Source organism: Malaclemys terrapin, chromosome 1, assembly GCF_027887155.1.
Source record: "Malaclemys terrapin pileata isolate rMalTer1 chromosome 1, rMalTer1.hap1, whole genome shotgun sequence".
Taxonomy (NCBI): domain Eukaryota; kingdom Metazoa; phylum Chordata; order Testudines; family Emydidae; genus Malaclemys; species Malaclemys terrapin.
The window spans coordinates 135,638,360-135,700,180 of record NC_071505.1 but is presented as its reverse complement, the minus strand read 5'-3'; the positions used below and the strand labels follow the sequence as shown (position 1 = coordinate 135,700,180).

The window sequence follows — 61,821 nt, the reverse complement described above, 5'->3', positions numbered from 1 at the left end:
AATTGAGCACCCAAGGGGATGGTCAGCCATCTTGCTGGGAGGAAGTCTGATAAGAATCTAACCTTGTAGCAAGACTGTAATTTTGTTAAGTCTTAGTCACAATGCAATGGGGGCCACTCATCACTGGGGGCCACTCATCACTAGGGCATCTCCTCCTGGCTGTACAGGGGATTAGCTCCGCCCAGTTCTGACCCCACCCCTTCCATTGTTTGCTCTTCTGGGATTTAGGGTTGCCAACTGTCTAATCACACAAACCCAAACACCATTGCCCCATCCCCTTCACTGCCCCTTCCCCAAAGCCCCACCCTGTTCACTTCATCCCCCTCCCTCCATCGCTCGCTCTCCCCCACCCTCACTCACTTTCATTGGTCTGGGGTAGAGGATTGGGGTGTGAGAGGGGGTGCAGACTCTGGGCTGGGACCGAGGGATTCGGAAGGTGGGAGTGGGCTCTGGGCTAAGCCTGGGGCAGGGGGTAGGGTGCAGGAGCAGGTGCAAGCTCTGGGAAGGAGTTTGGGTGCTGGAGGGGGCTCAGGGCTGGGGCAGGGGTGACAGATGCAGGCTCCGGCCAGGCGGCACTTATATCGGGCAGCTCCCGGGCAGTGGTGCAGTGGAGCTAAGGCAGGCTCCCTGCCTGCCCTGGCCCCACGCCTCTCCTGGAAGCAGCTGGCATGTCCCTGTGGCCCCTGGGGAAGAGGTCCAGGGGTCTCTGCATGCTGCCCGCACCCCAAGTGCTGACTCTGCAGCTCCCATTGGCCGGGAACTGCAGCCAACAGGACCTGCAGGAAAGGTGCCAGCCTTCACCCTGCTGTGCTGCCGCCCGGGAACTGCCTGAGGTAAGCGATGCAAGGGGGCTCAGCACACTGCCCCCTCCACTCGCCACTCCTGGAAGCGGCCAGCAAGTCCCTGTGGCCTCTGAGGGGGCAGGGGGCTCCACGCGCTGAGCCTGCCTGCAGGCACTACCCCTGCAGCTCCCATTGACCACAGTTCCTGGCCAGTGGAAGCTGCGGAGTCGACACTTGGAGGGGAGGCAGCATGCGGAGACCTCCTAGCCCCTCCAGGGGCCAAAGGAACATGCTGGCCGCTTCCAGGAGTGTTGCGGAGCCAGAGCAGGCAGGGAGCCTGCCTTAGGCCCGCTGCGCCACCGGACTTTTAGCGCCTGAAATCTCCTGGGTTGGCTTCAGTAGCCTCCACGAGATAGAACTCGATTCCGGCAGACTCCTGGCGACCCTGCTGGGATGCCATGTGCTCCCTCTTCATGATTTGGCCTTTTGGTCAGGTCATTGTAGCAAGGTGGAGTGGCCTCCCTCTGATGCTGACAGGGAGAAACCACCCCCTGACCCCTGGTGGGCAGTGCCAGGCCAGGCCCACCCCTCACTCTGGAAGCAGAGGGTCAGAACAGGAAGTATAAGAGGCAGGGCCTCCAGCTCAGTTGAGAGGGAATCAGGGAAGGAGTTGGATGCTGCTGGCCCCTGACCCAGTGACCGACCTGCATCAACCCCTATCACTGGAGGAAGAACAGGAGTACTTGTGGCACCTTAGAAACTAACTGAGGTGCTGCTGGAACTGCTGGCAGCCGAGTACCCTGAGGAGCCTGAGGGCCTGTGAGTGACAAACCCCTACGAACAGGTAGGGGTAGGAAGTAGCCCAGGGAAACCAGACATTAGTCTGGTTGTGGTTGCTGAAGCTACGGTCAGCGTGTTTTGGCAGGATCGCTGGTGACCCCGTGGTGGGATTCCCTGCCACTGGGATCCAGTGAAGTAATGTGGGCCAGACCTCCCTACCCCCTGCTGCCAACCCCACCCCTGGGGTGGCAGCCTACCCACCTTAGGCTGGACAGCCTGCATTTTCCTGCTTCTGCTCTGCTCCACCCAGAGGGCTTCAACCTGTTTGTAGTCTGCCCTAGCCAGGGAGCTGGGCCATAGATTTGCTCTCTGCCTACCCGTGGACCTGGGCCTCAGACTGCTTTTGCTCTGCCCCACCCTGAGGGCTGAGCCTGACCATGCTAATTCCTTGTTGATCAGCTCTCAGCTGCTAGGTGGCATAGCGAGATGGAGTGGTTCCACTCCCACCCACTACAGTCACTATATGTGTTTCCCCTTCCAGGAGTATCCAAGTCTCTCTGGACTGACTGTCCAGTTGCCTTTCCAGGCCATTCTCTAATTCACGACTGTGCCACTTTCTTCAGTGGTGGCTAGGGGAACCCAGGCTGCCCACTACTCCAAGTTCCAGCACAGGGACCCTCTGTTCAGCAACCACAATCTCCTTATCCTAGACCCCATTGCTCTTTCCCTATGCTCCAGCCTATTTTTCTCCTCTGCCTCTGCCTCCCCCCAGTCAGGTGCTCTCTGCTCCCTGTGGCTATTTCACCCTTTTTTCAGGTTCTTGATATTGCAAACACACCTCCCGTCTCCCAGGCAGTGATTGCAGACTACTTCCTCTGCAGCCCTTTTCTGCGGCCAACTTCCTGGCTTTATACCAACCCTGCCTGTTCCTTCTCAGGTGAGCTCCATTTTCAATCAACCATTCAATCCCTAGCTCACCAGTAGGTGCAGCCTATCCAGTTAATTAACCTAATTTAACCTACTCTGCTTGTGTGGGGTGAACACCTCACCACACACTAGAAACGTTTTTCACTTTTATTTCCTTGTAACCATTTCTGTCTTTATCCCTTATACATGAACTCTCTTAAAACCTCCCTTTTTGATTAAATAAACTTGTTTTACTTTTATTTTAAATCAGCCTAGTGCTGTGTTTGACATGAAGTAATTATTAACGCCAGTTAAAGCAACAAACTGCTTTTGTCTCTTTATAGGAGCAACGGACCTTATTACTCCTCTGAATGTTCCAGACATTTCAGGGCAGATGGCATTGGGGAAATTTGGGACTGGGAGTGTGCTGGGGTCACTTGGCTAGTAGTAATGAAGGCTGGTGGATACCAGAGTGTGACTCTGGTGTAAAAAGCAGGCTGTGGGAGCCAGAGTTGCTGAATCAGGGCTGCTCAACACAGAGACACTCAGTGCACACTTGTCTGCTGGCTGGGAGTGTTCATACAAGGAGCTACAGCAGCAGAACATTTTAAAGCACTCAGGGTTACAGGACAAGCAGGGACACAACCTCTCACTGGTCTGAATTGCATCCCAGAATATGACAGTAAGTAATCATCTTTTCTTCTTCGAATGGTTACAAATCTGTTTTCCATTCAGATGACTCACAAACGGTATCAGAAGGAGGTGGGACTAAGAGTCTATTTAAAGAACAACTGCAAGACTGCCTTCCCAAAATCCACATCAGAGCTGGACACAGACGTAATAGCATAGTTTTGGGTAAAAGTATGTGGGGAAAACCAAGCAGCAGCCTTGCAAATGTCCACCGTCGTACTGTATTAAGAGCTTGATCCATGGGGGACTAAGAGCTGTGCTGCTGGGTGCAAAAGACTGGCAAAGTCACCACAGGCTATGGGCCTCTGACTCCAGGAAATAACATCTAGTCACAGGATCATCACTGAGCCCAGTTGGGCACTCTCATACTGCTATTTTATAGCTTCTCAATACCTGAGCTCTGATTGACTCGGTTCTCAAATTATGACTATTTATGACTCTACTTACCATGGAAACTTACCCTCCAGCTCATGGAAAAACACAGATCTGCCTAGTAACTACTAGCACTTGCTTCTGGATGGTTCTGGGCACTTCAGGTAAATGGCTTTGCCTTGTCTCCTTGCATGAGAGATACAAACAAACTGAAATCCAATAATTTCTCATGTCTCCCTCTCCCTCTAAAAAATCAAACACTGCAGTGCAAAAGCATGTGGGTTACATGAGCAGAAGTCTTGGATTGTTGTTAGTTCTTTTGTTTTTCTGGAGGTAGGCATGGGGTGGGGGGTTATGGAACGAGAGAGAAGGAGCAGAATGTGCAACCAGAAAGGAGTAACGCCGGTGTCAAAGCAGGCCACTGTGGGCAGAAGAGCCAACATCCTTCAAAGAGCAGCCACTAGTGTTGATTTTAACACCTGGGAACTGGAGGGAAAAAACTGCAATGGCTGCAGGTCATAAAAAAGAATCAATTCTGGAACATTTTCACGAAATACCTGTACCTCTGGGCAAACAAGGAACATGTGCCAAATGTAAACAATTTGACAAAGAGATGCAAGGCCTGGGTGTCAGCATGAAACATCATGAAAAACGCTCCTCAGAAGGCAATGACTTTGACGATGATGTTGTAGACATGTCTGAGCAATCTGGATCAGCTGATTAGTAAACTTGGTTTTGCACCATTCTTATGGATGGTCTGCAATGTCTTACTATGTTAGTAACTGATAGATTTGTGGTTTTGGTGGATTACTTATGAATTTTGAAATATTTGTGTTCAAAATATAATTGGCATGTGTAACATTACCCAGAGTCAAATCTGGACTGTTGGACAGTTGTGTTCCCTCAGTTCTCCATCCTGGAGTGCCTTTTACACTGGTTTGCTGTGAGAGCAACCACTCCTGGCCTGCTCACACACAGCTTCCAGCGTATAAATTACCCTCAGCCATACTGCAAGAGTGCTCCAGCCAGCCACCCTTGAATTACACTGTAGAGCAACACCAGCAAACTCCCAATCCCAGACTTTTCCTCAGAAATGTGTATCTTGTATGGTCCAGCCCCTCCTGGACAACACAAGCTCATATAAAGTCCATCATTTTATTAATAGAAAATGATATGCACAAATCCTGTTATCCCAAATGGAGTTTCCCAAACACTTCAATCCAACACACACTGGTTAAGATAAAAAAATAAATAAAACAAGTTTATTAACTACCTAAAGCTTGATTTTAAGTGATTATAAGTAATGAGGCACAAAAGTCAGAATTGGTTACAAAGAAATAGGTAAAATGAAATAGGTAAAATAGGGAAGAATAGCAGCCTTCCCTCTCCACTACATCCTGGCCAAAGGCCCAAGGGGGAAGGGGTGAAGAGAGTCTCAGTCCCCTCTAGCTGGTACAACAGACCAGCCTCCCCTGAGCCACTTTGTACCTCCCCTGTTCTCTTCTCAGTTTGGGGCATGGTCATGGCACTCTGCTTCCCTTCCCGTGGAGGGTTACTCAAGCAGTCCCAACTATGCAGATAATCAGTCAGGACTTCCCTGCTCCCTTCTCACTATCCAGTGATTTTCCCTTGTCAGGGAGAAGGGGAAAGAAAAAGGGGTCACTATCCGCATCCATGTCAGGTCGAATTGCCGCCGAAACGGTGGGACCGGTGGATCTCCCACAGGCATGCTGCCAAAGGCAGCCTGACTGTTGCCCTCACAGGGACCGGCAGGCCGCCCCCCGTGGCTTGCCACCCCAGGCACACGCTTGCTGAGCTGGTGCCTGGAGCCGCTGCTGGTGGGGGGGTCTTGGGAGGGGGTGGTCAGGGGACAAGGAGCGGGGGGGTTGATGGGTTGCGGGTTCTGAGGGGGGCAGTTGGGAACAGGACGTGGGTTGGGGTCGGGTGGGTGGGTGAGTCCCTGACTCCCCTACTCTAGTCAGACCCCTATTGATTTTAATTAAAATTGGGACATCAGAAAAGCCTGGTGTCCACTAAAATCAAGCTTTTCCAATGTCACCAAAATCAATAGAGCTTTGAGCAGAGTGCAGGGACCAGGGGCTTGGCTGGGGGAGTACCTGGATGGATTGTGGGCAAGAAACCTGGCTGGGGGTGTGACTGGAGTTAAGGGTAGAGGGGCCTGGCTGCGGGGAGGGGCCAGGTGTGGAGGCCTGGCCAGACTGGGAGTGAAGGGCCTACATGTGGGGGAGCTGGAGTGGATGGGTGATGGCTGAGGGGGTGGGCTGGCTGGAGCAGCTTCCAACTGCCTGATTTCCACTAAAATTAGGCCCTCAGAGTGCCCATTTGCTGCTGCAAGAAGAGGAAACTAACCTAACACCAAACTAACCCCCATCCTAACCCTGAGGTCACTGCTTCACTCCTGTATCTGCCGTGACCAAATGGTGAGATTAGTGGCAATTAGGCTTTCCTGGACTTCTGATCTTCACCCAAATCAACAGGGTTTTGCCCCTTGATACCTCGAACATTCCCTGAAATATTGGGATTGACGGATGCGGCCTTCAGAAGTTACTGTGTTACAAACAGAAGTGCTGTGGGTGCTGTACTTCGCAAGCCCAATAAGGGAAGCAGGCCTCTCTGAAGGTTAGAGCAGGGGCTGGGAATCAGGACCCCTGGGTTCTGTTGCAGTTTTGCTGAGTCTTGCAATTTTTTCATGACTGGCAGGATTTTGGCTGGGCTGGAGCCAGTCTGGCAATGATGCAGAAGGTTGAGCCCTCTGATTGGCTGCCTGCCTCATTTGCCCACCTCATGGAGCAGAACAACCAGTGAAAGCTGCTGCAGGTGGAGCTCCACTCCGCCCCCAATATAGCAAACAAAAGCCATTCTGGGTTTGTCTACACGGAGACTTATTGAGTGGCAAGCCAGGGTGTGAATCAACAGCACACTCGCCTGCTGCCTACTGTTGCCACGTAGACCCTGCTACCACACTCTAAAAGTTCCAGAGTGCGCTCTGATCTGCTGCTGTCTGAAACACAGCTTAGTGTGTGGCAGACTAGCACAATGTATCACTCTGGCTGGCCCAGGCATGTGGCCACGCCCTCTCACACGAGGGGAGGAGGGAACTAAAGAGCCTAGCAACTCAGGAAAGCCCCACTCCCCCCATCCCCTTCCTTCTCCCCCTCCCCCTCCCTCCTGTGATCAATGTGGACAAGATGGTGCATTTGCACCTCCCCTCTCTACAGGACCAGCCTAGAAAGGGGCAGAGGGAGGGTGAAGAGCCTCTGCAACCATTCACCCCCACAGCCTGGAAGCGGGAGACGGAATCCTGCTGCAGCCCACAGGCTAAGGACAGCAGGCTAAAGAACCCTAGGAGGAGCAGAGGTGGGGCTGGGGGTGCATTAATGTGTTGGGGGCTGGAGGAGTGAACTGAGGGGTAGGTGGGTAGGATAATTAATTGCTGGGCAGATGTGGGGGTGAGAGCACCTGCAGCAGGAACCAAAATCACCTTATCTGCTATGTTTGGTGTAGTGGGTAACACAAATGGTCACACACACACTGGGAATGGGCCGGGGGGAGTTCAGCAATCAAGAGAGAGATCAGAAAACACAGTACAGACTTTTTTAAAGATCTCATTCGTTTTTCAGCCAATCTCATGATTCTGGAGAGGATGTGTCTCATGATTTTTGATCCCTTGAGATTGGCGGTACTGGTGTTGCTCACTCTATTGCTGACTCGCTGTGCGGCTTTGGTTTTCCCCTCAGTGAAGCGGGTTTAGTAACACTGGCCCTGCCCCATTTGTAAAGTGCTTGGATCTCCCAGGTTGGACACGGAGCAAGAACATGTTAGACTGCTGCTCCTACAGCAATTAGACATCTGCCCTGGTACTTTGAGTTGAGAATATTGGGAAGAAAATGAGGTGGAGTAAGTGCTTGATCCATCTGCTTCTTTACTACCTGCAATTTAACTGTGTTGTTGGGTATTTCTTTCTTCCATGTCTCTTGAAATTCTTTCCAAATTTCAACAGCATCAATCTTTCCGCAGTTTGTCAAAGGTTGTGGAAATAGGTTTCAGTATATTCAGCATATCTTCTACATTTTGCTTTAGTCCGATGTTCGGCTATGATAGTTCTATCTTATTTTGTCACCATTTTCTTCATAAATTATCATCAGACTAGGACAGTTCTTAATAAATAGCTCCAAACAGCCAACTGCTGAATTCCATCATCATACATTTTGAGGGAGAATTTGTTTGGATCCTCCTGCTCTTTTTAGTGAAGCTGAAGCAAAGTGGTTGTTGTGGAAGTGGAAGTATTTTGCAACTTCAACAACATTTTCCTTTATTCCTCAAGTTGTACTTAAGAAGTCTTTGGCTAAAGATTTAGGAATCATTAAAAAGGGGATAGAGAATAAATTATTGCCCTTATATAAATCAATGGTACACCCACATCCTATCCCCTCCCTGCAAACTGGAAGGAACCTTGAAAGGTCATCAAGTCCAGCCCCCTGCATTCACTAGCAGGACCAAGTACTGATTTTGCCCCAGATCCCTAAGTGCCCCCCTCAAGGATTGAACTCACAGCCCTGGGTTTAGCAGGTCAATGCTCAAACCACTGAGCTATCCCTCCCCTAGTAGAGGGTGCCCTCCTCCTGACTCACTACCAACCTGGTGCCCCAGCATGATGCCAAGGGCTGCTGTGCTGGTGGAAGTGCTGTCTGTGAGATGAAATGAAACACTGACTGGCTGTGGTCAATAAAAGATCCCATGATACTATTTACAAGAACAGGCAACTTCTTTCATCTCCTAAACTGTTTTGCCATGTTACTAAACAGCTGCTACATTCCACCCCAGAAGTGGCTGCATTCAGCCCCTGAGTGTAAAGTGCTTTAAGACCCTTCAGAATGAAAGGCACTAGGGAAATGTGTATAAACTTACTTTCCCCCCCTCTTTTTCAGGGGACGAGACAGAGACACCTTGTCCCTGGTGTAACTCATGGGAATTCCTGGTTCTTCCATTGCACTTAACTTCTGAGCCCAGGGGGAACAGAGTCTCTATCTACACTGCTCACATGCCGCTCCAGAATGCATCAATTAAACCTCTCCTCTTCCTTCCCCACCCCTTACTGGATAGATGAGATTATAGGTTGAACAGAAGAAACCTACATTCCTCTCTGTATAAAAAGGAAAGGAGAAGGGCTGAGAGCTACACAGAAGGCAATCTCAAGGGAATACACAGGGGGCCTGGGCAGTTCAGAGCCAGGTGACCCCCTTTAACATTCTCCTAGAGAGAGGGGTGGGAGGCTACAAAGAGAGGAATCTGGGGGATGCCCCCAAAGGGAGAATGCAGGATAGTTAATGTTTGGGTACTGGGTTGATGGAGCTAGTGGGAGGGCTAGGAAATACCTACTGAGAATTACACTGTGATGGGTGCAGGGTTAGTTTGCTAGGAGGGGTCAATCTCACATCATGGGGCTATGTTCATATAATAAATTTTCATATTGAGTTAATAATAAATTGCAGTTTTGGGGTGTCTTTTGGCGTGTATGCCTGGTGCCTACCCTAATCCTGTTGTTCCTGTGAGGGCAGCCAGTGACGGGATATGTCTGTGCTCTTGTTTACCCCCTTGCCTGCAGTCTCCCCAGAATTGGCAACAACCTGGTTGCCTCCTTAAATCAAGGCACTGAGACTTAATGAAGTATATGGATGTGAGCATTGTGGATCATGTCTGCAGTGTGGGTATGCACTTCCCTCCGAGTAAAGCCTACAATGGCCTAGGGCAGTGCTTCTCAAACTATCTGATGTGGCGGACCGGCAAATCCCCCCCCCCCATGTACCAGGGACTGGTACCATATTTGTGCCATATTATTATCGTTTTCGCATAGGCACGTAGCACATCAGATCAGAAAAACTAACATTCTTCACTGTATTAATTGGAATGGGAGTGTGGCATACATGCAGAGATGTTCCCATTTAAATACATTGAAGACTGAAAGGCTGTGCGTCTGTGCGGATAGTATAAAATGACTATTATTCGTTTACGATCCAAGAAAATATTATTTGAACATTCGTAGGAATATTAATTTATATCAGAAACCATATAATGAATAAAATAAAAGTTTATTTTGTAAACAATACAAAATTACAATACAAATAAAAAATAAAAAAAAATAAAAATCAAACCAGCAAAGTCTCCTAACAAAGAATTTTTTTTATAATATAACACAATAATAGGCATGTTAAAACCTTAACCTTTACTAATGTGAAAGGTGAGCCTGCTTCTTCTTTGTCAGCTTATCCAGTCGTGGTTCAATTGAGGACAGTGCCACACACAATGGAGAATGACTATCCATACTATTCCTGTACTTTGTCTTAATGACACTCATGGTTGAGAAGCCAGTCTCGCAGAGGTATGTTGAAGGAAATGGTAGAAGAGTTTTCAGAGCAATTTCAGTAAGCTCAGGATATTCTGCTTTCACTTTATCCAAAAGGAAGCAAGTGATGTTGTAGTTTCGAAACTCATCTTCAGTCTTTCGTCAGCAGCCAGCTCCAACAACTTATCCTCCATAGTGACAGTTAAGTCATCTTTCAATGGAATAAATGGATTTCGGATCCATCCAATCCCTTTCCGTGGATCTTCTTCTGCTGGAAAGTAAAACTCAAAACGTTCTGCCAAATTCATCAAGTGTTCACTGATCATGTTTCGTAGAGATGTAACGTCAAGGTCTTCGCCTGCATCGGCGATGATTGTTGCTAAATTGTGAAACATGTCATAACAATCTCTTGACACTCAACACTTCCATGCTTTTACCTTTCGTTTCTGTCTGTCGATTTTGTCTGCCATTTTAAGAAATGAAGCCATCCTTCCCTGCATGAAGGTGTTGAGATCATTAAAGATGGCAAAGATATCAGCCAAATAAGCCAGCCTGGCTATCCAATCCACATCTCGGATCAATTGTGACCAATTTGTTTTTTTGTCCTGAAGAAACTTGGCAAGCTCGTTTCGGAGCTCAAATACTCTTGACAGGACTTTTCCCCTCGATAACCAATGTACATCGGCATGCAATAGGAGCTGTTTATGATCAGCTCCCATATCATCACATAATGCAGTGAATAGTCTCGAATTTAAAGCATTCGCCTTTACATAGTTCACAATTTTTACTACCTTGCTGCGCACACTGTTTAGTTCTGTTGACATTTTTTGTTTGTTTGTTTGTTTGCAAGACCTTCTCGGTGAAGGAAGCAGTCAGGCTGCCTTCGGTAGCATGCCTGTGGGAGGTCCACCGGTCCCACGGTTTCGGCGGCAATTCGGCGGCGGGGACGCCGAAGGCGCGGGACCGGCGGACCGCCCACAGGCATGCCACCAAATCCGTGTGACCAGCGGACCGTCTGCAGGCGCACCACCGAAAGCCACCTGCCTGCCGTGCTTGGGGCAGCAAAATACATAGAGCTGCCTCTGCCCCCCACCCTAACTGCCCCCCAGGATTCCACCCCCTACCCATCTCGCCCCACTCCCTGTCCCCTGACTGCCCCAACCCCATCCACCACCACCCCGACAGACCCCCGGGACTCCCACGCCTACCCAACTCCCCATTCCCCATCCGCTGACTGCCTCCCCATAACCTCCGCCCCCTCCAACCACTCCCTACCCCTTATCCAACCCCTCTTCCCAGCTTGCAGCCCCACCCCCTTACCCAGAGGTGAAAGTAAGCCGGTATGCCCCCGTATGGCGTACCGGCAAGAGCCGGTGCACCGTACCAGGGTGGCCCGCCTTCCCCAGGGGGCAATTTAAAGGGCCTGGGGCTCCCAGCAGGGGCTGGAGCCCAGAGCCCTTTAAATTGCCACCAGAGCCCCACTGCTGGAGTCCTGGGGTAGCGGCAGCGGGGCTCTGTGGGCTATTTTAAAAGTCCGGGGCTCCCGCTGCTTCTACCGTCCTGGCCCTTTAAATAGCAGCTGGAGCCCCGCCGCTTCCCCAGGGCTCCAGCGGCTCTGCGAGGGGGGGAAGCAGGGGAGGGGCTGGGGGAGCCTTGGCCTCCCCAGCTGGGAGCTCAGGCGGGCCAGACAGGACGGTCCTGCAGGCCGGATGTGACCCGTGGACTGGAGTTTGCCCACCCGCCCTCCCCTTTAGGAACCAGTTCTACACCGGCTTCTAAATTTAGCAACCGGTTCTTGCGAACCGGCTCCAGTTCACCACTGGCTGTTACCCATCAAGAAAGAGATCTGTGGAGTCATTTGCAGTACTCTGTGTGACGGTGCCCCCATACGACTTTATGGAAATATGCTTATGAATATATATGACATAACTGGAATATGTTCTATGCTACATATGCCATGTAACATATCTCTGTAAAGGTTATGATCTACTGAATCTATTAATCCTATTTGTATGCATGTATCATTTTTGTATTCGACGTCATGAATATTGGCCATGTACTGGCTTGATTTCTAAATAACCTTAATAGAGCATTTGGTCTTCAGCTGGCTAAAGAGAGAGCCTCTCCACCCCCAAGGATACCTGAAAGGAACTGGAACAAAGGTCAGTAAGTACAGGGGGTGTGAGTGATTGCTGGACCCAGACTAGTAGGGGACTAGTCTGTAAAAGGAAGCTTACTGGAACTGGTGAGGTTTTATTTGTATTCAGTTTCTTAGATATAGACTTGCGTGTTCTATTTTATTTTACTTGGTAATTCACTTTGTTCTGTTTGTCACTACTTGGAACCACTTAAATCCTACTTTCTGTATTTAATAAAATCACCTTTTACTTATTAATTAACTCAGAGTATGTATTAATACCCGGGGGCAAACAGCTGTGCATATCTCTCTATCAGTGTTATAGAGGGCGAACAATTTATGAGTTTACTCTGTATAAGCTTTATACAGGGTAAAATGGATTTATTTGGGGTTTGGACATCGGAGTGTTGAAGACAGGAACACGTCTGTAAGCTGCTTCCAATTAAGTCTGCAGCTGTCAGGGGACGTGGTTCAGACCTGGGTCTGGGTTTGCAGCAGGCTAGCGGGTCTGGCTCAAACCAGGCAGGACACTGAAGTCCTAAGCTGCCAGGGCAGGAAAGCAGGGGCAGAAGTAGCCTTGGCACATCAGTTGGCAGTTCCCAAAGGGGGTTTTTGTGATTCAACCCGTCACACTCTGGAAGCACTATGTTTTCAGCGTACTGCAAATTTATAAGAATCCTTCTCACTGTGCCTGTATCCTCCTGAACTGCGGAACACTCATACTCCAGCTCCAGAAGACTTAAAAATGATCTCCAGTCAGTAGTGGGACAGACACAATTGAATAATGTAGCTGTCTTTAATGTGCATCAAGACCCTACCAGGGAACTAGATATAAATAAGATTGCTGACAGTTTCATCCAGAAAGCTACAGTGAGATGTAATGTCTGTAAACTGGGATGTTCATGAAGACAGCTTGTAGGTGATTGCAATGATTTTACTGTACTGTAATTCATGATAATGCAATTATGTAGTTCATAACAATTTAATCATTATTAAAATGGTAAAGATACCACCATATTCAAGAATATGAAAGAAGTGTATAAATATGCTGATAATAGCCTCCCCCAAAACCGGCAGAGCCACCTCCCCCCAATACACACGTCTCTTCAAAAGCACCCACCGACAAAAACAAAAGTCAATGCCTATGATATGTAAAAAGCAACAGAGGGTCCTGTGGCACCTTTAAGACTAACAGATGTATTGGAGCATAAGCTTTCGTGGGTGAATGCCCACTTCATCAGACACATGTAAACATGATGCCTATGATATGGAGTGTGAGAGAAGGAAGGACAGATGGCAAACTCCCCCCCCCCCACACACTGAGCTCTCTCCTCTGTGCTCATGCAGCCTACGGGAGTTTTGGAAACCAGAATGATGCCTCTCTTATACTCACCTACCCCCTGAAATATTCCCCCTCACTCCAGTTGTCTGTTTTATGCTGGGATAAGAGCAGCTGGACCATAGAAGACACCACAGGACAGATTCAGCCTCGCACTGACGCAGGAGTGCAAAATCAACAGGGCACTGCCTCAGAAACAGGGGACTGGGCACCCAGAAGCTATCTACAGGAGAAGCTCAGAGTTACGGACACCTCGGGAATGGAGCTTGTCCGTAATTCCGAAATGTTCGTAACGCCAAACAAAGCACCGTTTGGGCTCCAGATCCAACAGCTGACACTCCAGGCCAGGTTTCAGCAGCAGCTGAGCTCCCTACTCAGCACCAGCATGCGTTTGCAACGCTTGTCTCCCTCCCAGCGGGTGTATGTGAAAACAAAGTGTCCCCCTCCTGTGGGAAGGGGAGTAAAAACAGCCCGTCCCCCTCCCAGCAGGGGGGAGGGGTGAAAGCAGCACAAACCCCAGCGCTGCTCCTGCTCTGCTGGCTCTGGCTGCCTTGGGCTGGCCGCGCCAGCGTCTTACTGTAAGTGGCTGCCCAGTGCGTAGGGGCTGCGGGGAGGGGGGTGGAGCAGGCAGCCCAGATGTGCCCATCTTTAAGATGCAATACAGGCACAGTACAGTGTTTGCTTCTTATTTTTTTATATTTTTTGGTCTCTGCTGCTGCCGGATTGGTTACTTCCTGTTTCACATGGTGTCCTGTTGACTGGTCAGTCCATAACTTTGGTGTTCGTATCTTTGAGGTTCTATTGTACTCCCAATTGCTGTCTACACTGAGCAGGATGCTGGGGGCATAGATACAAATGATCATGACTTGATCACACTTATGCTGTGCAAACAGAATAAAGTCCAGACCAGTAATATATATACTTGATGCTTTAATAGGGCCAATTTCATAAAGCTGAAAACAGTTATTAGGGAAATCATCTGGAAGGAAGAATTTAATTAGAAAAATGTGAATGATAATTTGGGAATCATTTAAGAACACTTTATTAGATGCCCAAAAAGCTGCAATCCCACAATTGAGGAAGAAGGACATGCTGGTTAAAAACCCACCTGGTTTAGAGAGGAAGTGAAGGCAAATATACAAAAAAAAAATTCAAGAATAATATTTAACAAATGAAAGAAAGGGAAGCTGATAATAATGAATATAAATCAGAAGTTAAGAATTGTAGAAAATTGATAAGTGAAGCAAAGGGACACAAGGAGAACTCTATCGGCAGTAGAGTTAATGACAATAAGAAGCTGTTTTTTAAATATATTAGGAACAAAAAGAATTCTGACAATGGTATTAGTCCATTACTAGATGGAAATGGTAGAATTATCCATAATAAAGCAGAAAAAGAAGAAGTATTCAGTAAATATTTCTATTCTGTATTTGGGGAAAAACAGATGATATAATCTCATCATAAAGTGATAACACTCTTTCCAGTCCACTAGTAGTTCTGAAAGATATTAAACAGAAGTTACTAAATTTAGACATTTTAAATCAGCAGGTCCAGATCACTTGTAGCCAAGAGTTTTAAAAGAACTGGATGAGGCGCTTCCTGGACAATTCATGTTCATTTTCAATAAGTCTTAGAGCACTGGGGAAGTTCCAGAGGACTGGAAAAAATCTAACGTTGTGCCAATTTTTAAAAAGGGTAAATGGGATGACCCGGGTAATTACAGGCCTGTCAGCCTGTCATCAATCCCAGGCAAGATAATGGAGCAACTTATACAGGACTCAATGAAGAAACAATTAAAGGAGGGTAATGTAATTAATACAAATCAACATGGGTTTATGGAAAATAAATTCTGTCCTACTAACTTGATATATTTTTTTGTTGAAGTTACAAGTTTGACAGAAACATGTAATAGTGTTGACATAATATATTTTGACTTCTATAAGGCATTTGACTTGGTACTGCATGATATTTTGATTAAAATACTAGAACAATATAAAATTAACATGGCAAACATTAAATGGATTAAAAACTGGCTAACTGATAGGTCTCAAAATGTGACTGTAAATGGGAAATAATCATCAAGCAGGTGTGTTTCTAGTGGGGTCTTGCATGGACTGGTTCTTGGCCCTATGCTATTTAACCTTTTTATCAATGATCTGGAAGAAAACATAAAATCATCACTGATAAAATTGGCAGATGACAAATAAATTGGGGGAGTGGTAAATAATGAACAGGAGAGGTCACTGACTCAGAGCCATCTGGATTGCTTGGTAAACTGGGTGTACATGTAGGAACAAAGAATTTAGGCCCTATTGACAGGATGGGGGACTCTGTCCTGGGAAACAGCGACTGAAAAAGATCTGGGGGTTGTGATGGATAATCAGCTGAACATGAACAAGTGTGCCCTTGTTGCCAAGAAGGCTAACGGCATTTTGGGCTGTATAAGTAGGGGCATTGCCAGCAGATCGAGGGACGTGATCATTCCCCTCTATTCGACATTGGTGAGGCCTCACCTGGAGTACTGTGTCCAGTTTGGGCCCCACACTACAAGAAGAATGTGGAAAAATTGGAAAGAGTCCAGCGGAGGGCAACAAAAATGATTAGGGGGCTGGAGCACACGACTTATGAGGAGAGGCTGAGGGAACTGGGATTGTTTAGTCTGCAGAAGAGAAGAATGAGAAGGGATTTGATAGCTGCTTTCAACTACCTGAAAGGGGGTTCCAAAGAGGATGGATCTAGACTGTTCTCAGTGGTACCTGATGACAGAACAAGGAGTAATGGTCTCAAGTTGCAGTGGGAGAGGGTTAGGTTGGATATTAGGAAAAACTTTTTCACTAGGAGGGTGGTGAAGCACTGGAATGGGTTACCTAGGGAGGTGGTGGAATCTCCTTCCTTAGAGGTTTTTAAGGTCAGGCTTGACAAAGCCCTGGCTGGGATGATTTAGTTGGGATTTGGTCCTGCTTTGAGCAGGGGGTTGGACTAGATGACCTCCTGAGGTCCCTTCCAACCCTGATATTCTATGAACTCCCAAGTGTGATGGCAAAAAAAGCTAACATGATCCTGGAATGCATAAACAGGGGCATCTCGAGTAGGAGTAGAAAGGTTATTTAACCTCTATATTTGGTGCTGGTAAGACCGCTGCTGGAATACTGTGTCCAGTTCTGGTGCCCACAATTCAAGATGGTTGTTGATAAACTGAAGGGGGTTCAGAGAAGAGCTACAAGAATAACTAACGGATCAGAAAATAGACTCAAAAAGCTCAATCTATTAAACTTAAAGAGAAAATTAAGGGGTGACTCAATTACAGCCTATAAATATCAACAGGGGGAACAAATATTCAATAATGGACTCTTCAGCCTAGCAGAGAAAGGTATAACATGCTCCAATGGCTATAAGTTGAAGCTAGACAAATTCAGACAGGAAATAAGGTGTACATTTTTAACCAGGGCCGGCTCCAGGGTTTTTGCCGCCCCAAGCGGCGGAAAAAAAAAAAAAAAGCCGCGATCGCAATCGGCAGCAGCTCCACCGCGCCACTTTCTTCTTCGGCAGCAATTCGGCGGCAGGTCCTTCCCTCCGAGAGGGACCGAGGGACCTGCCGCCGAATTGCCGCCGAAGAGCCCGACGTGCCGCCCCTTCCCCTTGGCCGCCCCAAGCACCTGCTTGCTCAGCTGGTGCCTGGAGCCGGCCCTGTTTTTAACAGTGGGATTAATGAACTATTGGAACAATTTACCGAGGATTGTGGTGGATTCTCCATGATTGACAATTGTTAAATCAAGATTGAATGTTTTTTTCTAAGAGATCTGCTCTAGGAATTATTTCTGGGAAGTTCTATGGCCTGAGTTATACACTAGGTCAGACTAGATGATCACAATGGTTCCCTTCTGGCCTATGAATCTATGAAATTATCATTGGGAGAACAGAAGTGAATGTCAGGGACACACCAATAGTGTCAGCCTCACAAATTACCCACAAATTTCCTCTGGGATGACTGTTGTTATGGAGCCCAATCAAATACCGCAGTGTCTGGGGTATGTGATTTCCATTTTATTTTTATTTTTTTTCAGAGTCAAGAAAATTCCCAGATTCAAACGATCAAAAATAATCAGACATATAAAAAATTCACCAGGAAATGGCTACTGGGGTGAGGAACGTTAGCCTGAGCCTAGCCCTGCAATCCAATATGGATCCCATGGAGATCCCCCACCCACCCAGTGCCAATGCCCCAACCCCTTGCAGGTGGGGCTGTCGGGGCACCCCTTATCCCCTCAGCTCAGCAAGGACAGCTCAGGAATCCTGCTGAACGGGGGCAGGGCCTGCTGCTGGGAGCACGACTTCCATCCAACATCTTCCTCCCTGTGTGATGGAACAGAGAGAGGGAGATTACCCAGGAGACAATTAGGGAGGGGAGTGAATCAGAGATAAAATGAGAGTAAAGGAGACTGAGATGGTGAGACTGAAGAGATGATACTGAGCATAGAGAGAGACAGAGAGCAAGAAATTATACCACCCAAAACACCATACACTCAGGAACCCTCTACAAGCCAGTACGAAAAAAGGGGCGTGGCTTTGCAGTGTGTCTGGAAGGTGAACTCAGCTATTCAGACTCGGGGGTGGGAAGCAAATTCCAGAGCTGTGGGCTCACAATGAGAATACCCCTCTCATGTAATCTGAAGGAGTTCCAGCTCTAATGACTCTGCTCTCTCAGCTGCAGCAGAATGGCTCAGGGAGAGAAATGGGGCTCTCTGGGAGCCAGGTACCAAACCATTTTAATGCTTTCTGCACCATGATCTAGCACCATGAACTCCACATGGGAGCACTACTTGGAGCCAGGGTGACCATGGAGTATTGATGTCACACATGACACATTACGCAACACATGGGCAGCCATGCTCTGCACTAGCTGAAGCTCCCAGACATCCCCCATGCACAGCCCCAGGAGGAGCACATTACAAAAGGTCTAACGCTTGGTAGCAAGGTCCCACTGCTGTCATTGGTGTGGTGCCTGTCCCAGGAACATGCCCTGTCACATGGGGAGTACACTAAAGACTCCTCTGCAAAGCTCAATACGACAAGAGGGAGGGAGCCCCTGAGAGCTGGGAAGGCAGACATTTCCAGCGCAGAGACACTGGGGGCTGTTCCTAGCAGCAGGAGGGGCCATCTTGCCAACCTTGTGGGGACATTGTGTGAGGAGCACAGAGGCTAGTGCCAGATTCACACAGGGGGCAGAGAGGGGAGCAGAGAGTCACGTCCATAAACTTCACACCTACCTCAGCTGCAGATGGCGCTGTAATTAGCCAGGGCCTGCTCCTCTGCACAGGGAGACAAGGAATCCAAGTTACACCGGCACAGAGACATCCCCTCCCCGCCAGCCCAGATGCCCCAGAAGCTCAGCAACCCACCTGGCTGGTAGTAGTCATAGACTCTGATGTGTCCTGGCTTCAGGTTGATCACCTCGATCTCCTGTTCCAGTTGCAGGACGTATGTCTGAGTCGTATTGCTCAGCTGGGGGTGGGGGGTGGGAGGGAGAGGAGAGGCTTTACATTACTTTCCTAAATTTGGCTCCAGAGACTGACTGTGTTAGTTCTGCTGGAGTCTGGGCAGGAATTTAATGAGAATCAGGAACTCAGTTGCTGTGATAGGGTTACCCATGAAAAACCTTGACTAATGCACATCGGTTCTGCCCTGCAGCCCCCCTGCCATTCCATTCCTGGGCTTCCCACACAGCCCTGCCAATGCCCCTCAGTCCCGCCCTGCAGCCCCCCTACTATTCCAGCGCTGGGCTCGCCACACAGCTCTGCCAATGCCCCTCAGTCCTGCCCTGCAGCCCCATGCTATTCCAGTCCTGATCTCAAACAGACCTACCTGGTCCAAGTAGATGGAGACACCACTCTGGCTCACCTCCGTTTTCCTCACCAGGGGACTGCTCTGCAACTAGGACAGGAGAGAAGATGAAAGGTAATGGTTGAGTTGGGTCTCTGAGGGGGCGAGGGTGAGAATTCCTATTGAAATGTTCCCCCCCAGGCCATGAGCAGCCTCCCTGCCGGCAACCCCTGTAGCCAGAAAGCAGATGAGCTCTTATTACCCCTCCCCTAGCCAGGCTCTCATCAGAGCTCTCACCCCTCATTAGGGCTGATCTCTCCACATGGTCGCTCAGCTCCTGTGAGATGAGGGACAGGGATTTGCCTGGGTCATTGGGACTGGGCTCCTTCTCAAGGCATGTGTCTGGGGTTCTACAGCCAGCTTTGGGGTTTAAATGTCCGAGGGAGACAGGGGGTGACATCATTCAGGGTGGAGTCCAGGAACCTGTCTGTGGAACCTGCCTCCTCTCCCTGGCTAAGGATGGATCCCACCAGCACTGACTGGATGGGACCCTTTCACCATGCCCCCATTCTGCTCCCCAGGTGCCTTACTGATGTGAGGGAGCCCGAAGCCAGGCTAAATCCGGACAATAGGGAAACCTCCACGATCACCATGTTGGAAGTGACTCTGCTCCCGATGTAGCTGGGCAGGGGGCGAGAGGAAGGATGCAGATGGTCAAAGACCCCATGAGCAGGGGCTAAATGAGGCTATAAATCTTCCTCCACCTCCTCCCTACCCCATCTTTCCTCCTCATGCAAGCACCAGGCCCTGGACGGTCCCTTGGCATACACTGCTTGCTGTAGGAGGGTGTTTAAGATGGTTTCCCTGCTCTGAACAGATGCAGCCCCCCCGTGTCTCCCCGAGCAACTCCCCTCTCTGTATCTCCCCACACCTTTCTCTCTCTAGGAGGATGTTAAAGGGGCACCTTTCCCTCCTTCGCGCCCCTCTACCAACAAGCAAGTCAACTCCAACCACACTTCATGGTTACAACCCCTCCCAGAAGCACCTGGTCCCTTCCTCCCTCTTCCCTCACAGCTGCCAAATTCGCCCTCCACACCTTCCTCTGCAAAACGCGCAGTCCCTTCCTCCCTCCCAGCCACTAAACCCAACCAGCTCTCTGACATTCCCTGATCTGCTCCAGGCAGGGGCTGCGTCCCAGGTCAGTGGTGTATACACAGGGGAAATCTCGGGGCCACCTGACATGGATGCGGATGGTGACAACGCGCACGTCACCCTTGGTGCAGTCGATCAGCTGTGTGGTGATGCGCACAGAGAAGGTCGCAGAGACCTGTGGGGGAGGCTCATTGTACCTCAGCACCGTCTGCAGAGGAGAGAGACAGGCTGCTACAGAGACTTTTTAGTTGGATCATTTGGAGATAAAGATTTAGTAGATTCCTAGAGTTTAGGGCCAGAAAGGGCCATTATGACCATCTCATCTGACATCCTGCACGACACAGGCTATAGAACCTCACCCAGTAATTTCTATAGCAAGGCCATAGCTGCTGTTTGAGCTAGAGCATGTTTTTGAGAAAGACAGCCAGTCGGATTGACAGACTGCCAGTGATGGAGAATCCTCCCATCCCTTGATAAATTGTTCCAATGGTTAATCACTCTCACTGGTAAAAATTTGCACCTGGTTTCTAAAGTGAATTTGACTAACTTCAGCTTCTAGCCATTGCATCTTGTTATATCTTTGCCCGCTAGATAGAAGAGCCCTCTACTATCAGAAGTCTGCTGTCCACATGGGTACTTGTGGACTGTGATCAAGTCACTTCTTAGCCTTCTCTTGGATAAACTAAATAGATAGAGCTTCTTTAGTCTTTCACGGCAAAGGAAGGCTTTCTAGGCCACAGGTCATTCTTGTACCTCTTTTCTGAACCTGCTCCAATTTATCAACTTCCTTTTTAAAGCTAACAGGATTTGGACCATTTTTACTAATGCCCAGTAGCTGCCCATATACTCACCAGTAAGTCCTCATAGATCAGAGTGAACCCAACTCATCACTTGGATTCCCTAATCACATTTCATGCTCTTCCGCTGGCTCGAGTTACTGCTCAGATCCCTAATCCCCAGACACAACAACTACATAAACCACACATGGGGAACTGGGCTAGAACCCTGATGTTTCAGTCCCAGGAACACAGGCCTCTAGCCCAAGAGCTATAGAGCATCTCATCTAGTATAGCTGGGACTAGGGTTCTTCTCCACTAGGGGCAAACATCGCACCTACACACAATCTCCAGATCCCCTAGCACCCTGGGAGCAGTGTGAGACCAGCCAGCTTTATGTTTACCCACATTTTGTCACAAGATCACCCTTGGGGGGCAGGGGTACAGCAGTGGGGAAAGGGATGGTAAGGAAAGCTGCTGTTAGTCAGGCCTCCATGTGCCTGAGCATCACCTGGGACCTGGCTGCTGAGTAAGCAAGGGAAATGGCTCTCTTTGACCATGAAAATGTGTTTTGCTGGTCAGGCCCTGCACAGGGGCATCCATGGGGGCTATGTCCCTCCCCACAGAAGGGGCATCTCACCTGGGCATAGATGCAGCCACTGCCCTGGGCCTGCACTGAGAACTCCCCAGGGATTTCCGTCAGCACCGCTTGCTGCAGCAGTAGCCGGTTCTTGTGGGTGACCTGGAATTTCCTCTCAAAGCCCCCCTTGGACTTCACTATCACCTCCGAGTCTCCCTTCTCGCTGTACGTCAGGGCTGCGTATTTGGCCAAACCCTGCAAGGCGACCACTGTGTCCTGGGGAGAGAGAGACAGTCACCTCGCTGTTTGTGAGACAGAAAGGGGTGCTCTTTGGAGCCAGAAGTGTAAAACACTCAGAACAGTGGGATCTCAGCAATTGAGGGTATTGAAATCAGGATTCACCCCTTCAATGTAGCCCTGCACTCCCAGTCCCTGCACCCAGAAGTATTCACATCCCAGAGCACTGATAACTGTCATATTCCCACAGCCGCAGCGCAGAGACTCTCTCTCCAGTGGGATCACGGCCCATCACCTCCCACAGCAGTCAGGCCTGTGTTACCTGCGTGGAGGCGAAGCCACCATAGGCGTTCTGTTGCTTGGTGAGCCAGGCCACAATGCCAGAGGCTGTGGCAACGTCAGCCCCAGTGACGTTCAGCTTGGAGAGCAGGGCCAGGAGCACGTAGGATGTCAGCTCCACGTCCACTGACTGGGGTTGGGACCACACACCAGCACTGGGTGGCTGGGAGGGGGCCTGGCTCCAGTAAATCTGCCCTCCTGGGAAAGGGGGAATAAAACAGGAGAATAAAATCCTCAGGCCTTGGATGGGTTAAGAGTTACTGTGGTGTAAATGTGACCCAATCAGTCAAACCACAGAGGGAGAGGGTCCCACTGCCTGGGGTGGCACAGAACTCTGAGAAAATACCTCTCAGCTACCTGGGTTACTGTGTGAAAAACCCATCACTGCCTATTACACCAGAAGGACCCAGGTTCCTAGGTAAACACCTTGCACAGCAAATACCTGCAGTTACACACACTATTAGGTAAATACACCAAAACTACCTACACAAGAGGTAAATACCTCCTAGCTACACAGAGCCTCTGGCTACCCAGATTGCTGGGAAAATGGTCACTACCCAGAGCGCAAGGTGGACAGCCACCCAGGCAGCCAGATAAATGCCCCCCAAGCAGCCACACAGACGAGTAACGAATATGATTCTTGTAGCTTGTTCCCTACCCAGTTCCTCTGCCTGACATATCACAGACCTACACACACAGGACCAGATTTTCAAAGAACTCAACTTCCGTTTAGGCACCTAAATAAGGGTTTATTCCCAAAAGAGCCCAGCACTTCCCTGTGACGAATTGGGAATATGTCTGTACAATTTACAAATTCTGCTTGATATTGTGAAGTTGTATTATGAAATACTGCTACATCATGAATACCTATATGTATATGGATCTACCACTGCTGACAGGACCTGTTCAGGTATGCAGCAAACAGGGACAGTGGGGAATACTTAGATCGCACATAGGTTAAGCTTAAAAGCAGCTGCATCCTTAGAAAACCAGTTTTAGCTTTCTCTCCTGAATGCAGGTAGGAAGGCAGGAGCAGTAGAAATTTACCCAAAAGACAGAACAAAGGGTGGGGTTTACATAGTGAGACACACAGAAACAGAGGGAGCCAGACTGGAAGGGGAAGTGTGGGGCAAGAGAGGGCAAGGTCACACAGAAGCTGACTCCATGAGGGAGAGAGGTCACCCACCATGTAACAGCCTGCCTGAGTCAGGTGACACCCTGCCTTCCTTCCTGGCCACTTATGGTCCCTAAGGTCTGCTAAGGGAAGGGTGAGACATTACAGAAAGTGACGGCCATTACAGTTTCAGATGTTTATTGTTTTTATGATCTGTACTTTCCTATTCAGGCTCTGTAAGCTTAAAATGCCCTGGGGACCCAGGGAACCTGACGCATGGATTCCCCTCACAGCAGTTCGGTAGATGGCTCAGAAGGGCGCATCCAGCCAGATCCATGACTCTCCCATTGTGATGCTTGCGGCCAGATTTTCAAAGAGCTCAGCTCCCAACAGACTGGGTGCTTTTGAAAATTTGGTCAAATGCTTTGGTGCGTAAATGGGAGCTGGGCTCTTTCAAAGATCTGGCCCATAATGTCCAGTCACAGCCCAGGTTGTGGGGCCCAGACATAAGCCAGGGGTGGGAGGAGTTGGGGTGCAAGACACATGCTCTGATCTATCGCATTCTCCCTGGCATGCCCCATCTCTGTGTGTCAGTCAATGCTGTTCAGTCCTGGTACCTGTTCTGATGGCCTTTTGGTCTAGTTTAGTGAGCAGCTCTTGTGTGCGCTGGGTGTCGTGAGCCAGAGCGAAGGCGTAGGCCAGCAGTGCCTGTGTGTAGGTGCTGGTAATGTTGGGGAGGGCACTAGTGAGGCAGCTCAAGGCCTTGTTCACCACGGTGCTCTGTGGAGCGAGAAAGCACACAAAGGCAATGGCTGCACAGACATACAATCATATACACGTGTGGGGGTAAGTACACACAGGCAGGCTGACACACACAGAGAAACAAGTGCATACGGGTTTATATGCAAGGGCATATGCGGGCATTTGGGACGATCCTCACAGAGCTTCGCCTGGGTACACATGGGTGCCCCTATACAAATAGCCACCAAATTCCAGGCCAATGCCTTGTACCAGCGCTGGGACTGTACTGGGATGTTAGTGTGATTACGAGCAACAGGACTCCATCCACGTGAGCTCCCTCCCAGTGATGTGCTCCGCACTGCAAGCTGTCCCCAGCAGCGCCCTCCCTGTGGAGTGGTTGGACTTCTCTCCCTACCCCAGCAGTGCCTTCCTCTTGACTGCAGGTGCAAGCTCCTCCCCCCAGTAGTGCCTTGCCCATGCCCGCCCCAGCAAGGCAGACAGGCGAGTGAAGTACCGGCACTGACCTCTGCAGGACTCAAGGTGTCCAGAGAGCAGGAGTGGCACAAGGAAGGGCCTTAATACTCACATTCAGTGCCTCCCCTATCTCCAGATGTGCTGCAGTGATGTAGGCAGCCAGGGGCACCTCCCCATCCACGCCGCCCTGCAAGAAGCACAAACACCCAGAGCTGGGAGAGGGGCTCAAGCAGGATGGGGACCAGTGACCCCCCCCCTCCATCTCTATAAAGGCCCCTGAATCTCCTCCCTCCCCTGAAATGATCCCCCCAAGGCAGAGGAGGAGGAAGTGTCAAGGAAGCCGAGCTGAGTCAAGCCCCATGGCTGCCTGTGGAGCTCTGCATGGAGCCTGCAGGCGCCACACCATTACCTTCATGGCCGTGTGGAAGAGCTTCCCCACGCTCCTGAAGCAGCCGCTGGGCAACTGGTAAATCTGCAGCCAGCTCAATGCATCCCGGATATTCTTGTCATCTAAGAAGATGTATGGCCTGGCCTGGCCAAAGCACTTGGCCACAAACGCTGTCAGCCTGGGGGCAGGGAGAGAGAGCATGGAAGAGGGGGACGAGGAGAGGAAAGGAGTAGAAAGAGGGAGAGGACAGAGACAGAGTGAATAAGAAATGTGGATAAAAGAGAGGGAGCGAGGAGAAAGAACAAGGCAAAGGAGTGAGTGAGGAAGAGGGAGCAGGAGGAGAAGGAGGTCAGTCCTTGATTAGAGCTCCCCTCCCCCATTGTTGTGCCATGTGCTCAGTCCCATTTCTCTGCCCAGTTACTGTCCTCTGTCCCAGAGGCGGCTGCATTCCCATGGCTTGTCTGAGGCACTATGGGCCTATCATGAAGAAGGAGGGGCATGTACAATGCACAGCATGACACTTATAATTTTCCCCATGCAGCAGTGGGAAGAGTCCTGAGGGGTCAGTGACAGCCCAATCCCCCAGTTCATAGGCTCCCGGCTCCCAGACTGCAGGGAACGAGAGAGCTACCCCAGAACTTACCAGGTGTTACCTTCCTGGTCTGTGGTACCAAATGCACTGTAGGAGCCATCATGGTGTTTATAGAGCAGCTGCCTCTGGTACCCTGGAGAGAGGTGCAGAAAACTATACTGTCGCCCACCAGTGTCAGGGAGAGGATATTTACAGAGTGGTCATTGAGTGGGGGTAATGAAGTGTTTACAAGATCATTGACAGGTATTTACATGGGTGCCAGACAGAGGAATGGATTTGAACAGGGTGGGTGCCGGAGAGGGGCTACTGGCATGGCTGGTGCCAGACTGGACACTAGTGGACCTGGGCTCAGGGTACTTGCCACTGCGCAGGAATCCCGTCGCCCTCTCCCTGATCTCTGGGGTCAGCTGCCCCGTCTTCTCCAGATACTGCAGCACGTAGATGATGGGAGCGAACAGCACCATGTTCTGCTCCCCGCAGCCACTGGGCATCTGCACCAGCCGGTCCAGGTTCTGCAGCGCCGTCCCCATGATGTCACCTGCCGGGCGGGACAAAGCAGAGAGAAACCCAGATGGTGCAACAGGGATAAATCCTGATTGGCTGAGAGGCGGGGAGGTTAGTTCTCCTGTTGGAATGTTCCATTATAGCATGGTGATGGTAGCCCCGTCCCCTGGTGGAATTGCAGCCTGAAGTATGTTTTTTGCCAAATCTGTTAGCATGTTCCATTATTTATTGCACTGGGGGTGGAGATGTTCTCACCCTGGTGGAACCTTCCATTAAAGGATATTTTCCTTTCCTTGGGAGGACTCCATTGCTGCATGGGGTATTTCCACCCGGTAGAATGTTCTGCTACAGTGAAGGTTTATATTTACCGCGGGAAAGGGAAAGTTCCATTACACTGGGGGTGATTTTTTCCTCCCACTGCAAATATTCCCAGAGGGCAGGTTGTTTTACATCCCTGATAGAATATTCCATTGTGTGCATGCGTGCGGGGAGTTATTTTACCATTAAAGCAATGTAGGGGCAGGGCAGTACTTTCCCTCTCAGGTAGACCATTCTTTTATAAGGAGGGTGTTTTCCCACCTCCCTGTTGGACTGTTCCATTATACCAAGAGATGGGTTCGCTCACTGGTGGAATGGTCCATTAGATGGGGGGGATGGGGAGGTTCCCTTCCCAGCGTTCAGCACCTGGTCTGGGATCTGCACTCGGAAGCTCAGTGTCTATAATTCAGACTTTACCGGAACCTCTCAGGGCTGACCCACCGGGGAGAGGAGACGGGGGGATCCAGGCCTTTCCTTGTGCGATCCCCTGGGGTAGCAGCTGCTGTTTTTGGTCACTACCGGAGGCTCCCACAAGAAGAACAGCCTCTCTCCTGCTGGGTATTTTGGGGCATCCAGCCCCAGCTGGAACCAGGAAATGCAGCCATGGAAATGGGAGGAAAATGGCCGGGACTTTGTCAAATATCAGTGGAAGTTTTGCGGGTTCACAGTTTGGGCTTCCCCATGGCCATACTCAGATATAAGGTCTGGATCAGAGTCACCGCAGAACCCCCTGCCCATGGCGCCAAGGGCTGAATTCCTTACCCATGACGGAGATGGTGGCTCTGGCTGAACCTTCAACCACATCCGGGGGTAGCTCCAGGGACACAGAATCCTGCACTGGAGTTACTGAGACCCAGGTGTCAAACAGGAAGAGAATCAGAAAAAACGCCCTCCAGAATCCCCAGAAAACTCTCCCACTAGAGCCAGCTGTGCTCCCGCATCTCACATATCCCTCCACGGAACTTCCAGCCGACCCCACAGACCCCGTCTCTGCTCTCCTCTCTGCCCCATCCACTCACCTAGCCCTGAGTTCTCTCTTCCTCCACTTTATTTCCCACACTGTGGGTGCGAAAGCCTTCTCCCCTGCAGCCCCCACTGTCCAGAGCAACCTCCCTGATTCTTCCTGCCTCAGTTACTCCATCACAGTTCAAACCTCAGAGGCAGAGGCATGTTTAGTCTATTTATCTGGACCTCTAGATCTCACTAATTCTGCTAATGGCCTCGTCATAAACCATGGAAAACGTGGAGATGGGAACCGAACTCTGAAATCCCCTCCAGTCCATCCTCTGGGGCCAATGCAGGTCTGTTCCCTATAGACTGGATAAGTCCAGAGCTGTATCTATGCTATAACTAGTTGCCCAAGGGAAGTAGCTTTCCCCCTTGTATGCTAGCAGCAAGGACATTTATATTATAGGCTCAGTCCTGCTCTCCTTATTTAGAGGGAGCTCCCATTGCCTTTCAAATTGGAATCAACTTATATAGCTTGGCCACGATGACAAAGCAGCAGACATGATTGCCATCTATGAAAACCCAGGAGTTGGTTAGCAAGGGGCCTTAGAAGGGGTAAATCAGGTGAAAGGGGGAAATTTGAGTCTGGATATGAGGAAGCATTTCTTTGCAGTGAGACAGTGGAAGGAGTGACAGCCCCATTACTTCAATCATTTAAAGCTAGGACTGGACAAAACCCTGAAGAACAAGGAACAATCCTGCACTGGGCCCTACACAGACAAGATGTGATCTTATCTACCTCCTTCAGATAAAACACAAAGGCTTCTGCTGAGCCAACTTTCCCAGGGCTACAGAATCCCCTCTACCCATCTGCATCTGCTTATGCCCCTTTTTCCCATCCGAGCAGCTCACCTACCTCCTTTAGGGCAAAGCAGGGAGCTGTGAGCCTTCTCTACAAGAACTCCCTCTGGCTATTGGGGAGGAGACAGCAACATTAGAGACCAGAGAGGAGGTGGAGAGAGGAGAGACACAGGGTTACAAATAGGTTATGAACCACATGTGTTTTCATGGCAGGCTTCTGTGAGAACCCGTCCTTTTCAGACATCTGTCTGGTTTCTTGCTCCATGCAACTCAAGGACTTCAGAGCTCCTGACAATGCTGATTCCCAGGCTAGGGGCCACTGCAGTGGGGCCTATGTGAAGGGATCAGTTGGCTGTGTCTGTTATCCCAGCCTCTCAGATAGGGCATAGAGGAGGCAGGATCAATGGCCACAAGGCAAGCCCTATGCCAGGGCATGAGGGGGATGAGGTTGCCCGCAGAAGGGGGCACAAAAGGATCGAGGGTTGGCATAAAGTAGAGGAAATCTCCTTCAGAAGCATGTCCTTTGATCCTTACTGGAGGGACCCAGCTAGACCCTGGCTCAGGCCTGGAGATGCCAGTTAGTTCCCCTAAATAAGAGGGGACATTTTCAGACCCCAAACTTCACCCCACTGAATATGGGGGCTGAGCAAAACCTGATTTCAGATGTCCTCCCCTTTAGCTATGAGAAAAGAGCTAAGTCCAGTCCCAAACTGACCTGGACTAGAAGGGGTTTGATCAGTGTATCTGTCCGTCCTCTCTCTGGTATAAATGGTACCTCCCCTCCACAGAGATCTTTGGTGGCCAGGGCCTCTGTGCTAAGGGTGATATTCACCGATCCTGAAAACAAGAGACGACAGATTGTCCAGCAGCCATCCCCTGTGGAAAACACCCTCCGTTACTGCTATAGATGTCACCTACCAGAGACAATGAATGGAACCAGTGACCTAGAGATGAATGGCTCTTTGGCCCATTCCTGATCCTGCCAGTGCCCCTTACCTGAGGGTAGGTGGCAATCGGTGCCCTAAAGCTAAAAGACTACATACTCCATTCTTCTTATTTAGTGCAATCTGCACTGCAGTCTAGTAATTGGCACAATTGCCCCCTCCCTGGCTGTTTCTCCCTCATCCCCCCATTCTCCTCACCTAGTTGTTTAGCTGTGACTCTCCAATTAAATGTCTTGGCTTCATTGGCGCACAGGCAGCTGCTGTAGACGCAGCCCTCACACGGCTCCAACTGGAAGTTTGGGGACTCAGCCAGGGTCACTTTGATCTAAGGGGCAGCAGTGGTGCAAACAGTCCAGGAGATGATGAGGAACATGCTATCCCCACCTGCTCCCAGGGTGAGTCAGGGACCAACGTGACCTCTCACCCACCCTGACCCCTCACTCCTTACAGAGCCACCAGCAGGACTCACCTTGATGCACTGCAGCAGGTAGTTGTAGACAGTAGCTTTCAGGGTGAAAGTCTCTCCCCGGATCACAGAGTATGGCAGTGTGGGCTCTACAAAGAAGGGCTTGAAGGCCAGGAGGCTGGTGGTTGGAGCGAGTCCAAAGCCCACTTCTGATGTGCAGAACATCCCGGCTTTCCACTCAGTAATGGTGTCAGGCACTGTGACTGGGACATCCCTGTTTCCAGTGGGACTGAGAGGAAAAATCATGCAGAGATAAAATCCTTTACTAGAAGGCATCAGGCGGTCATGTCTCAAGAAGGCACAGAGCCCTTATTCCCAAAGCACCCAATCCAATGACTGCAATCAGAACAACCTGAACTATGGGGCCTTTGAAATATGGATCCAAACCCACATCCCAGTTTTGTGGCTTGGGCCCATCTCTGTTCTTCACTCATACCACAGACAGAATTTTCAAAGACTCACTGTTCAATTGTGTTAGACACATCAATAAACAATCCTACCCTGCAAAATGCTAAATACCCTCAACTTCCATTGAAGTCAACGTGGAGTCAATTGTAGATGTTCTTTGAATCTCTACGTTCCCCACCGAGCCTTGTAGAGCTCAGAGTTGGAACTTTCACTGCTAAAATTTCTGACTGGAATAATTCTGGCCCCTGATTTTTATGAGTCAGACAGGCTTTTGTTAGGGCAAGGGTACCCTGCCTCAGAACAAGATTCTTCCACTAGCCAGAGAGATTTCATTAATAATAATACCTGGCACTTTCCACAGACAGCATTCACCACCTGTGGATCTAAAAGCCTTTTACAAACATAGGTGAATATTATTACTTCTACTTCACAGGTGAGGGAACAGAGAGGTGAAGTGACTTGCTGAAGGGCAGGGAGAGTTAGTGGAAGAGCCAAGCAATAGAATCAAGGCCTCGTGACTCCCACTTCTGTGTGCTAGGAAGACAGTCAAAATGTGAGGGCACATTAGGGGCCTGTAGAGTCTATGTAAGGTTGCTGGGTGTCTGGTTTTTGACCCGAACGCCCAGTCGAAAAGGGACCCTGGCGGCTCTGGTCAGCACTGCTGACTGGGCTGTTAAAAGTCCAGTTGGTGGTGCAGCAGGGCTAAGGCAGGCTCCCTGACTGCCCTGGCTCCACGTGGCTCCCGGAAGTGGCTGGAAGGTCCAGCTCCTGGGTGGTTTGCCACTCAGACACTCAACCCTCCGGCTGAACCGCCACCTCTGGCTTCTACCCCGAGCCAGGCCACTATTTCCAGCTGCCAAGAATGAAGGGCAGGCGCCGCGGCCAAGAGGAACTTGGAAGGAGGTGGCCAGTGCTGCACAACGCCCCTTGCAGCCGGTCCAACCCGGCAGCGAGGATCCCGCGGAGACCCAGCACCACAGGCCGCAGTGACACCGCCCATGTGCAGCACTGGGCATGGGGTGGGGAGGCAAAGCATTTGTGCCCCCTCAGCTGGAGATTTACCAGCCTGAGCCTTCCTGCTCTGGAGGCTGGTGCCAGACTCCCCTCAAGCCATGCACAGGGATTCCCTGCTCTGACTGAGCCTCTTCGTGCAGCCAGCTGGAGCACACCCAGCACTGGTGCAGCACTCCAGGATTTGGGTCAGCAGACTGCAAGTCAGGACACAGAGCTGGTGCTAGCCCATTCAGGGCCAACCAGAGCCGCTTGAGGTAAGCACCGCCCGGCCAGAGCCCGCAACCCCCTGCCCCAGCCCTGAGCCCCCTTCTGCACCCAAACTCCGTCCCAGAGCCTGCACCCCCTCCTGCACCCCAACCCCCTACCCCAGCCTGAGCCCCCTCCTTCACCCCAAACCCCTCATCCCCAACCCAACCCCAGAGCCCGCACCCTCAGCTGGAGCCCTCACCCCCTCCCGCACCCCAACCTCCTGCCCCAGCCCAGTGAAAATGAGTGAGGGTGGGGGAAAGCGAGCCATGGAGGGAGGGAGAATGGAGTGAGAGGGGGGTGGGACCCAGAGAAGGGGCGGGACAGGAGCGGAGCTAAGGTGTTTGGTTTTGTGCTATTAGAAAGTTGGCAACCCTAAGTCTATGCCAAGTTTACAACACATAGTAGCAGTGATTCTGTACTGAATGAGTGTAGCTGAGTTAGTCAAGAGATTGTCATGTGGATGACATCACAGTGACTATTAAGACAATAACCCTATGCTTCATCAGAGAAGAGAAAATAACCTGCCAATAGATAACTAGATTTGTGTCTCCAGCAGTAGGAAATGTTTTCTTTGACCCTAGAGAATCAATTTTTGCCAGAGATGTGTATAATGAGAATGTTAAGTGGACTAAGCACATAACAGGGATGTTTTCTATGAGGACGATGGGCGGACAGGATAGATTTGCAGGCAGCTGCCCCAGAGCAGGCAAGGTGAGCAGAACCTGGGCCCTATTTCTCAGTGATCTGAACAGATCCCAGACTGAGATACAAAGGAAAACAACAAAAGAAGAATTGTAGGCGTTAGAGACAGAATAGCTCTGTTAGCTCATCCTGTCCCTCTGCGGGGGCTAATACAGGACAGTTCCTAGAGGGCTAAAACAGGCTGCTCTCAGTAGTGGGATAGTATAATATCGTACTCTTACACCAAACAAACATCATAACGCTACAACAGGTTTGTTTCTCTTTATTCACACATCACCAGCCTCCAGTGAATGGATTCAAGCACTTATGATCATGGACATCTAACAAAAGAAACCTGACTGAAATTTCAGCCACCAAACCCTATTACCATCAGCCTGGCAGTTAAAGGACCCACAATATATTCATCGAAACATTTCCTTAGGTGTGTGACTCAGCAATTTCCCCCACTTTTGTAGAACACTAAAATCCAACTGGATCTTTGGCCATCCAGGATCATGCTAAGACGGCCAAATTTGGCACTGCTCTACTTACCCAACTGAAAACAAATCCCATATCCATGTTTCTGGGAAATATTTGCGAACTTTCTCCTCAACTGGAGGTGCAGGTGGAGAAATGGTGGTCCTATGTCCTGTTGTTGTGAGACTCCCGAGGAATGCTGGAGGTTACAAAAGAGAGGTTACTTACTCTGTGTAGTAACTATAATGAGGAGTCTTGTGGCACCTTAAAGACTAACAAATTTATTAAAGCATAAGATTTCATGGGCCATGACCCACTTCTTCAGATGTGTGGGAGTGAAAATTACAGTGGTAGGAGTAAATATACAGGTATAAATATATAGCACAAGAAAAGATGGGAGTTGCCTTACCAAGTGAGGGGATCAATGATTCAATCAGGGTGGATGTGTCCCATTCCCGACAGTTGACAAGAAGGTGTGAATGTCAACAGATTAAAAATTACTTTTCATAGTGCTAACGATGCCAATTCCATCAGGGTGGATGGCCCATACTCAACAGTTGATGGGAGATTACTTCTTGTAGTGACCCAGCCATTCCCGGTCTTTATTCAGGCCTAATTTGATGGTGTCAAGTTTGCAAATGAATTCCAGTTCTGCAGTTTCTCGTTGAAGTCTGTTTTTGAAGGTTTTTTGGTTGAAGAATGGCCACTTTTAAGTCTGAAATGGAGTGTCCAGGGAGGTTAAAATGCTCTCCCACTGGTTTTTGAATGTTATAATTCTTGACGTCTGCTTTGTGTCCATTTATTCTTTTGCATAGAGACTGTCCGGTTTGGCCAATGTACATGGCAGAGCGGCATTGCTGGCAAATGATGGCATATATCACATTAGTGGATGTGCAAGTGAAAAAGCCCCTTAGGGTGTGGCTGATGTGGTTAGGTCCTGTGATGGCGTCACGTGAGTAGACATGTGGACAGAGTTGGCAATGGGGTTTGTTGCAGGGGATGGTTCCTGGGTTGGTGTTTCTGCTGTGTGGTGTGTGGTTGCTGGTTCTTCGAGATGTGTGTCCCTACGGGGACTCAACTTCAGGGTGTGCGTACGCCTCATGTTCCTTCAACTGGAGATTTTCATTAGCAGTGTTTGTTCAGCCTGTGCATGTGCCCTTCACTACCACGTGCCCCACACCAAGACTACAAAGAGCTGCACAGGTGAACCATCCTCAGTTCCTTCTCTATCAAAAAGTCTCAGAGAGGAAACTCCAAAGCAGAGGGGCAGGAGGGCAGGTATTGGAGCACTCACAGGGACACAAATCTCAAAGAACTACAGTTACTGCACAGGGTGAGCCATCTCTCCTCCTTCGAGTAGTGCCCCAATCAGTGCTCCCCTGCAGGTGACTCCTGAACAGTATCCCCACAGGGAGAAGGGAGTCATGGAATGGAGCCCAGAACTGAAGAGAGAACCACTTTTCCATCATTGAAATCTGCACTGGATCTAGAGACAAGTAATTTTAACTTCTTCTTTCTCTATTTTAGCCTCAGATCTTACCTCATTTTCACTGGTGATCACTATGGTAGATGTCCAATTTCTACTCACCTTTCTGGTGAAAACTGAAACAAAAAAGGCATTTAGCACTTCCACCATTTCCACATTTTCTGTTATTATTTCCCCCCCCCTTGTTGAGTAACGGGCCTTCCCTGTCCTTGATCTTTCTCTTGCTTCTAATGTATTTGTAGAGTGTTTTCTTGTTACCCTTTATCTCTCTAGCTAGTTTAATCTCATTTTATGCCTTGGCTTTTATTTTGTCCCTACATACTTGTGTTGTTTTTTTATATTCATCCTTCATAATCTGATGTAGTTTCCACTTTTTGTAGGACTCTTTTTTGAGCTTCAGATCATTGAAGATCTCCTGGTTAAGCCAGGGTGGTCTCTTGCCATACTTCCTATCTATCCTACGCAGTGGGATAGTTTACTCTTTTGCTCTTAATAATGTCTCTTTGAAAAACTGCCAACTCTGCCAGCTGCCAACAGCAGATGATACGAAACTGCTGCAGATGATACTAAACTGTTCAAGATAGTTAAGACCAAAGCAGACTGTGAAGAACTTCAAAAAGATCTCACAAAACTAAGTGATTGGGCAACAAAATGGCAAATGAAATTTAATGTGGATAAATGTAAAGTAATGCACATTGGAAAAAATAACCCTAGCAATACAGACAATATGATGGGGGCTAATTTAGCTATAACAAATCAAGAGAAAGATCTTGGAGTCATCGTGGATAGTTCTCTGAAGATGTCCACACAGTGTGCAGAGGCGATCAAAAAAGCAAACAGGATGTTAGGAATCATTAAAAAGGGGATAGAGAATAAGAAGGAGAATATATTATTGCCCTTATATAAATTGATGGTACGCCCACATCTTGAATACTGCGTACAGATGTGGTCTCCTCATCTCAAAAAAGATATACTGGGACTAGAAAACATTCAGAGAAGGGCAACTAAAATGATTAGGGGTTTGGACGGGTCCCATATGAGGAGAGATTAAAGAGGCTAGGACTTTTCAGCTTGGGAAAGAGGAGACTAAGGGGGGATATGATAGAAGTATATAAAATCATGAGTGATGTGGAGAAAGTAGATAAGGAAAAGTTATTTACTTATTCCCATAATACAAGAACTAGGGGTCACCAAATGAAATTAATAGGCATCAGGTTTAAAACAAATAAAAGGAAGTTCTTCTTCACACAGCGCACAGTAAACTTGTGGAATTCCTTACCTGAGGAGGTTGTGAAGGCTAGGACTATAACAGCATTTAAAAGAGAACTGGATAAATTCATGGACGTTAAGTTCATTAATGGCTATTAGCCAGGATGGGTAAGGAATGGTGTCCCTAGCCTCTGTTTGTCAGAGGGTGGAGATGGATGGCAGGAGAGAGATCACTTGATCATTACCTGTTAGGTTCACTCTCTCTGGGGCACCTGGCATTGGCCACTGTCGGTAGACAGGATACTGGGCTAGATGGACTTTTGGTCTGACCCAGTACGGCCATTCTTATGTTCTTATGTTCTCTCTCAAACTGTTTTCTCCTTAGACTTGCTTCCCATGGGATCTTACCTACCAACTCCCTGAGTTTCCTAAGTCTGCCCTCTCAAAATCCATTATCTATTCTGCTGTTTTCCCTCCTACCATTCCTTAGAATCATGAACTCTACCATTTCTTGATCACTTTTACCCCAGCTGCCTTCCACTTCTCAATTCTCAACCAGTTCCTCCCTACTTCTCAGAATCAAATCTAGAACAGCCTCTTCCCTAGTTGCTTTCTCCACCTCTGAAATAAAAAAATATCTCTAATACATTCCAAGAACTTGTTGAATAATCTATGCCCTGCTATATTGTTTTCCCAATATATATCGTGGTAGTTGAAGTCCCCCATCACCACCAAATCCTGGGCTTTGGATGATTTTGTTAATTCTTTAAAAAAAGCTTCATCCACATCTTCTTCCTGGTTAGATGGTCTATAGACGACTCCTATTATGACATCATCCTTCCTTTTTTACACTTTTATCCTTACCCAGAGACTTTCAAAAAGTTTGTCTCTTATCAGAGACAAGCCACTCCTATGGTGGCTTGAAACTGTTCCCTTTGGTCTGAGGGAAAGTGCTGAAGTAAAGAAGTTAATTTTGTATTGTTCATGTTATTATATTTCACCATGAGTGCCTGGTAATTCACAATACAGAATTGTAGGGTTGCAGATAAATAGGAATTTCTCCATAAAAGGTCCAAAGCACTTCTGGTCTTTGTCAAACGGGGCTGACTTATTATGATGTTGTTTATCCATCTCACTCACTGCGCCCACCACCAGAGAATTAGGAGGGCAGTGGGAGAATAGGAATTCAGAGGCCTTATTGAGCAGATAATATTTTTATCATCCCTTTGCATGTTGGTGGTATGGTCACTTGAGTATGCCAAATCATTTTTGTAGGATTGAGAAGGGCTTCATTGACAGGGCTGTGAACTCTGGTTGGAGTTGCTGAACAAAGAATGTTGAGCAACTTGTGCTGCAATTCTTTGACCTCCTCGAGAGGTATCTGTAGGGAGCCTGACACCCTTTTTATGAAGTTCTGGAATTGCCAAAAATCATCAGCCATTGACGGAGGAGGAGACATTACCACCTCATCAAGTGAAGATGATGAGATGGTAGTTTGGGGCGTAGCCTCTTTGTCTGTCCTAGCCTCCTGTTCCTCAAATGTCTCCTTCTGTTGAGATATGTTCTGGGGAGGGGAAGATGGTATCTCCCTATCATCCGGTGGGTGGGGCTCAGGGCCCTGGAAAATTGTTGGCAGTAAGCACCCCAGGGATCCCAATATGACCACAGAGACCCATACAGGAGAGGGGGTGGAATCCAAGGTTGTTCCCAACAGCCATGATGTCTTCCCCGAAATTCGTCTCTCTGTGTCTCTTCAGGTATCAGAGAAGGGGTTCTTGTGTGGATAAGAAGGAGAGCCCTGGACTGATATTGAAGATACTGCAGGGAGGTCCCCATCATCCTCTTCTTTATCCAGTGGAGGAGTTCCCATTGAAAAGGGTGGTGAGTCAGATGGTATTGAGGATGGATGCAAGTCCAGAGACCACATGAGTCTCAGTACTGAGAGGCTCTCAGTGCCCATAAGCAGTGGAGACTCCGGTTCATCTGCCATAGATAAGTCCTTCGAGTACCTAAATTCTTGCGGTACTGAATGGTGTGGCAGTACCAACGCAGCACTCTGACTGTCTCTAGCTATAGACAGTAGCAAGGATTTTGTGCACTCTGAGGTGGGCACCGACAAAGACAGAGGCTTAGCTTTGTGAGGTACCGATGAACCGTCAGGGTAAAGCTATGTCTGATGGTACCATTCTTCTTTGTATTGAATACCTGTCTTATCCGGATGATACCAAAGCTCTCTTGGAGCCATGTTTGCTCTCAGACAAGCTATAGGGTTTCCTGGCCCTGCCAGTACAGGAGGAACTCTTTGCTTCTACAGTACTGGGTTGCGACATCAAACTTCTGATGTGGTCGAGCTACTGGGAGAGTGAGGTCTTTTGGAAGCAGACTCCTTAAGAAGGGAGTCAGAGCTTGTTTTCCTGGGACTTCTAGAGGTCTCTAGAGATTTTCCCTTCCTGGGAGAGTGTTGAGCCAGTGCTGAAGACGTGCTAGATTTGCCTGGAGAATGTTGTACAGTGCGGTTCTCCTGATCGGGCTCTGAAGTGGGGCAGAGGGAACACTCCATCATAAGAAGCTGCAACTTGATTTCCTGTTTTTTTCTTGCCCTGGATTTGAGGGCTAAACTGATGTTATACTTCTGTGATATGTGCGACTCTTCAAGGCAGCAGATGCCCTTCGAGTGTCAATCACAAACTGTGATGGCCTCCCAGCAAGTGAGGCAGCATTTAAACCCCATGAACCAGGCATGCCCTACTGAGGAAGGCAAGCCTCCCGTAAGAGAGGTGAGAGGATAAACAATCCTCAAAATAATAAACTACGCTAAACTTGCTAACTAATAAGCTAGACTAAACTAAAAACTAGGTACAACATCTAACCAAGGCAAGCGCTGGGCAGACACACTAAAGCTCCATCTCAAGCCAAGGTGGTTGAGAAGGAACTGAGCACAGTTTGCCCGCTCAGCAGTATATAGCTTCAGGGCAGGGCATGAAGAAATAATGAAAGGTGCAGGTATGAGTCAAACAGACCCCGTTATCAAAATCTCTGATTGAAGATGCATGGGGCACACACATACCTGAAGTGGAGCAGCCATAGGGACACTACTTGAAGAAGATTCAATTACAATAGGAACCTCAGAACCATAGTCAGGGTAGCTGAGTCTCCCATTTGGCTCAGAGACACAAAGTGTGGATGTCAGCTAATCAGATGACAGACATGTCTTAAACAACAGCCAATTCACTGACATTTCAGAGGGATGAACCCCTCAGTCACAGACAGTCCAGAAAGCAAGTTCAGGGCAAAGCAACATTTTGTCTCTCTTTTTTCCTGTATCACTTGCAATCACAGCATGGACTGCTTAACTTGAACTCTGTGCTGGTTTCAGCTACAAGACTGAGCCCTCTAGTGAGTAGTAAGAGGAGGCAGAAATGTGCTCACTTGTGAGAAATGTAGGTCTGGTTAGCATGGGGAGTGTGCTCTCCAACTCAGTCACCATCATTGTTGTCATAGCCACAGTAGTTGTGCACTCTCTCGGCTTCTTGATATGGGTGTTGGATATGATTTTCAAGCCCATTTCCTGAAGAAAGAAAGAAAGAAAGAAAGAAAGAAAGAAAGAAAGAAAGAAAGAAAGAAAGAAAGAAAGAAAGAAAGAAAGAAAGAAAGATGTGCTGAGAGTTTAGATATATCAGAAGCCCATCCTTCCCTTTCCCTCTGTCATCAACCCTTTGTCCCTCAGGCTGCTCATTTCCCTTATAAAGCAAGGGCCCAGTTCTCCCTCTGCTATATGATATGAGTCTCTCACTTTGATTCAAGTGAGAATTACTCATATCCCCAGCAGTGAGACAATGGAGCCCCTTGAGTTGATTTATCAGGCCTGACTCAACCAGTGCAAGTTTATTCTCCTTCAAAGTCTATAGGGCCTATGGGGAAACAGCAGTGTTCCTGTTGGACATCTTTCCCATATATATCTCTTATAAGTGGGTTCCTCATTGCACAACAAGTCTGTTTCCTATTGGCCACTAATGTCAGATGCCCTCAGCAAACCGCCCAGTGAGGCATCAGTGCTGAATTGGCCGTCTAATTGTACGCATTCTAACCCACTAACCCACAGAGAATGAAGAGCTAAAGTAAAACTGACCGATAATGTTTGGAGCCCTGAACCATCCCACCAATAGGGTATCAATGTGCAATAACTAAATTTCCTATTGTCACTAATATCAGGTGACTCATCCAGCCAATCAATGGAATATCAATGATTACTAGAGCTGTTTCCTAATAACCTATAATGTCAGAGGCCCTGCTCCACCTAGCCAGTGAGGAAGAATCAAAGATCATTACTCTGAACACCATAAACACGTCAGGCTGGTGAGGTTCTCGAGACCAGCATAAGAAGTCATCTTCAGACACTTGGTAAGGGTATCCACCACGAAAAATATGGGGGAACAGCCCATAGATCTGGGAAAAGCAAGAAAGAGGGGAAAAAATACAGTCAGTGGAAAGATGAACCAACATACACCTTTCCTAACACACCAAAGATCTGTCTGAATGGTTGTTCCATGCTATCATGTATGGAAAGCTTAGACCCAACATATGAGATAGACCTCCAAACAGGCTCTCAGTCACTCTTCTCCATTTCTCCTATTTTCTTCTTGGAGAGGCAACATGGTCTGATGTACTGAGCATGAGGCTGGGAGACAAGAACTAATCCTGGATTTACCACTGTGCACTGTGTGCAGACCAATGAATTATGAAGTTTGTTTACCAAAGAATGCTGCTACATGGCTGGTGATCATGTAATCACCAAAAGCTTTGGTGGCGCATTAAAATCGACAACTAACTATCCAGCCAGACCACCTTAAGGACTTAGCAAAAAATGGATCCCAGTGGCACTCTGTCTGTCCCTTTGGGATTGATGATGACTCTGTGACCTTGAGAAAGTCACTTCCCCTGCCTGTGCCTCACATTTCCCATCTGTACAGCAGGGATAATGCTACTATCTCCCTTCATGGAACACTCTGAGCGCCTTGGAAGGACAGCACTGTATAGATGCAATGTAGTTTTCTTATTCTCTCTCACTCGCTCTTCCTTTCACAGAGACAGACAGACATAGAGTAATTTACCAGGGAGTTGCTCAGTTCTTTCTCTGGCCTCATCAATAGGACACTCTGATCCACGGCTCGGACAGCGCAGAGGGATCTGGGAGCTGCCTGCAGCTGGAGGCTGACCTCAGATCCAGGGAGGGCCTCATCCTCTGAGAACCCTATCTTCACCTTAAAGGGCACAAGGGGAAAGAACGTGAGAGGGGAGAGGAGAAAGGAAGAGAGAGAATCCCCTCTCCTGATCCACCTGCAGGGTGGCTAGAGCAGAGAGGAGCCCCACATAGTCCAGGTGAAGGTAGTCCCCTGGGATTCTCCCCTGGTGAAGCCAGTTGCTTCAGGAGAGAATGAAGCGGCTATGGACTCTGAAAGGATGGACAATTGAGGAGTAGGGGAAACATGCAATAATGATATTAGAGGCACCTAAACAGCAGAACACAGCAGCACAGCCTTCTGAGGGCACATCACTCCACTGCTCTTCTCTCCACACCAGCTCATCTCTGAATACCAGGTCAAATTCAAAGGACTCAGTCCTCTTCTTCAAACCCTCCATCGGACTGGCCTAGGTTTCCTAAAGCAGTGGCTCTCAACCTTTCCAGACTACTGTACCTCTTTCAGGAGTCTGATCTGTCTTGCGTACCGCTAAGTTTCACCTCATTTAAAAACTACTTGCTTACAAAATCAGACATAAAAATATAGAAGTGTCACAGCACATTAATACTGAAAAAAAGACTCACTTTCTCATTTTTATCATATAATTATAAATTAAATCAATTGGAATATAGATATTGCACTTACATTTCAGTGTATAGTACATAGAGCAGTATAAACACGTCATTGTCTGTATGAAATTTTAGTTTGTGCTGACTTTGCCAGTGCTTTTCATGTAGCCTGTGGTCAAACTAGGCAAATATCTAGATGAGTTGATGTATCCCCTACAAGACCTCTGCATGCCCCCAGGGGGTACGTGTACCCCCGGGTTGAGAACCACTGACCTAAAACACTTGCTCACCTTGCCTGATCATAGCTCCCCATGACAGCTCCTGTGGAATAATGGAGCTGTCAATCCTCGGGAATGAGATTTGTGTGTGCAGGACACAGGGCTCTCTCAGCTTGTGGTTGAGGAACTTGATTCCAAAAGACATTAGAATGGTCACAGATCTCAGACCTTTCTGAGCAGAGGATAAAACCCTCTTCTTCAGCTCCCCTTCCCCTAAGTGCCTCACCAAAAACCACACATTGAAATACAGGTGCCTATATTCCCGGTGAATCATTACCCCAACCACTCAGTTACACCCAGCCACCCATATTTATCTACTCCTCACACCCTCATAACCTTGTTGCATTCCTTCCCCAGACGCACACACCCACGAACCCAGAGCTCTCAGCCATGAGTCCTACCTCATTTTTGAAGCACATGGAGACACTGAAGGGGGCGCTATCAGCTATGATTCCTCCAGTGGGGAAGATGACATAAACTACAATGGTAGGAGCTGGGGCGTAGTTGGAGGTGAAGACCAGAGGGATGAAGAAAGTGCCCGTCATCACTGGATTTGGGGGTGGAGGGAAGGAGAGAAAGAAAGAGGAAAAGAAGGGTATGTTTCCACTACCAAATGTACCAAGATCTTCCCCTTTTGCCATCACTCTTCCTCTGCCATTTTGCTCCCTTTCTCCCTGCCTTTGTCGCATGGAATTGGGTCTCTCAGAACCAAGGAGATTTCCAGAGAAGCCCATGAAACAATCAGTATCCCCATGAACTCCTCAAGCTCTGACCTGCCATTATAAATCAGCCAGAGGATCTCCCTGTCGCTAACCATCACCTGAGGGGGCTGAAAGCTTCAGTTCGTTGGACGTTAGCAGATGTCAGCCTTGCAAGGAGTGAGATTCCCAAAGTTACCCTACATGGCTTACATCATGGAGCAGAGCTTGTGGGGACACAGCACAGCACAGAATGATCTCTGTGTAGAAGAGGTGCCTGCACTTACTCTTTGATGACCCAACCAAGAAAGTCTTCTGACCTGAAAGGACAATCCCCACTTTCCCAATGACCTAAGGGAGAAGAGAGAAAGAGGCATGAGAGAAGGGCTAGGAAATGCCAGAAATACATTCAATAGCTTGACAGCATTACGCAGACCAGACTCTCCATGGATGGCGACTTAGGGAGAATGGGACATAGAGCCTTTCACCCTCCATGGCCCCAGCTACAATTGAGCCACTGGGCAGGGGGGAGTAGATGGCTCAGGGGGATAAAGAGCCTGGGATGTGAAAACTTTTACCTGTCAGGCACCAGTTCTGATCTAGTCCAGGGTGACTAGTGAGCAAAAGTCCTGCCCATTTGACAGCTGATCAGTTATTATTTAAGTGGCCCTGTTCCTAATGGCCCAGTTGCCACATTGAATAGAGGGAAACAATAAATAAATGGCCACTACACTGGACATCTTAGTATAGAGACCAAGGACTGGTTGGGCCATGGATGTTGAATTTCCCTCTCACCTCCCTAAAGGTGGTTTCTCAAATGCAGAGCTGAGGAACACGAGCAGGGAGGTGGAGAGAGAGAGAGAGAGAGAGAGTGTGTGTGCGCATGTGCACACACATTCTCTGTTCTGTGCAAACAGGGCTTGAGTCTCTCGAGGTTTCTGATCCAGCATATTTAACCCATCACCATCACCTCCTTGCACTTCCCTAGTGACTCACATAATAGGAAAAATCCACACTCTTGGGACCATAACTTAGATCTTTCTCGTAAATTCTGAAGTCCACCTGCACCCTCTCATTTTTGCCACAGGGCACTGTTCCTGGCACACGTACGATCCTGAGGAAGCTCTTGGTGGTGGAGTACAATGGCTGTATGAAGTGGTAGGCATTCTGGTAATACACATTAACTGTCCCTGGCACATATACTGGGTCCTGAAGCAGGAATCTCCCCTGTCAGAAAATAAACAGTGAACTCTCTGGGTGAGTACATCAGATGAGAGAGATTCTGGGACTAGGGGAGTCAAGATCCTAGACATGACTTAGAGATCCTAGGCCAAATTCATCTCCGGTATAAATCCACTGTATTGAAAGGAGCTACATTACATACTAACTTGCTCGCACATACCTAGGCCGGTATGAGAAGCTCATGATTGGAATAGCAGTAGGTCAGGATTGAGGGATGCCAGCAGATATGTGAGGAGCCCAGGGCTAGCATAACTTGGATCCACAGTTTAGGAATAATGTACATCAGAGGAGCTCTTTGGTGGGAAGCCAAGAACTGGAATATCCAGAGGTGATGCAAGTCTGAAATACGGTTCTTCATTAGAACTGGTTGGGGTTGGGAGGAGATGCCTGCAGAGCAATAACTTGGTTCTGGAAAGTGGTATTAGTCCCTAACTTTCACAAATCATGAGATGGAGTCCTCCTCACTTACCTCCAAAGAGACTGAGTCACCATTCCAAGCATTTGTGTTCAGCTCAAAGGAAGCGCTTCCAGAGTCATCTGTGATGTACGTCTTGTTAAACCGCAGCCTGGTGTAGCTTAGTATAAGGTAAACTGGTGTGTTATTCATTGCTTTGCCTTGGTGATCGACAATTTTAATCTGAGAATCACATGGGGAAGAGAGGAACACAAAGCTGTTTCATCAACGTATGGAATCTCCAGCTCCATCTCACCCAACTCGCCGTCAGTATCTCCACAGGCAGAGAGAACACCTCAGTTGTCATCACCATTACCAGCACTGCTCTTAAGAGTCATCGTCTCCTTTATTGCCATATGAAGAGACGCACGCAGACTCATCAGAGGGTTGCTTGGGAGCCTGGCCTGTGGAATTCTGTACTTTCAAATGTTTGGGGTTTCCTTGAAGTCTAACCCTAAACTCTGAATCCCCCGGATTTTTAGTCCTTGGGGCTTTTTTTAGCAATTGACATTCTTGTACAGGGTTTGTATTTTTTACCCTTAAGTCACTGATTTGTACCTCAGTTTTAACCCCATCTGAACCAAGTGTTTTGGCTAGGAATTACTCAGTCTCTGCCATCCCAGAGCTTGTGTTGGGGACAGAGCAGGGCGAGGAGACACAGCTGAGGATACAGTTGGGAGCACATTATTTCTGCTGTACTCTCTGGAGGGTTTAGCTATGAGTTACCTTCCCTCTGTAGATCTCGCCAGTGTAGTAATAAGGATTAACCTCCTCAAACGTAGCCGTGCCAGCTGTCCTGGAGATGAAGAAGCTATGGGAGGCATTGACCTGCACCTCTGAGTGAAAGGGACAGGAGAAGAGATGGGAGGGAGAGAGGCAGGGAACAAAGAACCATCCCACTGGGCAATTCCACTAGAGAGCAGGCCCTTTGGTGACACAAACGTGTGTTAGGCTGCACACATTTTATACCCCCAGGGAGATGGTGCTCACAGGACCCTGGCTATCTGGTCTCCCCACCTAATTACAGATGGCTATCGGAGAGCTGTCAGTGACCCACCATGAGACCAGACCACACCAACCCTAGGGACCCACAAAGCAACATGCCTTATGGGCTTGAGCCCATAAGGGGGTAGCTCCGGTGCCTAACCAGTGAGACTGGACCACAGAACCCCCTTTGGGCTCAAAGAAGGCCCAGTCCCTCCTGTGAGCCTGTTTCTCAATGCTCCCAATGCATTAAGAACAGGGCTGACAGTCTCTGATGTCCCTGATAATACTGGTGCATGTTATTCAAGTACCTTTCCTATACCCTCAAAAACTCCTCTGAGGTTACCTGTGCCATCCTCTACCAATGTGACCACTGCATCTACGTTGCTGCGGTAATCGGGGGAGATCTGGTTGAAGCTAGAAAGATACACAGACGTGGAGAAGCAACCCATCTTATCAGTCTGAAAACAAGAGAGAGCAAGGTGATTGGTGCTGGGACAGCACCGCACTGCAGGAGGGACAGATGTCACAGAATGAGCTACCTCTGTGTCAGAACAGAACCCCTGCTCCTAAGGAGCTCAACCTGCTCTGTGCTGCAAGGCACTTGAAAGGGGTGTCTACGCTGCAGCTGGAGAGTGCTTCCGAGCATGGGGAGACAGAGGTACTAGCTCTGCTCAAGCTAGCGTGCTAACCATAGCTGCCTGGCTGCAGCCACACTGCTACTTTTAGGGCACTAGACCAGCAGAACTAGCATGTGTCAGTCCAGCCACGCTGTGAAGCACCCCCTCCCCGCCCCCCAGAGGCTGTGTAGACACACTTCAAGAGTTAATGAGGAAGTCTCACTAAAACTCCGTGGTATGCACATAGTGCTGAGCCTTTGGCTTCCGTCTGCACCACCACACAACACGACATGGTGTCAGCAGTGGGTGGATTTCAGCACCAAAGAGAGCAAGACAATGAGAGAGGTGGTCAGTTGGTGGTTTTGGGGAGGAAAGGGGTGTCAATGCTGAGGTTGTCATTTTTGTGGTGGAAAGGCCTCTCTGAAGAGGAGTCTACTCTGTTGCCCCTGTTAAAAGGCTTCTCGGGCTTTCTGACATTAATATGTGTTACGTTAAATCTGAAATGGTTCCGTGGGAAAAATCATATAAAACAGGCAAGGTTAAAAAAGAGAATAGGCAAGGGATGAACTACCAAATAAGGGACAACTGCCAAGATTATTAACAAGAACAATAGAGGCAATGGCAGCTGGTTATGGGGCCAGGGAACAAAAACAGGTTTTAGGCATGGGGTGAAATCAATTAAAATAACACGTCTTGCATCGTGTCTCCTTCCCCTTGGCCCACCTCAGCTGGCATCGCAGCTCCTGCTTCACAGGATTGTCACCCTAAGGGGCTCAGCTCTTGCTCAGTGGCTCACCTGGTTGTTGTAGTGGTGACAGAGAGGAGGTCGCTGGGTACTGTAGAAATACCACCAACTCTTCTGGCACAGGCTCACCTGGATCGTCCCCTGCACGCCTTTCCCATAGGTGTATCTATGTGAGACAGTGCGGGGGGTGGGAGAACACATGGAAAGGGGTGTACACACACACACACACATACACACACACATACACACACCCCAGAGGAATCTCTCTGGGTGGGTGTGCTTTAGCGTATCTCCAGATCTGATTTATTTCATGGATATTCACAGTGTATCAAGATAGATGCAGCTGTACAAGCAACGAGAACGATCTTGGCCAATCTCCGGCACTAAGCAGGGCCTGGTCAGTACTTGGATGGAAAACCTCCAAGCTGCTGGTTTTGTTAAGTCTTCTCAGACTCTTCCCTCTGAGTCAATGTCCCGGTATCTCTCTCTTTATCTATCTGTGTAAGCTCTTACCCTGCACTCAGCACTATGGTATCTGAGCACATAGTGCTAGGGGAGCCTGTGCTGCAAGGAGTGAAGTGGTATAAGTGATGTTCAGCAGAGACGCTCCACCCTTTGAGTCTGTACTAAGGGCTTGTCTGCACTGGCAATTTACAGCGCTGCAACTTTCTCGCTCAGGGGGGCGAAAAAACAGCCCCCCTGAGCGCAGCAAGTTTCAGCGCTGTAAAGCACCAGTGTAGACAGTGCACCAGCGCTGGGAGCCGCACTCCCAGTGCTGGGTGCCACGCCCCTCGTGGAGGTGGGGCTTTTAGAGCGCTGGGAGAGCTCTCTCCCAGCGCTCTGCCACGACCACACAAGCCACGTTAAAGCGGTTCCACAGCAGCACTTTAGCGTTGCCAGCGTAGACTAGCCCTAACTCCAGTGCCCTGAGAGATAGTAGAGGCGTGGTACTGCAGAGTCTGATGAGGGTGATCAGTGAGGGGCTGCTCTTCTTCATCAAGCTATAATCCACGTGTCCTGGCCAAATTCCATCTGGAGCCATCCCATTCTCCCCCTAGAATTTCCCTCCAGTATCCTCTGGTGAAACTGTTCTTCCTTTCCCCTCTCATTGTCTTGTTCTGTAGTGCGACTACCACAGAATATCTGCTGTGCTCCACCCCAGAAATGGTTGTATTTCAGTGGTTACGTGATCCCCGCATATGCACTCTGTCAAGAGCTCGGAGATCCTTTAGGATGAAAGGAGCTAGAGCAATGGGAGAGAATTAATAATTAGGGTGATTTTTCTAGCTATTTAAAGATGTCAAAGAGCTGCCAGGAATGAGCTTGGCCTAATATAACTGAGACATGGTGAAATATATTTACAGTCACTCAGTTAAATTCTCCCTTTGAGGTTCCCCTAATAGATGCAGGGGGGTTGCTCATCCCAGGCTGGAGTGTATTAGCAGCTTCCCCCCCTGCCCGATCAGCCATCTCACCTGCCACACACGCGGAGTGGAAAGGTTTTATCCAAAGCATAAATCTGAGTTGGCTCCTCAAAAACCACTTCAAATTTTGGCAGCACTGGAAGGAAAGAACCAGAGAGAATGGAGGGAAGAGTTACAGCCTGGTGAGGAGCAGGCCGTGAAGAGAATGAACATGGGCTGGACAGTAGTAGGGTTGGGGGTCCCATTTTTTTATTTTATTTTATGTAGGTATAGTTCCACTCCTCCCTGATTCTCCCTGTTGGTGTTGGATCTGTGGCTCTGTAGGGGCCCAAATAACAGTGAATTTGTCTGTTAATGTCTCTCACCCAGGGCTGCCCAGAGGATTCAGGGGGCCTGGGGCAAAGCAATTTCAGTGGCCCCTTCCATAAAAAAGAGTTGCAATACTATAGAATGCTATATTCTCGTGGGGGCCCCTGCGGGACCCAGGGCCTGGGGCAAATTGCCCCACTTGCCCCCCCCCTGCCCTGGGCGGCCCTGCTCTCACCTTATGACAGCTGTTTGTAATGAGTGGAGAGGGAAAGAGGCTGCCATAGCTATCAATATGCTCCTGTTGCCCCTCTATAGAGACTAGGCAGAAAACACTGAGCTGTGAACCCCTTCTCCAGCAGTTTTCAGAAGGGGAGTATACAAATTCAACTTTGCCCCCTAGAAATAACCAATGCACTCACATGACTTAGGAGCATATGTCCTATTGAAAGTCAACATTCTCCTGTGTCACTTGGGCTCTTTTGAAAATCGCCCCCTAACATCCTTGGTATAGTCAGCTTTGGGGATCAGTCAGCTGTGACAGAAAGCTCCAGTGCTACTATTGTCCTGTCATAGCCTCTACAGTCTGTACCTAACCAGACTGGTGTGTACACACAGTTCTCTTTGTCCACACTAAGCGGGGGGGTCAGAGAATCATCTCCTTCCTTAGCAATATCCAAGGATATCTTCTCAGATCAGATCAGATTTGATTCCCTTCCTTATCAGAGGTGACTACCTTCCCTCCTAGAAAGCACTTCCCCATCCATCCACAGGAGATTTCTCATACCAAGATGCAGTTCCTCTCCCCAGGTGTGATCTGTCTCCCACAGATAAAATTCCCCCTGCCCTATAGCTGTCTTTCTCCCCAGGCGTACCATACTCCTCCACGGAAAAGCTGCTGTGCGCTTTCTCTTTGGCCACGCTGATGATGTATGTCCCCAGTGGGGGCTCAGCAGCTAACTGGAAATACAGATCTGCAATGCCTTCCTGTGGAGCCACATCCAGCCATTGGCCAATCCGGTTATTGTTAGGGTCCTGCACCCGCAACAGAGAGGCATAATTAATTGCTCCAGCATCTAAATGATCCAGAATCCACAATATCCATCTATTTCAAGGGTTCTAGATGATATTACCTAACAGATTCTAAACTGGCCTTGGCTCTAGAACCCAAGTTCTAAAGCTTCTAGAATCAATTGTCTCTTGGGAGTCATATGGCCTAGATATTCTAGAAATCCTGAAGACTACACAGCCAGTGATGCTCTGATCTAGAGAAAAGATCTCTTAAAATTCTAAACTGTAATTATAAAGGTCCAAAATGACTACCCATTCATACTGGTGTAAATCTCCAGTAACTCAGATTTGCACTGGTGTAACAGAGAAGAACTTGGTTCAAAGTCTCTAGAATACAGAGGGAAGCCCTGAAAACATCTAATTTCTAGAACCATTAACTTCTAAAATTCAAAACATAGATATTGTGGCATCTACACAATCAAGAATGTAAACAAATTATTGCAACCTGCACCAAAAAATACCATTTTTTTTTTTTTGGTGTGTGGCACTCACCTGAAGGAACACCAGCGGGTACTGGGGAAAAAAGAGGCAGCAACATTAGAAGAGAGAAACGCACTCTCAGCAGTGTAAACAATGCATTAGAAACACAAAGCTTCTCAAGGAGAGCAGTTTGATCAATGACCTGGGAGCTCAGATCCCTGACAAACAATACTAATTGCGTAAGGCTCACCAGAGAAGTTGTGGCCCAGCCCATTACAATGAGGCCTGGCGAGTGGAAGAGTATAAAAGCGAGGTTGGTAATCACCCCATGTTTGCAACTAGATTATTCTCCAATAGTCCCCACATATGGAACCCCCTCCCTGTCTGACACTAGCTCAAACTCTGCTATGGAATGGCCATACCTTAGAAGAGTCCCAGGTAAATTCTAGCATGAGGGAGCCCTCACTACAAACAATCCAGTCCTCACAGTACATCCAAGAAGAGGCAGTGGTGCACTCCTAACAAACCAGTTTTCCTGTGCCATCCCTAGAGTGGAGGCTGCACATGCACAGCCAGCAGAAGGAGCTGATAGACTCTCAATAAGGAATCGGCATTTACAACATTTCTGTGTTGGGCGGCCATTTTGCTGACACGGGCAGGGCTCCGTGCTCAGCAATTGGACACCATTCCCATCTGCCTTTAACACTGAGTTACCAGTTATTATTCTGGGTGTTACTCTTCTTCAGACACTTGACAAACAAGGCCCATGTATGTATTTGGGAGCTAAAGGAGAGAGAGAACTTGGACAAGGATGAGTGGGGGAGACTAAAACAAAAGGGATCTGAAACAGGGAAGACTCCTTCACATCCTCTCATACATGTCTCACCATGTCATTGAGTGGAATGAAATCCTCATTCAGGGTCACGATTCTAAATTTCACTGAGAGAGGAAAAGAAAATGGAGAGAATTTAGAAGATGGAGACCTATTGGTTATTTACCTCAGTCCTGCCCTGCAGCTCCCCTGCTATTCCTGTCCTGGGCTCCCCACACAGCTCTGCCAATGCCCCTCAGTCTTGCCCTGCAGCCTTCGCTGCTATCCCAGTCCTTATTCACCTTTGTCCCTGCCTTGTATACACATAGGGTATCCATTTGTGAGTAGTATTGATTATGTCACCAGTACACACACAAACATTCACATGTACATTCCCAGCACGTTCACCTACAGATATTTGATGTGTGGCCTCCTGGAGTTTCACACTCATCACAAATGCTACACACTGTGGCCATTCAGAACTTCACAGCAGCAGCAAGGATATAATTCAGATCCTCCTGCTCCAAGAGCCCTAGCTCAGTCCACTTGAGCTAAAGGAGAATCTCCACTGACTGTTACCAGTATAGGGCCTATGATATACTGCTGAGCAGTTTGCACTCCATCCAATAGAGGGCAGTGAGGCTCACACATAAACTAGGCTGTACGTAGGGCAGCTATGGTAGGGGAATCCCTGGGTGGGGTAAAGTGGCTGTGGCTGGTGGTGTAGTGGCACATTGGGAAAAGGCTCAGGCTGGAAAAAGGCCTAGAGCGCATTGTGCTCTGGTGTTCCTAGCCTAGTGGAATGGCCCTTTGTGACGGAATGCACCACTGTATTCACACCCTGCGCACCATTGTAATAATCTTTGTACAAAATATGCCTTGGGAGGAATCATTTGAAAACTAACAACTTTGTTGGGAGCTACAGAAGCAAAGCTGTGTTGCAGGACACAGCCCCTCTTTGCTCTGGACTGCACCCTGGAATGTCATACCCTTACTGAGCTGTTCAAGCCAGCACAAGTTAAAACAACCTAGAGGCAATTCCAACTTATGCCGAAGGCTGAAATGACCCCCAAGGTTAGAGAAAAGGGTGGAACAGTGTTGGAAAAACACCCAGACCCCCCTTCTCAAGAGGATCTGCCCCAGGCTGTGTACAGGGGAAGGTGTATGTGAGTGGACACCCACACATAGGGGCACTACCTGATCCTAGCGGGAGCCCTCACCTGTCTGTCCTGGTTTGTAAATGGGCTTGTCTGTCTGGATGAAGGTGCCGCTGTTGACTCGACGGATCAGAACCTTCTTCTCCTCGTGAATATCGATCCTGCGGCCAGTGATGAACAGTTTGATGCGGGCAACCTCCTCGGTGCTGTTAGCTGGAAGCACAACCTGAATATGAAGAGAGAGAGAGTGAGCAGTCCCCAGGTTAACTCCCTGGGGTCCTAGCTGGGAGCGGGGGAGGGGAAAGGAGAACAGTGGAACCCCCCCATCACCCAGTGGCATGTACTGAAAAGTCTCCATTCCCCAGATCCAGATTTAGCTAGGAACCACCAGGCATGGGCTTCATCCATTTCCTTATTGGCCAGGAGACTGCAATGGCAGGGAAAAGGAGGCAAGTGATGCCTCTGAGCCCTGGCATGTAGTAGGGGAAGGTGGGCAAAGACCCCAAGAGGACAGAAAGGTGGGAGAAGTTAGCAAGGAAGCATAGGGGAGAGAGAGGGCTGCAGTGTAATCAGCAGCCACTTCCATGATGCTAGGTCTTTAGTGTGGTGCTAGCAGGCAGCCCAGGCCATGTCAGTGAGTGGGAGAACCAGAGAGCCAGAGAGAGCCACAGGGTCTGCCTGTGTCCAGCAGCCTCAATAAAGAAACCACAGCTAAGTCCTAGCTCTTTTGTAGATTCTCTCCTCCTGGGAATCAGCCGTGATAATGCAGCTTATAAATAACATGCACACACATTCTCTGGCTGCTGTCAGCAGCCTCAGTCCCCACATCACACAAAGCACCATCACACTTTGGTTCTAACTGGCCTCCTCATTGGTTCTCTCAGGAAAGAGGCCAGGGACGGAATGGGAGCATGGAGACAGACCTGTCCTGCTTCCCATTGCAACGGGTCCTTCAAGGGCAGGGTGAGGAACTTTAGTGGTGGTGGTGAGTGTGGGAAACGTATCCACCCTGTACCTGACCTGGGGATAACTACAGGGTACAGCCTCAAGGGGCTACCAAGCCAACACCTTTCCCTGTGCTAAGATCCTTGAAGAGAGGGAAATGGAGGAGGAGTAAGAGCATTGGCAGAGGGAGGCTCACCTGGAACTTGACACATTCAAAGGTCTTTTCCTTTGTGATCTCTTTTCGCAACAAGACATCCTGTCCCCCAGAGCGCTCCAGCACCAGGGTTGCATAGAGCTTCCCCGCGTTATAGTTGATATGCACACAGGCGGCCTGGGATGAAGGGTAGTGGAGATCTGCAGGGATCACCACCATGTAACGTCTGCAGCAGGGAGGAAACAGCACAGCAGTGAATCAGAGTGAGGACTCAGCGAGAGGGATGGGCAACCCTATACACACACCCCTATAAACACACGCTGCCCAGAAGCCGCAGGCAGGACAGTCCCTTTCAGGGCTGCGCTTTGACATAGTGTAAATGTCAAAAGCAATGGGGATCCCACAGAGGGGATTAGTTGACCCCTCACTCATAGGAAATGTCTCCTACTGATTCAGATTGGAGATGTCTCCAGGTTCAGTTTCTTGTCTTTACTCCTTTCTTCCTTTTCTTGGGCTCCCCTAAACAACTCCTCTCCCTCCTTGGTGTTTACACCCTCCAGATACCTATAGCCTCTGATGGCTGCAGGCTAGATGGCCCAGTGATGTGCCCTAGTGTGACAAGGGCAGGATGACAGACTCCATGGGCCAGTGGTCTGCTCTGGGAGCGCAGGAGACAGGATGTGTGACCTGAAGGACGAATGATCTGATCTAGTCTGGAAAGTGGGATCCCAGACTCAATGGCCCATTGGTCTGACCTGCTGTGGCAGGAGGCATGGTAGCAGACTAGATGGGAAAATGGTCCATCTGTTTAAGTTGTTCCCCTGATGACGGGGGTTGAAATGGAGTTTTGGCATCACTCACAGTATGGGTGAAGTGGCCACGAAGTGCAGCAAGCAGCTTAGGGTGATGGCTGTCCACATCCTCCCAGGAGACTCTCAGTGGGTGGGGAGCAGGGGCTGAAATATTCCTCTTCCTCCAAGGTCTCTGAAGCTGCTGCTGGGTAATTTCTTTTGGGGGCAGCCTGAGCAAAGCGATGGGAGGGGGCTTTGACTCCCCCCCTTCTCTCTCTCGGTCTCCTTCCCGAGATTATACTCCTCAGCAGCAAGGGGGGTGTACCATACAGAATGTCCCTTAGCCAATGACAGCCTCCTGTATTGTGTACACCAATCGGTACATGGTGTCCCCCTCCAAAGTCCCCACAGAGACATTCGACCAAATGCTTTTCCTGGATAAACAGCTTGAATGTTGCTGCTCAGTGACCCGGGCCTGGTCCTGATCACCTGTCACTTGTATCCCTTTGTTCTGGCTGGAAATGAATTGCCCATTGTATTGCCTCCTGGGAGGGCTCCTCCTTGGAGCAAAGAAGGCAGTTATGCCATGCAATTCGGGCAGGGGAATCTGGATATGAGATATGGAGCCCTTCCCATGTTGGACACCTAGCCCTTCCCCAAGGCATTCTTGGGGTCCCTTCAGACTCAGAACTGTAGCAGCTGGAAGTTGTTCCCAGCAAACAGCTCGTCAGTGGGCTCTGTGAAATGATACAGCGAGTCCCAGTCCATATCCTAGTGTCCCAAAGAAGAGCCAGCATCACAAGCAGCTCTACCTTGCCCCCTTGTCGACAGGCTCAGTGGAGAAGCCAGTGGTTGAGTGGGCCAAAAAGAACAAACAATCTTCTTAGCTGTAGGGCCCCCTCTGACAAAAAAACATTGTAGCAAACCAGTGCTTGGGTTGCCTTAAGCCTGCAGTGCCTGCACAGCACCTGGAGTCTGCACACAACAGCAGAGCCAGACATTTTGCCAGCATTGGTTGTGCCAATTGTTTGCAATGCCTGGGATGAAGATCTGCGCTCAGGTCCAGCTGAATTAGTGTCATCTAAAATAGTTAGTACCCAGCTTTGGTGGGAATTCATAAGGGTTACTGCTGTCCAGGGGCAGCTGATCCTCCAGACTCCATCACACAATGCAGTGCTTTGCAGTGGAAAAGTCCCTCGAAAGCTGCTTCTAACAGCACCGGGCACAATGGAATAGGTGCTCCAGGAGTCTGAGAACACCCTGGAGCAGCCAAAGCTGTAAGGCACTACTGTGTGTGGATGCACACAACCAGTTCTGTAAAAAACTCCAGTGCTGCGCGCAGTGCACTGAAACGCACAAGAATAAGCGAGACCACCAAACAGCACATGCCAGCAATGTCCTGGCATCCCAGCCATGTTTCCCTTGCCCAGACGCATCCAGGGTAGGTGATCCCTGTAGATCAGAGTGAGACACATTGCTTGGCAGTGTGGGTGCTGGGTGGAGAAGTTTGTCCGTGCTGAACTTGTTCTGGGAATACACTGAGTGCTTTGGTCTCTAGTGGCTGTTGATCCACCAGCTGCTAAAATTCACTCATGAAAGCAAGAGAAAAAAATTATAAAGAAAAGATGTTCGGGAAGCTAGAATCAGGCCTGGCCTTCTGTGGACTGCCCAGCAGAGACTCTGCCTCTGGCTCTACAGTGAAGTGGAGAGAACGCAACTGGACAAACAAAGCAGCAGGGACAGAGAGCTGCCTTGGGAACAGAGGCAATCCACTCTGTTCCCTGCATGTGCTTTAGGTGGCACTGACACTGGCAACTCCCACCAGTTGCTCCCAGCCTTTACTTACTTGTTGGAGATAGACCAGTGCCAGGGCTTCCCATTGCAAAACCACAGTGTTGCCGGCCCAGAGGGCCCGAGGGGGCAACAGGGTTGGTTGCCCAGTGTGCGTTGCACCAATAGACACGCCAGGGTGGAGAAGCAAACCAAATTTATTCAAGAGCTTTGAATAGGCACTAGGAGACCAGCATGTCTTAAATTAAGCGCAGCAAATACAAGCAAGTTTTCCATTTTATATTCCAAGCTGTTTGTGTACAAGCCTTTGTTTTGTTTTCCTCCTACCCCTCCCTTCCCGACAGCAGTTACAGCAGGCATTACATTGTGGCGTGTTAGAAAAGTTCTTGTCCGCATGTTTATTTTTGGCCTTGCAAGTTCTACGTAGTAGGCCTTTTTCTATTACTACTGCTTTTGCTAGTGTGAGCGAAACTGCAGCTGTCTGCTAAAAAGCTGACCGTTACATATTCTGCTTTAGCATTTAGGCTGTTAGCATGGAGGCTGGTTAAAGTTTACAAGATGGATTTACTGTGGCTTACTTAGACCCAGAGCAGGGGGGTTTTATCGGCACTTATGGCCTTTCATCCCCCCTGCCCCCCCTGAGTTACCTGGTAGCTATGCCTAGTGACGCCAACAATTCCCTCCTTTGAGAACACTCAACAAACCTTTGGCAGAGTTTTCTTATACTTTAAAGACAAAATGCGATTAAGCTTCATGCAATTGGGATCATTAATGAGAGGGTATAAAGGAACTTCTGGGGAATGGGAGGTACAAATCTTATGTATGAGCACCTTACAGCAAACGAGCAAAAGAAAAAGAACAAAACATATCACAACACCTGTGAGCAAGAGGCGAACAATGCCTTCCCCTAGTTTTCCTAGACCAGGTAACCAACCCCAAAGGGAATCAAAAATAGTGGGTTTTTCTTCCTGGGCCTTCCACTGGTTCAAGGTCTGTTTGGCTGACAAGATGTGCTTGTTAATATTCTGTAAAAACTTTGGGACACAGGTACAACATTTTTCTCCAATAAGGGCACAGACCCCGCCCCGTGAGGCTAACACATGATTTAGGGCCTGGCAGTTTTGCAGAGCCAGCAATCGAAGCTGGTACAGCTTGGAGCTTATGCCTTTTTCTATGGCCAGGGTATCATTGGCAAACTGGGTGAGAAATTTAGAAAGTTTCTTGTAGATTTGGGTTAACCGTCCCACCCCATAAGTAGGGAGGAATATCATTTCAAACCTGTTTTCTTCTTCGATGGGTTCAATGGTAGCTTTCAAGGACCGATAATACCTGGGGCGACCTGAGGGAGCCTGGGTCAGAACACGGAGGGGAGGAGCCAGAGAAGGGCACATTATTACGCTCTTACAGAACAACTCAATGTTTGGGGCTGGAGGTGCCGAGTGAAGGGGAGGTGCATGTTGGGGACACACTAGTAGCATCAGCCGCACTGTCCCCCTAGGGAAAGTTTCCCCCCAAATCTCTGGGGTGACAGTTGTTCTGGAGCCCAGTCAAATACCACAGCACCCAGGTCCATGATTTTCCCCTTTATTTTCATTCTTTTCAGACTCAGGAAAATTCCCAGATTAAAATGATCAAAAATAATCAGATACCCCAAAAATTCACCAGGAAATGGCTGCTGGGGCGAGGAGCGTTAGCTCAGCCTGCGCTTTGCCCTGCAAGCCAACATGCACCCTGTGGCCATTCCCCACCCACCCAGTGCCGATAACCGACCCTCACAGTTGGAACTGTCGGGGCATCCCTGGTCCCTCAGCCCAGCAAGGACAGCTCAGGAATCCTGCTGAACGGGGACAGGGCCTGCTGCTGGGAGCACGACTTCCATCTGACATCCTCCTCCCTGTGTGCCGGAACAGAGAAGAGGGGCAGATCACCCAGGAGAGAATTAGGGAGGAGAGTGAGTCAGAGGTGATAGACATATTCTATGTTGCATCTCTTAGACATGCAGCACAGACCAAAGGAGAGGGTTTTAAGCTACTTTGGGCTACATAAACTCTGAGCCAGCTGGGGACCAGTGAAACACCTACTGTGTTTGTAAATTAGTAGGGCTGTGGTTAGTTGGCACCCCTTCCCAGGGGCTGCTCTATGTTTTTTACCGCCTCAAGCATGGCAGTCAGGCGGCCTTCGGCGGCGCACCTGCGGGCAGTCTGCGGTCATGTGGATTCGGTGGCATTTCTGTGTGTGATCTGCTGGTCCCGCGGCTTTGGCGTACCTGCCGCCGAATTGCTGCCAAAACCGAGGGACCGGTGGACCTCCTGCAGGCTGCCTCTCACGGCTTGCCGCCCCAGGCACGCGCTTGCTGTGCTGGTGCCTGGAGCTGCCCCTGCCCTCTCCCCTTGCTGGCAGTCTCAGCTGAGAGGTCAAGGATTGAATCGGTCATGTATACTGAATGCCTATCTTCATGCTAGAGGAGAATGCCTGGGTGAGGCACATATGTGAGGGTTAATAACATGAATGGGATTGTACCAGTGCTGTCTCTGGGGCTGTGGAGAGCTGCTGTGGAGAGCTGCTGTAGAGGAACATTTGCATAGTTATAATTACCAGATTGTGGACTGTGAAAGTTTATGGATGCTGCAGATAGTATAAACTGTGTGTGGATCCCAACATTAGTTTAAAAGTACATGAATACTTCACTGCTAGAAAAAATACATATTAGAAGATCAATAATACATCCCAGAATATCATGAATCAGTTTCTTAAAAATGATTTGCGTTTTTTCCACTTAATATTAAGCAAAACAAGGTAGTTCAGGGAGGAAGGGAAGATCTTGTGGATTTCCTCTTTGACGAAGTTGGCAAGATTTTTCACAGAGTTGGAAGAGGGTGGTGAAGTGTACTTGGTCACTGGCTCAGAACACTGGGTAGAGAACACAGCTGGGCAAACAAAGCAGCAGGAGCAGGAATGGGCAGGTCAGAGAACTCTCGCAGGTGCATGCCCAGCCTCACTCTATTCATGGTACTCACACCTGTGCTGGAACCTGGTGCTCCCCATGAGCCGTCATTTATTAGCTCATGACAGATCCACACTGACAGTTTTCATGGGAGAATCATGGATCTCAGGCAAAGGGGCAGGTTTAAAGTGGGTCCAACATGCCCGGCCATCAGAATGTAAGGAGTCCCTTTTCTATGAAGAGATGGAATCTGGAGAATATGTCCTCCCCAAGAGAAAGTAACTTTATCATCATGATGTAGTGCCTATGGATGCAGAGAGAAATGGTTTGGACGGAATGAGAATGAGCCTCAGCCTTCACCCCCAACCTCAGACAGCAGACCCAGAGCTCAGACTGTACTGTGAAATCTTCACCCAGAACAAAGGCAGCATCAGTGCAAACTCTTCTCGACCCCATGTGCTACCCCTTACCAATGTGTCTCAGCCCTACCCCAGAGCAGCCCAACACTAGGGACCACAGCGGAGTTCAGCCTCCACAGGCCAGCTTGGGTGGAAAAGCCTGGTTCTTGCCTGAGCTTTCCAAGCCTCTGACTCTGCAAACCCAAGAGATCCCCACTGGCCCACCAACCATTGAGTCGATTCCAAACACATGGAAGTTCAGGAGTTCGGAGTTCAGATCTGACTCCCAAACTACAGCTGGCTCCTATCTGAATACTGGGCTGAACCAAAACAAGGGATTGGCCGTCCCTGACCGTGCGCGTTTTAAAGGTCCAAATGTGTGGTAGTATTAATGAACAGGACTGGGCCCAGCTCCACAGCCCAGTAAGACAGCTGTAGGCATCAGGGCAAGAGCAAGTGGCTCAGGGACAAGTGGGCAGCTGTGGATGCAGTAAGATCAGAGGGAACCATGGTGTCCAGCTGGTATTTAAATATCCCTTTTTACCTGTTGTTGGTGTCACTAGGCATAGCTACCAGGTAACTCGGGGGGGGGGGGGGAGGTGAAAGGCCATAAGTGCTGATAAAAAACCCCTGCTCTGGGTCTAAGTAAGCCACAGTAACTCCATCTTATAAACTTTAACCAGCCTCCATGCTAACAGCCTAAGCAGAATATGTAACGGTCAGCTTTTCAGCAGACAGCTGCAGTTTCGCTCACACTAGCAGAAGCAGTAGTGATAAGAAGTAAGAAAGGGGGAGGAAAAGGCCTACTACGTAGAGCTTGCAATGCCAAAAATAAACATGTGGACAAGAACTTTTCTAACACGCCACAATGTAATGCCTGCTGTAACTGCTGTCGGGAAGGGAGGGGTAGGGGGGAAACAAAACAAAGGCATGTACACAAACAGCTTGGAATATAAAATGGGAAACTTGCTTGTATTTGTTGCGCTTGCTTTGAGACATGCTGGTCTCCTAGTGCCTATTCAAAGCTCTTGAATAAATTTGGTTTGCTTCTCCACCCTGGTGTGTCTATTGGTGCAACGCACACCGGGCAACGAACCCTGTTGCCCCCTCGGGCCATCTGGGCCGGCAACAGTTTTGGCGCCCAACGTGGGGCTCGAGGCTGAAATTTAGCCTTGCCGGATCCCTCCTGGCGGCTGACGGATTAAGGCGACGACCAACGCCCAGCGCGCACCGGTGACTTCATCGGGGGCCTCGGCGGAGACGTGCTGTGATCGACCCCGGAGGGCACAACGGTGCAACACGCTCGGACAGTGGAGAAGCAGTTGTGGGCGACGGTGAGGAACCGGACCCTTGGATAAGGTAGGAACAGTCCAGTCTCCCTAGAGTATGGGGCAGGGACAGAGTACAGCCGGCGGGGCACAGTGTACGCCCTTAGAATGGATTCTAGCAAATTGGGATGTGTTTGGGTCAGATTCGATGCTTAGGAGTAAATTAAAAAGGTTCTGTACAGTTGACTGGCCTCAATATCAGCTAGAGTGCCAGGAAAGGTGGCCACCGGAAGGATCACTTAATTACAACACAATCCTTCAGTTACTTTTGTTTTGTCAGCGAACTGGTAAATGGAATGAACATCTCTATGCGTATACGTTTATGATGTTAAGAAATAGGCCTGATATTTTGCACAAGTGCCATTTGACTCCGACAAACTCGGTAGTACCTGCTGCTAATCCCCAGAACCCTCCCACAGTTGTAATAGCAGAATCGGTATCCCCTTCGGCTCCTCCACCCCCACAGGCTCCAGAAAGTACCCCCTCGGTGGGATTGTATCGATTGATTACTGAGAATGTGGTAGCCCGTCCAGGAACACAGGATCGCGCAGCCCAGATTGTGCCAGTGTATTCTCATGCTCCTTTTAACCCAGTGCACATAGCTGCCTTTAAGGCAGAAGCAGGGGAATTCTCCACGAATCCAAGCAAGTTTATTTCAATCTTTGAAGGGTGTCTAGCTAGCCATAAGCCTGACTGGGATGACTGCAATATACTTATAAGAACCTTGTTGTCTGAGCTGGAGCAGAATCAGATTATAGCTAAGGCTAAGGAGGAGGCACAGAGAAGGAATTTAAGGTTTTAAAAAGGAAAGCTATTGGACACCAGAGGTTGTACCGAGTGGACTCCTCAAAAGTGGGTGTGCTCGTCCTGGTTTGTTGCTTCAAAGCTCTGTATAGAAGTTATTTTACTGGAAGGGTGTATAATGGCAATGTGTATGTGTTCATTGTTGGGAAAAGGTGTATGAGTGAAGAGTGGAAGGTTCCTTTCTAGGTTAAAAGAAGCCAAGAAAGGGAGAAGAAAAAAGAACAGAACGAGTTAACTGGAAAATATAGCTAGCAAGCTCAGTCCAAAGATAAGATGCTGGCCCCATCCAAGGACATTGTTCACAGCTAAGACTTAGCTGACAACCAAGAAAAGGGGGGCCTGAATGTGCCCAAGCAACTATGAGATCTGCAAAATACTGCCAGGCATTAATAAAATGTGTTCGGTTTCTTTTCTCACAGATAAAAGAAGTGCTAACCAAAGACCCTAGCAGCCCTGGATCTGCCGGATCTCTCTAAGCCGTTCCAACTGTATGTGCATGAAAGGAAAGGGGTGGCCCTGAGAGTGCTTACTCAGTTATTAGGCACCTGGAAACGTCCTGTGGCATATTTCTCTAAACAACTGGATCAAGTTGCAAAGGGGTGGCCAGCATGCTTGAGGGTGGTCGCAGCCATTGCCCTAGTGCTTGGGGAAGCTGAAAAACTGACACTGGGGGGAACTGTGCAAGTGTATATTCCCATATGGTCCAAGCCCTGCTGGACACTAAGGGTGGTCTCTGGCTCACCCAGGCTCGGGTTGCTCAGTACCAGGTGAAACTGTTAGAGAATCCTGAAGTTACCCTGCAGACCTGTCCCTCCCTTAATCCAGCGACCCTGCTACCAGAGACAGAAAAGCAGGAACATAACTGTCTGGAAATCATAGATGCCCAATACTCCAGCCGCCCAGATTTAAAAGATCAACCGCTCCCAAATGCTGACTTGGAATGGTATACCGATGGCAGTAGTGCCGTTGTGGATGGGCAAAGGAGGGCGGGTTATGCTGTTGTGACCCTTCATGATACGGTGGAAGCTGAGACTTTACCGGCAAGAACATCTGCCCAGCTTGCTGAACTAGTGGCCCTGACTCGTGCACTCGAGCTGGCAAAAGACAAACGGGTTAATATCTTTACTGACTCAAAGTATGCTTTTGGGGTATTGCATGCTCACGCTGGTTTGTGGAAGCAAAGAGGGATGCTAACAGCCCAAGGCTCCCCGGTTAAGCATGGGTCTCAAATTCTCCAGTTGTTAGAAGCGGGACAACTCCCCTCAGCAGTAGCAGTGGTGCATTGCAGAGCTTATCAAAAGGAAACTCAAGATGTAACCAAGGGCAATGCCAGAGCAGACAGGGAAGCCAAGCGCGCTGCTACCCTGAAATCACCAACAGAGGAGAATGCCCAAATGCATGCCCTCATCCCATCAGTAGGTGAGCTCGCAGCTCCTCAGTACTCCCATGATGACAGAAATCTGGCTGACAGGCTCAGTCTTCAGGAAAAGGAGGGATGG

General features: G+C 48.9%; 1 protein-coding gene across 1 annotated transcript; it reads right to left on the bottom strand.

Annotated features, from left to right (window-relative positions):
- Nucleotides 1–7,108: 7,108 nt before the first annotated feature.
- On the bottom strand, nt 7,109–53,186 carry LOC128831766 (alpha-2-macroglobulin-like protein 1). The gene is made up of 36 exons (XM_054018548.1): nt 53,128–53,186; nt 52,309–52,492; nt 51,231–51,393; nt 50,086–50,138; nt 49,272–49,292; nt 48,584–48,743; nt 47,454–47,538; nt 46,030–46,144; nt 44,960–45,074; nt 44,356–44,465; nt 43,645–43,812; nt 42,930–43,160; nt 42,221–42,284; nt 41,637–41,782; nt 40,260–40,409; nt 39,478–39,594; nt 38,578–38,716; nt 32,529–32,652; nt 29,628–29,853; nt 29,357–29,483; nt 28,930–29,051; nt 28,270–28,324; nt 27,168–27,251; nt 25,945–26,121; nt 25,635–25,716; nt 25,013–25,169; nt 24,716–24,790; nt 24,006–24,168; nt 22,258–22,472; nt 21,759–21,974; nt 20,426–20,550; nt 19,781–19,871; nt 19,233–19,301; nt 18,770–18,872; nt 18,638–18,679; nt 7,109–7,896 (listed from the first exon to the last, which is right to left on the bottom strand). The coding sequence occupies exons 1-35, from the start codon at nt 53,184–53,186 to the stop codon at nt 18,639–18,641; spliced, it is 4,332 nt and encodes a 1,443-aa protein (XP_053874523.1). The 3' UTR covers nt 7,109–7,896; nt 18,638.
- Nucleotides 53,187–61,821: the final 8,635 nt, after the last annotated feature.

Excerpts from the sequence above, each read along its gene's own strand:
- LOC128831766 (XM_054018548.1), bottom strand. The coding sequence starts at position 53,186 with ATGTGGACAGCCATCACCCTAAGCTGCTTGCTGCACTTCGTGGCCACT. Across the intron at positions 50,139-51,230 it reads TTACAAACCAGGACAGACAG|TGAAATTTAGAATCGTGACC; the intron begins GTGAGGGCTCCC and ends TTCCTCTCTCAG. Across the intron at positions 41,783-42,220 it reads CTTGGTTGGGTCATCAAAGA|TGATGACGGGCACTTTCTTC; the intron begins GTAAGTGCAGGC and ends CCCCAAATCCAG.